Source organism: Periplaneta americana, chromosome 5, assembly GCF_040183065.1.
Source record: "Periplaneta americana isolate PAMFEO1 chromosome 5, P.americana_PAMFEO1_priV1, whole genome shotgun sequence".
Lineage (NCBI taxonomy): Eukaryota > Metazoa > Arthropoda > Insecta > Blattodea > Blattidae > Periplaneta > Periplaneta americana.
This window is the reverse complement of record NC_091121.1, coordinates 140,453,634-140,525,722: the sequence shown is the minus strand read 5'-3', so window position 1 is coordinate 140,525,722 and position 72,089 is coordinate 140,453,634.

Below are 72,089 nucleotides of genomic sequence, written 5' to 3'. Positions count from 1 at the left end.
GAGCAAAAAAATTGCATTTCTCTCTACGACTGCTTACAGAAAATTTGCATCAAATCCCTTAAAGTACAAAGTAGAGTTGTGTTTTTACGTGGACTATGAAATTTCACAAGGTAAAGAAATATACAGAGTGATTCAAAAGGTAGTACTCAAACTGAAGGAGTTTATAGGGGAGTTGAAATATGACATTTTTTAGTAAGAATCTGCAGTGTCCAAACTAATTATTAGTCAGTACCAGCCCGTAATGTCCCGAGCTATATTGCGGATGTAATCATTCTTTGCAACATACCTCGTAGTACTACCACAATCTAGTACAGTGATGTCAAAGCAAGCGCATTTTTGTGACCTTGACATCGTGCGCGGGCAGTAAGTGCTAAGTATGGAAAGAGGAAGGGTTGTGTATATGAATAAGCACCCTGTTGGATTAAAAAAACAGTGGTGCACAAACTTCAAACGGAACGTGAAATTTTATGTCGTTATTTTTATATGACTTCTTTCTGTTTAATAGAGTCTATATTGTCTGTAAAACAAAAGTACTAACACTGATTTCTTAATATTGCACTTGTGTTTTAAATCTTAATAACATAATAGAGAGTTAAGAAGGAATATTCACTTAAATTCCATAGTAGTATAATATTATACTGTATTAAGTGGATGAAACACATCATTCATAAAGAAAGTGATATTCCAAAGAAAGAGATTGAGTATGACATGATAAGTTGGAATTTATATTGATGGTATCTTTAGCCTTACAAAAGCAATCAATAAACTAATCAAAACAATATTACAGTACAAAGCAAAGTTACCTAGGTACTGTATCTGTTTTAAGTGTAACTAATATTACATAACAAAGCTCTTATCGCATTACGCTTTTAAGGTGATATTTGTGAGCAAATTCCTATCATCAGAATATTAAATTATTTTATCGAAATCTGCTGAAGCTATAGAGCTGACATTTTTACAACACATGGGCACATATCTTTTTCTTATGATGTAACAGTAGTTGCTTTGTTAATTCATTTCCTTACAAACAATTGCCATGCGAATATTTTCAAAATTTTCAATACACTATCTTCAGTAATACGTATATACGGTATATTAGATTTACGAAAACATTCTGTAAGGCTACTAAATAAATAGGCCTATACCTGAAAATTTCACTTTTCTATACGAAAAGTTGAGAAAATATTTGTTTTGAATAAAAAAAATGAAACTTGTGAAAAATGAGCATTAAAATTAAAACTTACATTCTTATAAAGCACTTATACTTCTCAGGCAAATCTAAAAATTAACACGGATACAGTTTTAATAAGTTCTCTTCCCTTTATCTCTTGAATCAGTGCTGGCCATCCCTGAATATAACTCGACCAAGCGGCATATACCACCTCTTTCGTCTGTCTCTTTCCTTTCCGCTGTAAAGCGCTCAGGCTCTCCTAGGCTCTAAAGCGCGCGCTTGCTCCTGTGAGCATCAATTGACATGCCTGGTCTAACATATACAGTCGCGAAGCTCAATACGTAGTAAATATGCATCCATAGATAGTTGCTAACCACTAGGATCGATGAAATCACCTCATTAGAGACAATGCGAAATAGTACCTGCACAGTCTATTGTTCCTAGTACCCTCACAACTCAAGCTTCGTGACTGTATATATTAGACTGTGGTACTACGTAAGAAAGGAGGGAGGTTTACACTAATTTTTTGCAACAAGTTGTTCTAGAGCTGTTAGAAAACGTGCCATTTGTGCGTCAGCAGATGTGGATGCAACAGGACGGAGCAACGGTACACTTTACTGTTCTAGTGCGACGCTTTTTAAATCTCGCTTAGCCCGGACGTTGAATCTGAAGACTAGGTCCGATTGAATGACCAATTTTTTTACTTCATATGGAGACTTGTCGAAAGCCTCTTTTATGACACATTGGTATACAATTTAGCCAGTATATTTACAGCATCTGTTATCGTTCGGAAGGTGCCTGAGGTACTTGGGAGAGTACTTCACAGTTTTCTTCGACGGTGCAATATTGCACTGAATGTGGTGGTCTCTAGTTTGAACATTTTTTGGTGTAATACAAAATTAAATTGTTAAGCGCCTATATTTGTATAATTATACATTTTTGCACAAATAACTATTACTTCATTGCTATGCTGTCCAGCACGTAGTTTCTGAAATTCGGAGACTTATACTTCCGATATCATGAATTTCTATTCTAAATTGTTATACTCCAACTCCTCTGTACGCTCTTCTGTTTCAGCACAACTTTCTGAATCAGTATGAACATTCTTTTTCATATTCCTTGTAACTACACTAGGAAGAAAAATATAAAAGAAGGTAAACTTGCGAATTCTAAATGAGGCAGTAGAGCAAGAGAACAGCTTCAAATACTTGGGGCGTGTTATAAGCAGTAACATGAGTTGCAGCCAGGAAGTTAAAAGGACGATAGCAATGGCCAAGGAAGCTTTTAATAGAAAAAGGAACATCCTCTGCGGACCTCTGAAAAATGAACTAAGAACGAGACCAGTGAAGTGCTTTGTATGGAGTGTGGCATTGTATGGGGCACAAACGTGAACATTATGACGAAGTGAAGAGAAGCGAATAGAAGCATTTGAAATGTGGATGTGGAGAAGAATGGAACGTGTGAAGTGAACAAACAGAATAAGAAATGGAGTTGTGTTGGAAAGAGTGGGTGAAGAAAGAATGATGCTGAAACTGATCAGGAAGAGAAAAAGGAATTGGCTGAGAAGAAACTGCCTACTGAAGGATGCACTGAAAGGAATGGTGAACGGGAGAAGAGTTTGGGACAGAAAAAGATGTCAAATGATAGACGACATTAAAAGATATGTGGATCATATATGAGAAGACAAAGAGGAAGGCAGAAAATAGGAAGGATTGGAGAATGCTAGGTTTGCAGTGAAAGACCTGCCATTGGGCAGAACAATGAATGAATGAATGTAACTACATTTTGCTTTCATCTGCAGAGAGGGTACAGAAACGTATTTAAATTAATGACTAATTCCTTCAAAATTCTAATATTTATTTATTTATTTATTTATTTATTTATTTATTTATTTATTTATTTATTTATTTATTTATTTATTTATTTATTTAATCTGACAGGATTAAGGCCATAAGACCTTCTCTTCCGTCCTACCATATAGCACATATAAATACAAAAAAGTAATACAGACGCTGGTGAAAATAATACAAATTAAATTAAAGCCTTATAAGGCAGTCATGTCAAAACCCTGCACATTGTGCAGTCGCGCACATTGTGCACTGGTCTGCGTGCAACGTTCAGTTCCTATTCCCCTACCTGGAGGGAGTGAATCGGCTTGGAGGGGAACGCGAGAGGGCTGTACTGTACCTATAGTAGCAGATCAGCTTTTGTTTCAGTAACACAGATCAGTACGGGTGCTCATTGAGCTGTGATTGTGAATACGTTATGTAAAGTAAAGTGAGGAGTCCACAGATATAACGAAGAAGAGAAATCACGAATCCTACAACATAACTGTTATCATGTTTTCCTCAGCCAATAATAATTATTTTAAAATGAAAGGCTTTCATCATATCATGTGGACCTAATAGTGATATGAGAATTTAAATCATATTAATAAAGTTCTCAAAATATGATATTCGCCTGCTCTTATTTCTTAATTAGTACTCTCACGGCAAGACAAACATGAAAATAATGTTGTTTTGGAGTCTGTACTAACACAGCCATCAATGGTTAGACGACTTACAACTTTTATTTGATAAGCTGATAAGTGATGAGAATATAGTGAATAATACATGTGAGGCTCTTGAGGTTGTAAGAGAAGGAAGAAAACAACTATTTGTAAGGCGGAAAAATTTTCTGGAAAAATAATACATAATGGCGAATTTTCCACCTCACGTTACTATATTATCTAATATACTTACGTCGGTCAGCGCGTCTGGCCGCGAAACCAGGTGGCCCGGGTTCGAATCCCGTTGGGGGCAAGTTATCTGGTTGAGGTTTTTTCCGGGGTTTTCCCTCAACCCAATACGAGCAAATGCTGGGTAACTTTCGGTGTTGGACCCCGGACTCATTTCACCGGGATTATCACCTTCATATCATTCAGACGCTAAATAACCTAGATGTTGATACAGCGTCGTAAAATAACTCAATAAAATAAAAAAGATATATATATATATATATATATATATATATATATACTTACGTTAATAAATCTTTAAACCTGACATAAAGAAAATGTCCTCGCTTCACAGCTTGTGAAGTACTCTTTTAACTCAATTCAATAACTTGCTAATACTTGCTCTCAACGTTTTCCAAATAAACTGTATATAAATTTAAATTCAAGCTTATTTATCCAATTTATTAATAATAATGTGAATTTATATTAATATACAGCAAGGAAATGATTCCAGTGTAAAAGCCTCACAATGTCCTATTGCATGTAATTGGGAGTAAAATATTTTCTTTCTTAGCATTTGTGCACCAATGGTCCCAATATTGCTTGAGGAACAATGAAATAATCAGTACCTACTACGTAAAATGAAATATTGTGTTCGTTTTTTGTTGTTTCGAAATTACTGCAATATTTATATTTTCTTCAAATACTGTATACAAATCATGTAAATAAATTATTCTTCACAAACGACTGCTTTGTGAATTGTAACTGAGTAAGTCTATTGTTTCTTGTGTTACATTTATTGTCAAATATAGACACTGACAATAATTGTGTTTTTTCCTTCTGCTAAGTATGTATATAATGTCCAAATGTCAATTTAATTGAACACTAGAAGCGCAGAATAGATTCTTGTACATCCCTCCCGCTAAGAACTGGTAAGAGCAACACGTGAATGACGCAATCTGCACAGACAGGCGTTCCGCGCACATACACTGCACTTTCAGTGTCTGATTTTTGACATGCCTGTTATAGAGGGTCAACAGGGTCAAAAGAACACTATAGTGCTCTCATCGAGCTAATAAGGAAAAAAAAAAGAAAAACAGAAATAGCAATGATGATAGTGATAACTGATAAATAATAATAATAATAATAATAATAATAATAATAATAATAATAATAATAAATACATTACATATTAATTGCCAATTTTACAACAGCATAGTTACAATATTTACTATATGTCATAGGTTAAGCCGAAGTTGCGCAACCTGACAGGTGTTCAAAGAGCAATTCCATGAACTAGAATGTGAATTTTTAATTTAAATTTGAATTTTGATATAGTCCGACAGTCTCCGACATGGTCAGGGAGAGAATTCCAGAGGCGTGGAATAGATATGCTGAAAGATGATGAGTAGAAGTATGTTCTGTGCAGAGGAATAGAGAGAAGGCACATGTTCCGGTTTCGAGGTAGTTAGAGGTAAACAAAACGAGATGCTAGGTAAGAGGGTGTGGAGGTGTGAATGATTTTAAATAGGGCTAGTAATAAGAGGAAGTTGAAGAATCTTCTTTCTTTAAGTGGACTTCAAGACAACAATTCTAGTGACGGTGTTACATGATCGAATTTTCTAATGTTACAAACAAAACGAACGCAGATGTTGTGAGCACGCTGTAGTATATGGGCAAGATCAGTATTTAGATTCGTGAATAGAGAATCGCAATAATCGAAGTGGGGCATCACTAAAGTTTGGATCAGGTTCTTTTTAAGGCTGAGAGGTAAAACGTTGGTCTATAATAGCAGGAGGAAAACTGATTTGAGTATGAAATATATTTCTCGAAATAGTTTACGTCTGCAGGTTTAACATAGTGAACTCCCATTAGTGGGTCGTAACTTTATTTTATGTGGTGGGTATCCGAAAGTCACCTTTCTAAAAGAACGACACATACTGTGATTCCAGTAGAATAGTAGATTTGTCCTCTCTCTCTCTCTCTCTGTTCTTTCCCTCGAATAGAGATAACGTGAATAAGTCCGAACGGGATGAAAGCGAAAGAAGGGGAACGCCGGGTCGCCTAGTTGAGGTTTACCCAGCTAATGAGGGCCTCCCACGACAGAGATGTGGTCCGGCTCCCAAAGGAACAGCTCTGGGGTGCGATTGGAGTCACAATGTCCAGACTGATTTAAAGTTTGTTTGCTCTACTTTTTGCTTTTTTCTTTTCTTTTAACTGAATCCGTCCACTTTCAGTTTTCTAATACCGATGGCGTTACCAGATGTTTTGTACTGCTATTCCAGGAACAGCTAAAATAAAAGAAACTGTTTCAGCTCTCAAATGTGTGAGATTAAGGGATATGGAAAGAGAAAGCACGAAACGTGAAGGAATTCTTTTCATAGTGATGATTGAACGTACAGTGCACAATCACACTTTAACCGTAGAATATTACTTCATAAACTGCTGTGTGATATTGAGAGGCAGAGCGAGATCATGGAAAGTGCAGACTGTAGGTTTACCTTTCCATGCTAATGAGTAGGGCCCGGATCCTTATGTAATTCTAATTACATATTGCATTCCTTTCCTTGTAGACAGTGATCGCCAAAAGCTGTGTCGCGACACATGCCCCTGCCTCCACTCAAGCATAACCATGGCATCATATCCCCACCCTCTGTTTATAGCCATCACTTCGATATACGTAAGTAAAGACATTTGTCAGGAGCGGACGTACACATGTAATGTTACAAGTGTGTAGGATAATATGTTTCGATGTCTTTTCGAAAACAGATAATAAGTGAAACCTTAATTTTAAGGAGCATGGGAGGAAAAGTATTTATTTTGTGCAGATGGCAAAAATATGAGATACTTAATTTGTTGTAAAATTGTAAATGAAGTATAAAAGAACAATGTACGTTGTCATTATTCTTCTTTTATGAAGTCTACCACTCCCTTACCTGTAAATTGAATATTTCATTAATAAACAAACAAAAAGTATCGGCTTCTATGTCTTAATCGGGGTAAAATATTTCGACGTTTTTTTCGATGTATGTAGTGTAATTTGAATATTTCATTAATAAATAAACAATAAAAAATACTGGGTTCTATGTCTTAATCGGTGTAAAATACTTCCACGTTTTTTCGACGTATGTAATGTAATTTGAATATTTCATTAATTAAAAACAATAACATGTATCGGATTCTATATCTTAATCGGAGTAAAACACATCGAACTTTTTTTTAAGTATGTACAACTTCGTGACCAGCCTGGTACGCTTTTATAATTTCAAATATCTGCTGATGTAAAGTACACGTTCTTTTTATGGTAAATAAGAAAATAAATTTATTTTATTTTATGAATAATACAAAAATAATGAATAGGAGGATAAAAAATAATGTGGGGAAAAAGTGTTTATAGTTAATAAGTAAAAGAATATTATATTGCATTTTTTTTTTTTTTGTCACAGTCCGTCTCTGCACTGTTATTCTCTGCATTACCTGAAGACATACCCACTCCACCCTCTCCCTGCGTTAATGGTATGCGGGTTGCATTTCTATTACGTCACAATTTCGTGGTGTGTGGCAACCACTGTTGTAGATTATTGAAAATTATAAATGTCGGCGATGTGTTGTTCTAATAGTTGTAGTTGAGTTTCATTTTACATATTTTTACATATTCCTAGTAATATTACTTACTTTACATATTACGTAAAGAATGTAACATTTTTGTACATATCTAGGAAATTATTGAGTTTTTATTTTTTTTATTAAATTCGTTTTATTTTTTAGAGTAAAGTATTTAATTTTCTTTCTTAAAATACTTGGAAATAAATGAAGAGTCCACTGCAAGAATGATGGATGTCATTTGGAGTACATTTTGAAGGAGAAGCAATTGAAAGTTTGAAATGCTTAGCGCTCAAAGCTTACCTGTGATTTTCCGATCATTACTGGACAATGACTATCAGTGTTAATACCATGTAACTCTCTATGTATGTTCTATATGTCTTAAGCTATGCATTGACAGTCTTGGTTCATTTTCGACAAGAAAGTGACGTCCATGATTCTTGCAATGGACTCTTCAAATACTCTCTCAGAATCTGGGATGGTTAGATATCCTGTTACAAATTGAAGGGGCTTTCCCTCAACCCAATACGAGCAAATGCTGGGTAACTTTCGGTGCTGGACCCCAGACTCATTTCACCGGCATTACCACCTTCATTTCATTCAGACGCTAAATAACCTTAGTTGTTGATACAGCGTCGTAAAATAACAAAAAAAAACAAATTGAAAGTAGGCTATTAGAGAGAGGTTTGGATCGGGTGTCAGGTAAGTCAAAATACCATTATGTGTGCGACACAAAAATATTTTTCTAGGAAATCTTAAGGCTCAAGCACAGGCATAGATTGTGGCAGAGACAAGTTGTATTTGCAAACTATACAATGGGTTTATATGATATTATTATTGAATTTTGTATTCCCAAGAAACTAGTTCGATTAATTAAAATGTGTCTCAGTGAAACGTACAGCAGAGTCAGTATAGGTGATTTTCTGCCAGATGCGTTTCCAATTCACTGTGGGCTAAAGCAGGGAGATACACTATCACCTTTACTTTTTAACTTTGCTCTAGAATATGCCATTAGAAAAGTCCAGGATAACAGAGAGGGTTTGGAATTGAACGGGTTACATCAGCTTCTTGTCTATGCGGATGACGTGAATATGTTAGGACAGGGTTGGGCATCGGGAGCGGATCCAGTCTCTAAACGGGGACCCTTAATATTCATCCGTGACGGAATCAACGCTGAGCGGTGTTCAGTGGGGAAGAAAGAGGATGAAGACGAATCATATAGCTCCCTGTGAGAGAGTACAATCCGCTCTTGCTGCCCGGCCCTGTGTTAGGAGAAAATCCACAAATGATTAGGGAAAATACGGGAATTTTACTTGAAGGAAGTAAAGAAATTGGTTTGGAAGTAAATCCCAAAAAGACAAAGTATATAATTATGTCTCGTGACGAGAATATTGTACGAAATGGAAATATAAACATTGGAAATTTATCCATTGAAGAGATGGAAAAATTCAAATACCTGGTAGCAACAGTAACAAATATAAATGATACTCGGGAGGAAATTAAACACACAGTAAATATGGGAAATGCGTGTTATTATCCGGTTGAGAAGCTTTTATCATCCAGTCTGTTGTCAAAAAATCTGAAAGTTAGAATTTATAAAACAGTTATATTACCGGTTGTTCTTTATGGTTGTGAAACTTGGACTCTCACTTTGAGAGAGGAACATAGGTTACGGGTGTTTGAGAATAAGGTCCTTAGAAAAATATTTGGGGCTAAAAGGGATGAAGATACAGGAGAATTGAGAAAGTTACACAACACAGAACTGCACGCATTGTATTCTTCATCTGACATAATTAGGAACATTAAATCCAGACGTTTGGGATGGGCAGGGCATGTAGCACGTATGGGCGTATTCACAAATGCATATAGAGTATTAGTTGGGAGGCTGGAAGGAAAAAGACCTTTGGATGGGAAGATATTATTAAAATGGTTTTGAGGGAGGTGGGATATGATGATAGAGACTGGATTAATCTTGCTCAGGATAGGGACCAACGGTGGGCTTTGTGAGGGCGGCAATGAACATCCAGGTCCTTAAAAGCCATTTGTAAGTAAGTAAGTAAGTAAATGCTTCCTAAATTTTGTCTGAATTTCTGTATTGATGAAATGGAGTTTGATGTCCGATATGAAAATGCGTAGACTAGTTTTCAAATTAATATCACGTGAATTCACCCTTTGTTTTTTTTTATCAGTTTCATAACAGAAAATGCCCATCTGTGAACGGATGGTATCCCGAAGCTATTATTATAGGTTTATACTATTTTATAATTAGCCAGTAATAAAGCTTCAGGTGAACATTCGTTCATATCCTGAAAATAAATAATTTTAACTTTATTAATAAACAGTGGATTATATATCACTATTATTCGTCTCCATCATAGTAGTCTTTTTATTATTCAATTAATAAACCGTATTTCACCCTGAGGTGTATTGGGGTTATAGTTGGCATCAAGATACATATTTTATAACCAATATACTTAGTAAAGTGGTAATAAAAAAATAGTGGTCACACTTACAAATTACATGAGTTATGTAGAAGCATGTACATTAGTGAAAAGTTGACTCCTGTTAAAGATTAATTAGATGTTCGAGGAATAATAAATGCGAAAGATATTCAATAATGTCTAACCGTTTCAAAGTAGTGTAAATACATAACTTTAAAAAGATAGTCAATAGTAGACTGATAAAACAATACATAATTCTTGAACAAGAAAACAATTACGAGTGGTGATGGAATATTGTAGGCGTTGATTTACGGTTACAAATTACATACATGATTCAGAAACAATTACAATAAATAAAATATAACACGAGTAGTGACTTACAGCTGACGAATAATGAAAATCTTTAGGAGCAAAATACAATACTCGGCAGTAAAAGAATAATAGAAGAAATTATATAAAATTACAAATTAATCACGATTTAAAACCACTAGGCCTATAGTAGGTAATAGGTTTTAAATTTCCAAAGCTGTAAAAACCAAACTAGGCCTATTAAATTTTTACCAGATGCATATTATAATTAAATATTGCTTACTTAGATAGCTCTTTCCTCAAACCCATTACCAAATCAATACTTTCATCGTGTTTATAATAATGTTTATACAGAGTGATTCAAAAGTCCGGCGACATAGACAAACTCCGTTGTTAATGCAGATAGCGAAAAGTGCAAAAGGGGGGAAAGTTGTTGGAAATTTGTAGTTTTCAATCTAATGTGCTTGACTTTTCAACGTATAATACACCGTTGAGGCTGTACACTACTACAACACACCCGCCAGTCCCAATGTTGCTAAATTAGAGGCTTTGTCGCTAGTTCTAGTGGATTTTTGATACGTATTATTCAACGGAGAAAATAGTTGACATGCAGAGATTAGCGATTATTTAACTTCTCACATTGCAAAGAAACAGTTCATTAGATTGATAGCATAAAGCAGCCGTGGCGAGAATGTGATAGTGCGCCGAGCCACAGTGTACCTGCAATGTGCATAGCCCCTATGGAAGGAGGCGGACACCAGAAGGGAAGTGAAGCAACTGTCTGACTTATTAACAGATTTTCATTTTCCTTATGTCAAGCACTTAAATATAATTTTATACAATACAAGGTTACAAACTAATGTTTAGTACGTGTAACGAAGAAAGAAAGGAACAAGAAAACATAGGACACATTATCAAAACCTAAAATTAACTGTCTTCAGAATGTCTCTGCGGCAGAGTTTCAAAATCAGGAATTATGTCACTTACTGCCAGTCGTAGTTGATCATGAAGGTATTTGTCTGTCAGTCATGATCTAAATTTGATTTTTACTATATTCATTGTTGAAAATAATTTTTCACAAACGTAAGTTGTAGCGAACATGGCTTCAACAGAGCAAGCGAAAGAACGAAGCTTCGGATATTTATTTTTTGGCAAAGACTTGAAAAGTTCAATATTTGTCAAGTCTTTACATCTAGCTTTCATTTAACATCACATTGTAAATCTGTGAGCCAACCGCATTGTTCGTACATCTGCTGAAAAAGGATCGACGTACAGAGGTGATGATGATGATGATGATGATGATGATGATGATGATGATGATGATGATGATGATAAAGTTTCATGAGTAACATATAGTATAATGCTGTTTTATGTTATACAACCGTTTTCCTCGTAATACTTGTGAACAAATCATACATTTAATATTCTCATCATATTGGCAGCAAAAAAATGCGTCCTCCTATCCAACTTGAAACTTTCGTTTTTGTAGAGGTTCATGGGTTCGAGAGAGACATTACGACGATACGCTACTCGCAGGTCAGAGACAAATACAAATGGAACGGAGTTTGACTCCATTGAGTGAGAGGGTGGGCGTTGTTGGAGGTAGGAAGCAAGAAAACTGCATAACTATCATTGCTAGCCACAATGTGCTCGCGAGTCACGTTTTCGTCACGGCTGGCATAAAGATTTAGGGGAATTTCCTTCTTACCTGCCGGTTTTCCCTGAACTTGTATTGGCAATACTACTAATAATCGTCATCATTTCGTAATTTATCCGATAAACTACGTATCTAAAATCCCGTAGAGGTAGCAAGAAAACCACTAATTTTGCAGCATTGGGACTAGTGTACAGCCTCAAAGGTGAATTCTACGTTGAAAATTCAGTCACATTCGATTAAAAAAAACTACTTATTTTCAACAACTTTCCCCTCTTTCCATTTTTCGCTATCTGCACTATAAACGGAGTTTGTCTATGTCGCGGGACTTTTGAATCACCCTGCATATTATATCACAATCAGGGCTAGGATGTAGGCCTACATCTCACTTGACGATATGTGTCCGAGGAAGAACAGATGTTTTTATACATCTGAAGTCTCATTACTGTAATATGTAGCTAGTCAGCGATGTATGCATTGGAGGAAGAAAGGAATTTGCCACTCTATGCAGTTATCTCCTGGCCTAGTTGCCTCATGAGTGGTGTCATGTTGGTATCACCTATGAGGTTCAGATTTGTCTTCGGACAGTTGACTCAACAACAACTAAGGCCTACGTAGTCCACCGCTGTTCAATGATGGTTAGCACGTCTGACCGTGAAACGAGAGGGCCCGGGATCAAATCCTTGTTGTGGGAAGTTACCTGGTTGTGGTTTTTTTTTTCGGAGAATTCCTTCATCCAATTGAAGCAGAATTGCTGGCTAAATTTCGGCGTTGGACCTCAGATTCATTTCTCCATCATTAATTCACATAGCATCATGCATACAATAGTCCAGGTTAAGTTCACGGTGCGGCGTGCTGTGCTTGTACAAGAGTGCGACCGTTCGGTTACCCCAGTCATGTCAATTGATGCCCATAGGAGCAAGCGCGCGCTTTAGAGCTCAGGAGAGCCTGGGCGCTTTACATACGAAAGAGGTAGTATATACCGCTTGATCGAGCTATATTCAGGGATGTCCAGCACTGATTCAGTGGATAAAGGGAAGAGAACTTATTAAAACTGTATCCATATTAATTTTTAGATTTCCCTGAGAAGTATAAGTGCATTATAAGAATGTAAGTGTAAATTTTAATGCTCATTTTTCACAAGTTTTATTTTTTTTTATTCAAAAGAAATATTTTCTCTACTTTTTCAGATATAGGCCTATTTATTTAGTACGTATTACTGAAGATAGTATATTGAAAATTTTCGCATGGAAATTGTTTGTAAGGAAATGAATTAACAAAGCAACTACTGTTACATCATAAGCAAAAGATACGTGCCCATGTGTTGTAAAAATGTCAGCTCTATAGCTTCAGCACATTTCGAGAAAATAATTTAATATCCTGATGATAGGAAGTTGCTCACCAATATCAACTTAAAAGCATAATGCGATAAGAGTTTTGTTATGGAATATTAGTTACATTTAAAACATATACAGCACCTAGGCAACTTTGCTTTGTACTGTAATATTGTTTTGATTGGTTTATTGATTACTTTTATAAGGCTAAAGATACCATCAATAGCAATTCCAACTTATCATATCATACTCAGTCTCTTTTTTTTGGGATATCACATTCTTTATGAATGATGTGTTTCATCCATTTAGTACAGTATAGTTATACTACTTTGGAATTTATGTGAATATTCCTTATTAACTCTTTATTATGTTTTTAGCATTTAAAACACAACTGCAATATTAAGAAATTGGTATTAATACTTTTGCTTTACAAACAATGTAGATAATATCAAACAGAAAGAAGGCATATAAAAGTAACGACAAAAAATTTCACTTTCAGCCTGAAGTTTGTGCGCCACTGTTTTCTTAATCCAACAGGCTGTTTATTCATATATACAACCTTTGCTCTTTCCATACTTAGCACTTGATGCCCGGGCACGACGTCAAGGTCAGTAAAATGCGCTTGCTTTGACCCAGTCATTCATAGAATAGGAGCTGTAAGCACAATAAGCCTCAAGTTGCAATGCAAGCCTTCGGGTCCCTCTTACCTACGTGAACAAGCCAGGAATTTTACAAATATTGTATACATAACAAAGAAATCGCAGTTTCTAATGTTCGGAAAGCCACATAAAAGAGCTTCTAAATTAAACAAATACAAGCTGCAGAGATAATATTTTTGCAAGATGTTACGGAATATAGACTTACGAACACGAAAAGAAGTGAAATAAACCAAGACTATAAATTAAAAATCTCCATGGCATAGTAATTAAAATAATGTAGACGCTAATGGATAAAACGCCAGTCAAATTCAAAGAAGTTACAAATGAAAAGAAAACCCATCAAAAGTACGACGGACGAAGCAGTTTTATTGCAATGAAATCAAATATTGGATTCTTTAGAGAAGATAACGAAAAATGTTTGATGATGATAATAATAACGACAGTGGTGATTATGATGTGTTTTATTTTCGTTCTGATCTTCAATTGACGTTCCTTATGTATTTGGTGCATATTAAAGGTAAATATTTCGAATCCTTTATAATGAAATAAAAGTCTTTTTACCTCCCCCCTTTCCCTGCTTCTCTGTTAGTAGTATCCTCTGATACAACCCTATCGTTTAATTATTCCTGGTTCTGTCTTCCAGTTAATTAATTGAAAAGATTGCTTCATTAGACCTCGCCACGAAATCGTTAAATAATCCCGTGCATTCGGTGGTCGCTACTAGAGGGAATGAAGAGAGGGATGATCAGCAAACAGAAAAACAGGTCAAAAAGAGAATCCTCCCACCCTCACAAAAAAAAAAATAGGTTTCCCCTAGCTGAACTGGGAAGGTTCCGTCATTCATGCATGAGAGAAAGGGGTTGGTGATAAATGCGGTCACATGTTGTGAGGCAGATACCTCGGACGGTTGACTGGCTATCAAAGAGACGAACGTTTCTCCACAATAATTAGATACACACGGTCACTCACCCCCCGTCACCTGCCCCCATTCTCCGTACAATAACCCTTTCAACATCCGCAGAAATCCGCTGCAAAATGTGGTCTGTGCCCATTTAGTTTAGTCAATTATGAGACAATCCGATTATAGTACATGCTTGGCATGTATTCATGCAAACATATTTGCATACACATATGCATACATACATACATACATACATACATACATACATACATACATACATACATACAGTCACACCTGTGGAGTAACGGTCAGCGCGTCTGGCCGCGAAACCAGGTGGCCTGGGTCCGAATCCCGGTCGGGGCGAGTTTCCTCGTTGAGGTTTTTCCTGGGGTTTTCCCTCAACCCAATACGAGCAAATCCTGGGTAACTTTCGGTGCTGGACTCCGGACTCATTTCACCGGCATTATCACCTTCATTTCATTCAGACGCTAAATAACCTAAGCTGTTGATACAGCGTCGTAAAATAGCCCAATTAAATAAAAATACATACATACATACATACATACATACATACATACATACATACATACATACATACATAAATACATACATACATAAATACATACATACATGTTGTATGTATCGAAAAACAATAATATCATATAGGTGGAAAGTTAATAGTTTTTTTCCCAGATAAAAATGTCTTTCTCAAATGTTTAACAATCCCTTATTCGGTAACAATTGCAAGTAGGATCGTGAGCTTTGTCCATATCGATATGAAAGCTAATAAAGAATAATTTATCCTTCTGGCATATTTCAATGGCGTGGTCGGCATCGTTGGCCTGCTATGCCCGAGATTGCGGGTTCGATCCCGGGGCAGGTCGATGGCATTTAAGTGTGCTTAAATGCGACAATCTCATGTCCGTAAATTTACTGGCATGTAAAGGAACTCCTGCGGGACAAAATTCCGGCACACCGGCGACGCTCATATAACCTCGGCAGTTGCGAGCGTCCTTAAATAAAATATAACATTTTTTTTTTCAATAGTGTGGACGTCAATAGTGTAGTCGGCCTAGTTGGCGGAGTTGGTATAGCGCTGCCCTTCTATGCCCAAGGTTGCGGGTTCGATACCGGGGCAGGTCGATGACATTTAAGTGTGCTTAAATTCGACTGGCTCATGTCAGTACATTTACTGGCATGTAAAGGAACTCCTGCGGGACAAAATTCCGGCACACCGGCGACGCTGATATAACCTCGATAGTTGCGAGCGTCCTTAAATAAAACATAACATTTTTTTTTTTCAATAGTGTGGACGTCAATAGTGTGGTCGGCCTGGTTGGCGGAGTTGGTATAGCACTGGCTTTCTATATCAGAGGTTACGGATTCGATCCAGAGGCAGGTCGATGGCATTTAAGTGTGCTTAAATGCGACAGGCTCATGTCAGTAAATTTACTGGTATATAGGCCTAAAGGAACTCCTGCGGGACAAAATTCCGGCACATCGGCGACGCTGATACAACCTCGGCAGTTGTGAGCTTCCTTAAATAAAACATAACATTTTTTTTTTTCAATAGTGTGGGCGGTTTTCGTGTAAATTTAATTTTAAAAAGCTCTAAATTCAAGCCACTGCACAATGCGAGTTGGTTGCAACACAGCGCCAAAGAACAGCTCATCTAGCGGGATACCGAGTTCGTTGACTTCTTACATGTGTACAGCTCATGCATTGTTTCCAGACACTCCCCCACTCTTCCTACAGAGCTGCGCACGAGATCGGATGAGTCTACTTACGAATTACAGGGGAATGGATTAATCTTTGCCTTGAATTCGGTAGACACACGCCCGACCTTCCCTTCTACTTCTACCCCCTCCACAAAAACGTTGTTCCCGTACTGCACATCGTGTCTTGACAAAATGCATGAGCCGTATCACGAGTAGAGTGTGTGAGCGTCGATGTTGTCGGATTACTCAAACTTCAAATTTAATTTTCTAGTTAACCGTGCATTTAATCACAAAACATACTATAGGTTTTCTATTCATTTAATGTACCCTATTGTCCCTTTCAATCTCCAAGATTGTTTCGCTTTTACCTTATATATATATATATATATATATATATATATATATATATATATATCGAGGGCATCATACAAGAAGGATCTACTTTTGTTGATCGATGGAACTATCATAGAGCCAATTGGCTACCTATATATATCCATCGATTCATAGAGTCATTCAACCTAAGAGCCAACTGGCTAGTCTCTGATATTGAGACAACTCATCCTGCCTAGGATTTTTCCGTGGTTTTCCTAAGGCGCTAAGACAAATGTCGGGATGAACCCTAAAAGAAATGGGCCACGGACTTGCACTCATATTCCCATGAATCTCCCTAATTACTCTAAATTAATTAACAATTACATCTCTCCCCCCTCTTCGTAATTGAGCCATCATATAGCCAAATGGCTCGTCTCAAAATTGAGACGATTCAACAAGGCTCATAACAACAATCACCTCCTACATAATAGCCAAATTGGCCAGTCTCTTATATATGAGACAACTCATCCTGCCAAAGGTATTCCGTGGTTTTCCTCAGGCGTAAGACAAATGTCGGGATGAGCCCTATAAGAAATGGGCCACGGACCTATATGCCCTTCCCCATATATATTCCCCTTTATTATAAACGACGTATGCCCTAGTTCAGAACCTATAAATTGTGTATTAAATATACGAGGTCACTCAATTAGTCGCAATTTGAAAGGACAGGGACCTCTCAAATTGCAGATTTAGGTTTCACGGCGCTTCTTCCGACGGCCTTCACATTCTTCGTCATCGAACAACAGATGACAGCGTCTCGCCATCCTAACTGCAAACACCAGCCATCTCCTCCTCGCCCCGTTCCGCGATCACTTGATAAAATCTCAGTCCCCCTCGCGTATGTGGTACCTAAGAGGTTACGTCCAATTTCGGCTTCCCCTTCAAAATTTTCTAGAGCTCCTTCAGTGGAGCAGCGTAACCCGGAGTGAGACTAGTGGCTAACAGGCTTGGAGCTCACATACTTAGTTTTGAACTGCCCCCAACCCCTTGCAAGGACGCGTTTTGCGTACCTTTTATATTTGTCCTCCCAATTCTCTTTCGATTTTTCGATACAAGAAGGGCTTATCGACAAATGTAACGTTGTTGTAAAACATTTTAATGGCACCTATTTATGTCTGAAAAGAATCTTTTAAAAATTACAATGGACATCAGGAAGAATCAAAGAAAGTACCTTGTTATGTAGACAAGGATAGGAAATGTTATTCTATATTTAAATAAATGTAATGAAAACTTGCAGATTTGTTGATACGCCCTTATGGAATGGTGTCCTCGAAATGTACAAAGTAAACCGTAAATAATATCATTAATATCAAAGGATTATTCTTTAAAATATTTCAAACAAAAACGTTTACTACAAATTTTCTCGTTTTTTTTTTACTTCCTTTTCGAGATAAATATTGTGTTACATAAAACATTTCATCGTGTGTTCAGGAAAAGTCATTGATTTAATTCTCAATTTGCTCTTGAAATTAAGAGAGCAGTGTATTATGATAATTAATGATTGGAAGAATTTTAGTTTTATCCTTTAAATGTGCAAAATTTGATCTGAGCAAATGTAACTTTTCGTTTTGAAAAGAAATTTTAAAAAGTTACATTTGTTCGGATCAAGTTTCTTCACATTTAAAGGATAAAAGTAAAATTCTTTCAATCATTTATTATCATAATACATTGCTCTCTTAAATTGACTAAACATATTGGGAATTAAATTAATATCCTTCCCAAAATACTGTACGCTATGAAATTTTTCATATAAAACAATTACTTTCTCGGAAAAAAAATCAAAAGGACTAAAATTGTATTAAACTTTTTTGTTTGAATTATCTCAAAGAATAACACCCTTTAATTAATGATGTTACTTACGGTTCATTCTGTGTATACATATAGTGCAGAAGTGTAGGCTATTTGATGAAGCCTGGTTTGGTTTATTTGCAGTGTTGACAGCAAAGTTTGTAAAAGAAATTCGTTAAGCAACAGCGAAAAGTCGCTAAATTACTTCGCTATTAGTGACTGACGGAAATTTGAAAAGTCGTTAAACTCTATTTAAACAATACAAGAATTCAATTAATTCTATATTTGTAAATTCTTAAAAGTAGTCATCTCTGACGACAAAGTCGCTAAATTGGCAACAATGTTTTTTCTCTGATTTTGTGTGATCGATAATATTAATTACTTACTAATGCATTAATATTATCCTGGCTCTTCCTTTGAAAGTGATCACGCTGATCAGTTATTACTAGACTCCTGCGTTTGGTTACCTAAAGCTTACCAGCATCCCACAGCAGTATAGGTATCTATGGAATATAACTTGACGCCATCCATCCTACTTAGTTCACATCTGCTGTTCAGTAGACATACGTAAAGAAAATAAGGCAAGACGGTTGGAAATGAGCAGGCCTGCAGAACGGAGAAGTAGGGGAAATATGACGTCAGCCTCACTCCACTTCTATTGGGGATGATCGACTTCCGCCGCGAGAATAAATTTTGATGCAGGCGAGCGTAACTAGGACGCCGTGACCGCACAGGTAGAAAAGGTGGGTGGGGTAAGAAAGGGGAGGAGAGCAGTCGCTCTCAAGAGCTACAGTTCTGCAGGTCTGGAAATGAGTGCTACAATAGAAGAATTTGCTAACGAGCATGTCATTATGAAAGAATAAAATGTATTTTATCAGAAAAAAAAGTAAAAATTTTTCAAATTAAACACTTAAAATATTTATAGACATTGATTGTAATTTGTAAAGACTTGTGAAATACGCACTTATATTGTGTTTTATTTTAAGTTTGTGCTGAAATTTATATGTATTTTTAATTTAATTCCGAACTTTAACTAGATCTATAGTATGTAGATGCGTCTTCAATATTGTAAAAATCTTGGGTAGATAAATTCCGGGCGCCAGATAACCATGCCGACTAAAAATTGTGTGTGGCGCCTAAAATGTTTGAGTTGAAAAATTTTTTACGACTTCCATTTATCTTATGTCACTACACTAATACATAATGTTAACAAAAGAGGTTGTAGGAAGAAATTCGAATGTGCTTTTCAAATCAATAATGTTAAATTTATTGAGCATCTCAAGATACTGTCCTACACTTCTTTAAACCCTTACTTACTTACTTACAAATGACTTTTAAGAAACCCGCAGGTTCATTGCCGCCCTCACATAAGCCCGCCATCGGTCCCTATCCTGTGCAAGATTAATATAGTCTCTATCATATCTCACCTCCCTCAAATCCATTTCAATATTATCCTCCTATCTACGTCTCGGCCTCCCCAAAGGTCGTTTTCCCTCAGGTCTCCCAACTAACACTCTATATGCAATTTCTGGATTCGCCCATACGTCCTACATCTCAAACGTCTGGATTTAATGTTCCTAATTATGTCAGGTGAAGAATACTATGCTTGCAGTTCTGCGTTGTGTAACTTTCTCCATTGTCCTGTAATTTCATCCCTCTTAGCCCCAAATATTTTCCTAATAACCTTATTCTCAAACATCCTTAATCTCTGTTCCTCTCTCAACGTAAGAGTCCAAGTTTTACAACCATACATTACAACCGGTAATGTAACTGTTTTTATAAATTCTAACTTCCAGCTTTTTTTAGAGCAGACTGGATCACAAAAGTTTCTCAACCGATTAACAGCAGGTATCTTCCATATTTATTCTTCCTTTAATTCCTCCCGATTGTCATTTATATTTGTTACTGTTGCTCCAAGATATTTGAAATTTTCCACCTCTTCAAAGGATAAATTTCCAATTTTCATATTTCCATTTCGTACAATGTTCTGTTCACGAGACATAATCATATACTGTACTTTGTCTTTTCGGTATTTACTTCCAAACCTATCTCTTTACTTGCTTAAAGTAAAATTCCCGTGTTTTCCCTAATAGTTTGTGTATTTTCTTCTAACATATCCACGTCATCCTCATAAAAAAAGCAGTTGATATATCACTTTCAATTATAAACCCTGTCTGTTATCCTGTACTTTCCTGTTGTCATATTCTAGAGTAAAGTTAAAAAGTAAAGGTGATAGTGCATTTCCTTGCTTTAGTACGCAGTGAATTGGAAAAGCATTGGACAGAAATTGGCCTATACGGACTCTGATGTAAGTTTCACTCAGACAATTTTAATTAATCGAACTAGTTGCTTGGGAATACCACATTCAATATGAATATGAAGTATACTCACAACGAAATAAATCGCACTTCATTATATGAGATGTATGTATGTATGTATGTATGTATGTATGTATGTATGTATGTATGTATGTATGTATGTATGTATGTATGTATGTGTATGTTGTACAAGACAGATTTTATGAATACTTTGATTTGTGTTAGTTGTGATATTAATTTGCAACCGTTTCTGTCAAAGTAACAAATGCGTCAAAATGGTGCGAATAGCAATTAGAATGGATTCTAGAAATCAGTTTAATAATTGTTCATGATTGATCTCGTGTCCTCTTAAACGATGGATTTTATACCGCGGGCCGAAACTAGTAACTGTTTAAATCTATCCAATTAGTTGATATTCATTAAAACAGATGGAGATATGAAATGAGATATTCGAACGCACGAAACCTCAATGGAAAATATCAAATGGATATTAGTGAAATATCATATGAGATGTGTCCCGAAGCTCGTGTGACGTATATGGTAGACCACTCGCTGTTCTGGCATGCGAGCAGATTGGGTTGCCACTTAACCACGCTCCAACACAGTCTGACGAAACCTTATGAGGAATTGAATTGGTTACTGTGGTGGCGGTTGACATGGTTACGTACATTGGTTACAGGTGTCTCCAACAATGACGGAACAAAAAATGTTGCAACTGCTGACGGGCATCCACAATGCTATTAATGGTGGTCAAGTTGATCTGCATGGGGCAGTTCGCGTATTGTTTCAATGTTGTGTTGCACGGAATCGAAGGAAGGCGGCCTCGTTGACTATCAGATTAACGCCGCCGAGTTGGAGAAAATGTTATGGCCATAATGTAGCCTACGCAATGTGTAAGGCGCAATTTTGACACTACATGAAATCTCACCTGGGTCACGAATATTATTCTTTTCTATGTGATGTACTGTTTTGACTTGGCTACATGTTCGATTACATACCTACTGCAAAACACGTCTATGCCTAAGAATTACATTTTTTTTTCTAATATCGCCCAAACAAACCCATCTCATTACAGTAGTTTATTCACTGTATCCTGATGTCAACAAATGCACGTATCCCCACTTATAAACATAACGTTATCATAAGTACAGGGACATAATTTTATTTTTACTAACATTTTTAATATTAACTTGCCTATACCTCCTGATTAACGCCGTTTGCTACCCCCTTCCACGACTGGAGTTCGATGATACTGGCGTAATATACAAACAAATCACTTTACTAGGTAAGGAGGGAAGAAAAGTAGTTCATCCAATTACGTAAACTAGGAAATATTGCGCTTTTGAGTTTGATCATTTTCATTAGGTATTTGTTTAATCAAAGTACAGTACAGTATTAACAATGATGTTTTTACTCACGAACTGAGCTGTCCATGTGGACGTATTCATTATGCAGTGTATATTATACTGTATACAGCACATTAGCGTACACTATAGAGAATGAAATTAAATTGAGAAATAATCATAATATGGATATTTAAACATTTTTGAAAATGGTGGCCGTTCATTTCGATACAGGCTTCAGTTGTAATGTGCATATCAACGCACTACGGACTATTGTACCTAATTTCAATTACCAGTGTCGTCCTTCGTACTAGTAACTCATGTTGAAATAATTCTGTACCTACTCTATAAAAGAGTACCTTACATACTGTAAATTCAATCTTCACTTCTGTCCGTTCCGAAAAGATAAAATTACTCAGACATGCTATCTACTGTCCGTCCAAGTGGTTATGTCGTAGTGTCGTACAAAGGGAGGAAATCACGTGACAGTTAATTACTTAACGAGGCCCTTTTATTTAGTTATTTTAAACAGTTGTGTAATATTACGTAGACGTCCAATTCCTAACAGAAATTAATGTTCTCAGAAAAGACAGCTCAGCCACTGGCTGGCGAATAAAAGCTGGTGGGGAAACCGGGATACGACGTAGGCAAATGGACGACAGTACCTGTGTGAAAATGATTCAATATTGAAAGCTCTTTCGTCACTGGAAAACTCGAAAATATTTTTGGAACGTACTGTTTACTATGACCGTTAGGCTACTATGACTGTATATGCGGTCTTAGTCCTGTGTGGAGGACGGTTGAACTTCATTAGTAGAAGGGGTGGGAGTGAAGTACATTCAAAAACTCAGGTACAATAAAAATTGAAGTGAAAATAATATGATGTCCCTGTAGAATGCTTTCTGCGAACATGTTGAGAAAGTGCCACGAGTAAGTATGGTATAGTTCCATAATATGATATTGCTTTCGTCAAGAACATACCGATACCCATTTTCTTGTCTATTTCCGCAGATAAATACATTTTAATTAGAAAAGTATTATATTATTACAAAACAATATGTATCAGGAAATGTAAATAAGGTTTAAAATGCAGTACGTTGCACATAGGCGTTACTTCAGAATACAGTAGAACCTCTATTATCCGTGATAATGAAGGGGGTTGACGGAACGATTAATCGAAAAAATCGGATAATCCGTACCATAAAATATTTTCGTAAATTAAGTGAATAACACTTGAATTTTCATCATTTCCTCCGTGGTCTTGTGTTTAACACGCTTGGTAGTGAGTCAGAAGTTCATTAATTTAAATTCGGTTGTCAACGACGTAGTTTTAAGGGGTAAGAAAACTCCTTGTAATGGCTGTCAGCGGAAAGATATAAATAGTAGAGGTCTCATATTGTAGATTTACATACTGTATACACTTTATCTTTTATTTTTATTCAATTGCTCACAGTTGTAACATCAATCTCATATTCTGATGCGAGATGACCCATAGTTTCTCTTTCCCCAAACCACTTAATTATTTGCATTTTGTTCGATACTTAGCACAACACGTTTCTTTTGACATTCATGGAATATATTTTATATAGAAGCTGTACAGTACGGCAACTCGAACAGTACACCAAACTGTGTAAGTGTAAATGCTTGTAATAAAATACTCTAGAAAAAAACGTAGGCCTATACTAATACAGGGACATCATTTTATTTTTACTAACATTCTTAATATTAACCTGTCTATACCTTTAGAGAACCGGAAACACCGCTTGCTCCCCCCTCCAAGACTGGAGTCCGATGATACTGGCGTAAAACACAAATCACTCTACTATTTATAGGAAGGAAGAAAAGTAGTTCATCCATTTACGTAAACTAGGAAATATCGCGATTTTGAGTTTGATAATTTTCATTAGGTTTTTCTTTAATCAAAGCACAGTACTGTATTAAGAATAAGTGTTTTTACTCACGAAGTGAGTTATCCATGCGAACGTATTCATTATGCAGTACATTAGCGTACAATATAGAGAAAGAAGTTAAATTGAAAAATAATCATAATATGAATATTTAAACACAATTTTGAAAATGGTGGCCGTTCATTTCGATACAGGCTTCAGTTCCTTTGTGCATATTATCGCACTATAGACTATTGCATCTAATTCCAATTGCCAGTTTCGTCCTTCGTAGTAGTAACTCATGTTGAAATAATTCTGTACCTACTCTACGTACTGTAAATTCAATCTTCACTTCTGCCCGACCCGAAAATATAAAATTACTCAGACATGCTATCTACTGTCCGTCCAAGTGGTTATGCCGCAGGATTGTAGAAAGGGAGGAAATCACGTGACAGTTAATTACTTAACGAGGCCCTTTAATTTAAGTTAAATTAAACAGCTGTATAATATTACGTAAACGTCCAATTCCTAAGAGAAATTAATGTTTTCAGAAAAGAGCTAAGACAGCCCAGCTATTACAGACGGGCGAGCAGAAGCAGGTGGGGGAAATCGGGATGCGACGTAGGCAAACGGACAGTACCTGTGCGAAAATATGATTCAATATTGAAAGCTCTTTTGTCACTGCAAAACGCGAACATATTTCTGGAACGTACTAAACTCAGTAACTCAGTACTGTTTACTATCTGCGGTCTTGGTTCTGTGTGGAGTTGGAACTTCCTTAGTAGAAGGGGTGGGAGTGAAGTACATTCAAAAACTCAGGTACAATAAAAATTGAAATAAAAATAAAATGATGTCCCTGTATAACATACAATGGAATCTACTTCATATGTTTCTGTAGCAAAAAAAAAAAAAAAAAAAAAAAAAAAGGCGCGAGAGAAAGACAGTCGGATAATCCAACAATCGGTTAATAGGGTGACGGATAATCGGGGTTCTACTGTATTATTGTATAGGCAGTTACACAAAACATTGAGATCCTGATTCGTTTCCATTATCTGACACCGACAGAGAATTTAATTAATATCCATTCATTCATCGATAGTTTTCTGCCCAAGGGCAGGTCTTTCGCTGAAAACCGAGCATTACTGTCGTTAGTAGCCTACTTATTATTATATTATAAGTTTATTATTATTGATTATCAAATTTAATGAAACCCTATTTCACAGAAAGTGCAAGCGTTGGATTAGCAGTTAAGTCACTTTGCTACAGTCCAGAAGGTCTCGCGTTCGATTCAGATGGGGTCATGGATTTTCTCCATTCATGTAGTCCTTTCTTACACACTATGGTCCTAGCATTCACTAATTCTCTACTCTAACAGAAATGACTACCAGGGGTATTCCGTTGATGGAAAGGCAACCAGCATGTAGGACTAGCATCCTTATCTAATCATTGACCTTCAGAGTCCGGGGTCCAGCACCGAAAGTTGCCCAGCATTTGCTCATATTGCGTTGAAGGAAAGCCCGGAAAAAAAAACTCAACCAGGTAACTTGCCCCGGCCAGAAATCGAACCTGGGCTACCTGGTTTCGCGGCCAGACTCGCTAACCGTTACTCCACAGGCATGGACTACATCCAGTAGTCGACCTGGTTGGCGAGTTGGTATAGCGCTGGCCCTGCTATGCGCAAGAATGCGGGTTCTATCCCTAGACAGGTCGATAGCATTTAATTGTGTTTTAATGTGACAGGCTCATGTCAGTAGACTTATTGGCATGTAAAAGAACTGTAGGAAAAAATTCCGGCACATCCGGCGACGCTGATATAACCTCTGCAATTGCGAGCGTCGTTAAATAAAACATGACATTTTTAACATTAACATTTACATCCAGTTTCTACGATTGGTAAATCACCAGTTCACTCAATGAAATCAAAATGAGGTCCTCTAAATTTGTTACTGAAAACGTTACATTAATAAATCTTTCAGAAGTGTTGGCTAGTATTTAGTTGAGAAACAAAACAAATGGCATAATGAAATATAACAAAGAAAGTACATACAACTAGAGTCGAATGAGAATAGAAAACGTGAAATTCGGCCTGTGTAATGCGTGCTCTTTAATTGAAACAGAGTTCACTCATTTATTTTTCGCATCAAAGAGGCTAAAAAAAAGCTCGGAACAACATCGACCAGCGCAATGGGATTCATTTCAACAGTTGGAACAATTAAATAACGACCTTTAATTCCCTTTTAAGGTACAAATCGATATCCTTAAATAATTAATCCCGTGTTTTAAAGGTCTGAGTTCGTTGTAATATTGAGTTCATACTAACCACACAGGATAGGTAACATTAGATTTAAATTTAGGGATATATTATTTCAAGTCTCCATCTATGTGACGCTGTTCTAGTAATGTACACTTGAGTGCATGAATGCTACCTACCATAACCTCTAACCCAATGTGCGAGTGACAGTTGTAATCTGTAGGTCACATGTGCCACGATGGTCGAAAGATGTGAACAACCAGTTCTCTTTCTTCCTAGAACACAAGAACAACCAGTAAAGCCTGGTTCACAATAAACCGGGAACGGAAACGACAACGGGAACAGAAATATTGATAAAATGAATGTATTTAAATGTGAGCACATGTGTGTGGACAAGATCCCATTGTCATACATCAATGACGCACTGCATCAGGGTAGGCCACTAGAGCAGGTCTGCACAAACAGCAATCAAACGAGCGCGCGCGCTCTTTCGGAGCAGGAGAGCCGTGTTTACCGCTCGCCGAAACGGAGAGGAAGATACGTCAGAATGACATAGACTTGCTATAGGTAGAGGAGAGGGAAACGACCACTCAGCTATCTAGTGGAGTGCAGTGTGTAGGCCTATTCTCAGTGACTGTTTCACATTGCTTACCTACTGCTACAGTACAGTATGGAGGAATCTAAAAGCCGGAACATAACATTTAACATTTAACGATTTACAGCTCGAACTTACTGATCTTCAATGTGACCTAAGGGCTAAAGATCGTTTGAATAATACTACTAGCCTGGTTGAGTTTTACAAGACTAAACATTAGCAATAATATCCACGATTACACAGGTTGGCTGTGAAAATGATTGCTATGTTTGGCTCAACATTTATATTTGTGAGCAACTGTTTTCTATAATCAACTTTAATAAAGGTAGACATCGAACATCTGTAACTGATGTTTCATTACGATCAGTAGGCTACTGTTCTTTTCAGCTGCCAACAGCATAAAACCTCGTTTTCATGTACTGATAAATAAGAATATGACAAAATGATATTGTACATTTAAGTAGCTATAGAATTTCTATTACTTCTGTAAAATAAATATTTCTTCATTAATTAATAATAGTCCAAGATAGTCTTGCAAACTGAACGGGAATTCATTTCATAAACACTCGTAATAGTACTTCCTTCTGTGTATATTTTCTTCCAGTCCACCCTACAGAGCACAGCTAATATCTGCATTCCGCTCATGAGCTGTGAGCCGGCTCGGAGAGCGCAAACCTTGTGCAGGCCTGCACTAGAGGAACCCAAGAGGTGGAACATAAACTGAGAGGATTCGATCCGACACCGGGATGGGAATCCGGTGTGGCTTAGTGGAATAGAGCATCAGCACGCAGAGCTGAAAACCCGGGTTCAAATCCCGGTGCCGGAGAGAATTTTCTCCGTTCCACTCATCTTTCATCATATGAAGACGCAGAATATCTGCACGGAAATATCATAGACTATGTACTTCGGTACATCATAATAATACAAAAAATATTATTTATTAAGGAATGTAGTTGAAAGAGAATGAGATTGTAAACGTGAGTTTCAGCAATAAGATAAAAAGAGAGGACATGAAAAGTTGACAAGTTTATGAGTTATATATTTTTTTTAATCCGTAAAAATATTTTTTTCTTCATATAACAGAAGGACTGTGTTTTATACATACCAATTTTCATTGTTGTACAAGATACAGTAATGTAGGAAAAAAATGTTGAATATTTCCAAAAATGTTACTGCCGTAAGCTGTACCTAACCTCTTAACCCTTTGAAGCACAAATTAATTTTTTATGTTTTTCATATCATGGATCATACCAAAGCTTCAATCAATTTTTTTTCAACATTTTAACTCTGCACACAATTTCAAAACACAGATGGCACCTCTGTGTATACTCGAGGTGGTTCCTTGGTGGAATATCTGTACCATAAAATTTAATAAGAAAGAAAACGGTGGTTCTTCTGAATAACCACTATGCTTCAAAGGGTTAAGGGAGTGAACATATACGTATTATAAGAACTATGTCGATTTTTTCGATAGCACACCAATTTAATGCATTTAACTTTTCATAAACGTTTCTTCCGGAAGCTAGACAATCAAATGTGAATGATTACTGAATCCAGAGAGTCGTTGTTCCATTGCAGTGAAAATAGCAACTTCACGTTTTAGACAGCATCGGATATTCCTATAAAAGAGACGTATCTTCACACACTGATATAACGGAGCCCACAATAGTCTATTGAAAGCTCTTTAGCACGTAAAAATTCAATTAAAAGGCTTTCAAATTATAATAGAAAGAGGCATGTTATCTACATGAAACATCCATCGACGTGATGTGAGAAGGGGGTTGGTCACGAATGAAGCGTATTTCTCCTGCAAGTGGGGTTAAATTTAATCGGATTTGTTTTGAAAGTGACTTGCAGTATCCGCCTTTGATGACGCGTGGCCGTCAACAGTCACTGTTTTCCGATATGCGCTGTTAAAAATGGATTGAAAGAATTTTTCTCTCACTGTACAGGGTGTCTCATGGTAGCAATATAAAAAGATGTACATTGTAGAGGACACTTTTATCTTACTTTCTTAGATCATGCCCATGATGAGTGATGACGTGTATCTCATATTTAGGTCATCGAAGACTCAGACGAAGAGGTCTAGCTTTCTATTTATATTTTTTTGACAATTTTTCTTACATTTTATTAGTGTGTGTCGCATATAGAAATCCCGCCTTTATGTCTTTGTACTTCACTCACATTTGATTTCTCACTATGAGTGTATAAAGGTGAAAAATTGGTGTACTGCGAAAATATACGTAGGCATATTTTGAAATTGTTTTGAAAATGGACGTATTGAGCGTTTCCATGGTCAACAATGATTTTGTTAAATGTATAATTTCTGCTGTTTCTTATGTAATGTCATCTGCTGATTCCGAAAATGAAGTCAGAATTTTTCTACCACCAACGATTTTTTTTTTTTTGTAATTTTAGAAAAATTGATTTCTTTTATTGGGATATACAGTCCTTAACGTGCTAATAGAAAAAAAAATTATTTCTAATATGTCATTTTATTGCTTTAACAATGACCTATGACTTTAGATCACTGTTGCCTGTGAAGTCAGAATTGATAAAAATGAAGTTTATTCCTTATAAGACTGCGAGAGTTGGTATTAATTCTTAGATGGGCGATCATAAGAGTACAAGTAAAAAAACCTTATTTTACAGGAGAGCAAAAAACTATTTAACATCGTGCATGATTTTGAAGATACTGTTATGTGCATCAGAGAATGCGGCGTTCTACAGCAGGTTTTGACTTGTACTCTTTTTACCAGACATAGATATCGAGCTGATGACGACAAAACTGTACATATCTCAATTTCGCCAAAAATTGACTTGTACTCTTATGATCGCCCATCAAAGAATTATCAGTTGAGTTGGAACTTACAATCATGAAACAAGTTTCATAACCCGTATTTTCTTTGTCCTAATTTTAAGTGTAGTAAAAGTATTTTATAAAGTGAAACATAGGTACCTCGAAATACTGTGTAAATCGCAAACAGCTTTTGTTACGTTTATGGTTAATTAACTTTGAAAACACAAAGGTGAATTTTACTACACTAGTTAAAAGAGCTTACGAGTTTTCTTTTGTTTGCAAAATAAATAAGGACTGGAACTGGGCCCCTGAAATCTGTTGTGATCCATGTAATTCTATGAGCCTAACTGCTTGGCTAAAAGTATCCCGTCATATGCATTTTCCAGTTCCAATGATATGCCGGGAACCTAAGGATCATTCAACAAACTGTTACTTTCTAGGAACCAGATCAAAAGATTACAGAGAACATGTCAGCGAGCTGATTTAGAACTATAACGTGATAGGGTATCATTTATTTATTTAATTCTTTATTTATTTTTATTTATTTACTTATACTTATTTATTTATTTTATTTATTTATTATTTATTTATTTTATTTATTTATTATTTATTTACTTGTTTGTTTATTTATTCTGGTAGAGTTTTAAGGCTAAGAGACCTTCTCTTCCAAACTACCAGAAGTGAAATATACAACGAAACAATGACATAAGTAGTAATATTAATAGTCATACTTAAATATATATTTAAAAAAAACCTGTATCTCTCAAAATAACTTCTTGGATTCTCATCTATTTTCTCTCTCCTCAAAACCTTGGGGTAGTGAGTGATGAACATGGGGAGCGTTTTCATCAGAATTTTTCTGAAATGGAAAAGCGCTACCAAGAAAATGGAGCCCAAATATTCAGTAGACTATTGCTGAAAACTCAAAAGAGATGTTTCTCAAGCGAAGTATAGCCTAAATTTATTTCACACACATTTTAGGTATATAAATATGATTTTAGGTAAAATGTTGCAAGGTACCAATACTACAAAAGTCTGAAGAGTCATCGTATAATTACTCAAAAACCATGGGTGATAGAAACATTTTGAAAACAGATCTGAAATCAGCACTCACAATACTATAAGAAGCAGCATTAACAAAAAATATGTTTAATTTTGTTGACTAGTGTAATAGGAATTTTTAATATATTTTGTCTATCTGTTCGTCCCTACATGTACAGCAATTTTCTTTACATTAATTGAGTAATGTTGTTGATATTCACTCATCGATTACTTAATACTAGAGTTGGGCAACACGATTTAAAATATTTTCTAAAAGTATTCATATATTCTAACTAATTAATTATGTACTTTAACATATATTATGCAATTTAGGTACAAACATCTTTGTCTGAAGATGCCCACAATAGGGCGAAAACGTTCATAAGAAAAATAAATGTGTTAACAAAATATTTTTAAGTTAACATCTTAATAAGTCAAGACGGAAAATAAACAAAAAAACTATATTATCTCTTTATCATATTCCGACTTATTTGACAATCTTTTTAAAATGTATTCAAAATTTAAATTCAATAATTAGTTTTATACCCATGGTCCTTTAACAAAAAAAAAGTTTGTTTTGGTCTATTCTATCATCCCTAGAAGTTTGAGTATTGAATTTAGTTGCATCCTGTATAATTAAGTGACAATTATTTTTTTATTTCTCCAGCAAAATCTTTTTAAGAACTCATAGCGCATTTTGGAAGCTCAGCTACAATATACTTTTCCAATACCACGATAATTATTTATCATTACATGCTATAAAATAAAATATAGGAAATGAATGACATAAGATGTTTTGTTATATTATTGCGGTAGTATTCACAAACGTATTTTCCGTTACTGCTTGCACTGCATATTCATGGTGAATGTCATCCTGGAAACAATTTAATGAGAAGTAGAAGACTGGGGTCTCAACTGTAACTGTGATATCTGCGGACGCTTTGTAAGATTTTTTTATGATTCCTGAGAGCGCATCATGAATATTGCAGTACTAAGAGCCTTAACGTATATTAACTGTATATATTTTTAATTCTTCCGACGCAACACTTTACTAACAAGAACGGAAGAGGAAGGAAAGCAACTGTCGTTATGTTCTTAATTTAATGCGGGATTATGGAAATGGGAGTTCGCGAGGTAGGAAAGAAATTCTGCGGTTTTGACACAGCGACATTGCCTCCCTCGTTCCGTTAATATACAGTAAGTAGTCTATAACCTTTATTTTTCATTATAATTTAAGAATATCCTCCCGTGAATAATCTCAAAACTCATTTTACTTAATTACAATGATATTCCCTACAGATAGCTGCTGATAGACAAACCCAACGGACTCGGTTTCATATCTCGACAAGTAAATTGGGAATGACCTCACTATAAAGTGACTAAGACACCCTTTCCTTCGGTTTTACCTTTGCTGTCTCATGTGAGATTCTCGAGCCATTCTCATCATATGTTTAGGGAGTCGCGACAATTTAATCTGTAAATTCTGGCGGTAATTATATAGTAAGGCAGGCCTGCACAAGGTTTGCGCTCTCCGAGCCGGCTCACAGCTCATGAGCGGAATGCAGATATTACTCGTAGCTGCGCTCTGTATAAGGATGGACTGGAAGAAGGGGTAATCTCTTACAAAATATACACAAAAGAAAGTACTAATACGAGAGTTTATGAAATGAATTTCCGTTCAATGTTTGCAAAACTATCTTGGACTTTTATTAATTAATAAATAAATATTTATTTTAAAGAAATAATAGAAATTCTATAGCTACTTAAATGTACAATATAATTTTGTTATATTTTTATTTATCAGTACATCAAAACGAGGTTTTATCCTGTTGGCAGCTGAAAGGAACAGTAGCCTACTGATCGTAATGAAACATCAGTTACAAATCCTCTATGTCTGCCTTTATTAAAGTTGATTATAGAAAACAGTTGCTCACAAATATAAATGTTGAGCCAAACATAGCAATCATTTTCACAGCCAGCCTGTGTAGTCGTGGATATTATTGCTAATGTTTAGTCTTGTAAAATTTAACCAGCTAGCAGTATTATTCAAATGATCTTTAGCTCTTAGGTCACATTGAAGATCAATTAGTTCGAGCTGTAAATCGTTAAATGTTAAATGTTATGTTCCGTCTTTTAGATTCCTCCATACTGTACTGTAGCAATAGGTAAGCAACGTGAAACAGTTACTGAGAATAGGCTTACACACTGCATTCTACTAGATAATTGAGTGATCGTTTCCCTCTCCTTTTTGTCATTCTGACGTGTCTTCCTCTCCGTTTCGGCGAGCGGTAAACACGGCTCTCCCGCTCCGAAGGAGCGCGCGCTCGTTGAGCGCTGTTTGTGCAGGTATTTGGTAAAGGATAAATGGCTAAATCGTTGGGGGGGACACACAAAACAATGACACCTCGTTCAAGCATTTTTTTAGTTGGTTATTTAACGACGCTGTATCAACTACTAGGTTCCATGAGACTGGTGATAGCGAGATGATATTTGGCGAGATGAGGCCGAGGATTCGCCATAGATTACCTGACATTCACCTTACGGTTGGAGAAAACCTCGGAAAAGGCCAACCAGATAATTAGCGAAAGCGTGGATCGAACCCGCGCCCGAGCGCAACTTCAGACCGGGAGGCAAGCGCCTTAACCGACTGAGCCACGCCGGTGGCCTTTCACGCATTAAAATCCAGATTCTTTCTCTTTATTTTCTTTAGGAAAAAATTGCCATTTTCTAAAATTGTCATGCGTTTGAAATTCGTATCAAATGACTCGAGACTGCCACTGCCACTTGCATAATAACATTGGGAGTTGTTAATACTAGTCAATCAGCATATTCTCTCCATTTAGTAAACAGTTATGGAGTTTGCTACGAGTGTGGAAAGCTTAGATTTCTTCCTTGGAAAAAAAAGGTGAAAATGGGTCGTAATTCAGGAGTATGGACGTGAAGTGGCAGATTATTGTAATGTGAAATATTGACTTGAGATAATAATTAGCTCTGTTCCAAAATTCATACATCTGATTACATTAATTCTGATGTAGGTTTGAATAATTTCAAGGAAAATTTGTTCCGGGGTCATATATAGTTCCTGGGGTAGCTCGGTCGGTAGAGCATTCGTGCGCTAAGCGAAGGGTCCCGGGATCGATACCTGGCCCCGGAACAATTTTTCTTTGAAATTATTCAAACCTGCTTTACAGGAAGGTACTACCTGAAAGTCAGATTTGCATAATTCTCAAGTAATTAATTTTTTTCCCACAAAAAATGTAATTGTTCAGTAAGTTTTCAAAACAGAAAAATTGTTATATAATCTGCAGTTTCGAAGATAAACAGATTGGGTTTACATTAAAAAACTTTATTCTTCACAGGCATTTGGTCTCTTTATAAATAGTAGGAGATTTCATATAAGTAGGGTAAAGTTGACTATTTCCGTGATACCCCTAATCCCGTGATACTTTGTTTAAATTGAATGTCAATCAAACCTTTGCCGTTCGACCATAGCGCCAGACATCTTTCTCGAAAGATTACATTTTTCGCCTACATCTGAGACATAGGTGAACTTCGTAGCAAGATACCCAATCCCGTGACATTCAGTGAAAAAACGTAGGCCTATCACGGAATTAGGCAACTTTACCCTATAAGGATAGCAATGCAACATCTATTTCGAAGGGGAACCTCAAACTTCTGGTAGATGTGTAAGTTAAACGAATTTAACACAAAAGGTTACTAATAAAGTGAAATCCCTCCTTAAATCAGGTTAACTTGGGTTATCATATAATATTTAATAATAATAATAATAATAATAATAATAATAATAATAATAATAATAATGGCTTTATTTAACCTGGTAGAGTTAAGGCCGTAAGGCCTTCTCTTACACTCAACCAGGATTAAAACTTGCTTACACAATTGAACATAAAACTAGATCAGAATTAAGTAATTACATACTGATACATAATGAGATCAAAAGAGGTAGTTGCATAAAATTTACCTCATTAAATAAAAATAAACTTAGTGAAATACATATTAATTTGTTAGAATCAAATACGAATCACATAAAAACAGAAGCCGATAATTCAATAAAAAAGAAAAATGTACACAGTAAAAATAAAAATAAACACATTAGTATACATATTAGTATTAGATTACAATTAAATAGGATTTACATAATTAAACCAGAAACCGACAATTGAATAAAATGTACACAAAAAATAGATTAATAATAAAAAACAACAACACAGTGGAATACATATTGGCATTAAGTGATAAATAAACACGATTTAGATAAAAAAAATAATAAATAAATAAATACAGTGGAACACATTTGCAACACATTAGGTCTAGCAACTCATCATAAGATATTTTTCTAATTTACATTTAAAGGAAATTAAAGTTCGGCAGCCCTTGACTTCAGGCGGCAGAGAATCCCAGTGACGAGAAGTAGCAACATTGAAAGACGAAGAATAAAGAGATGATGTATGCAGTAGTATTTCTAGCGTGTTATCATATTGTCACCGAGTATTTAAGTTATGGTACCGAGAAAGACTGTGGAATCGGACAGATAAGTAAGAGGGAGTATAGGTGTGCAAAATTCGGTATAAGAGAGAAAGGGAATGTAACTTTCTCCTCTCATTTAACCTGAGCTACAATAATTTATCGAAAGAAGGCGAAATGTGGTCGTAGTAGCGGACATTACAAATGAAACGAACAGACGCATTATGAAAGCACCAGTAATTACTATTTTAATTATAAAACAATAATGCATACGTGCATAATAATTCTGAACTAAACATGAAAAATATTATAGTTTTATGTAAATAGTATGCAAGCCTAGCATTATTATTATTATTATTATTATTATTATTATTATTATTATTATTATTATTATGTTTCGTTTATTTAAAGTAAATGACAAAATATAATACATAAAATAACAAAGCTATAAATTAGCCTATATCAATAAAATTCAACGTAGATACGTGTATTGATATTATTACACTGCACATAACAATTTCATTCCTGCTAAAAATCAAACCCAGATCTCTTGCATTTGTAACCGTAGCGGACGACTTGTATTGAGATAAATCTGAATACAAATATATATAAAACGTTTTGTACATCCCCGCTAATCGAAGCTGAAATACGCAAAGATATGTCGGCCGTCACAATTTGAACTCCAATCTTGCAATTCCTAGTCTTAATTTTCATTAATTAATTTATAAATACAGAAAGGAAGCGGTAGAAAGTAGTGGCTGCAAAACTTTTAACAGCAAGTCGGAAATACGAGGTGATTATAAATGAAGCACCATTATTCATTAGAAATTCCTGGAACTGATAAAATGTTTTAAATTCTTGTTACCTCCATTTCGAAACGCTAATTTAATGACATTCAAAAGATTACCTAACAACTGTTGTTAAAGACTCCAATAAATAACTTCATTTAGATTAATGACTTGAAGCAAGGAGAAATAAGAGCAACCATGAAATATACAACGCAGAGTCCAGAATTAAAGCCACCCGAGAAGACTTGATTGTCTTTCTCGCAATTCCCTTCCTTTTAAGATTCAGGGATGTACAAACCAAGATAAATACTACATTCCAGTAAGACGAGGATGATTTTTTTTTTTCAGTTTAATTTCCTGACATTGTATTAGAGAGACTGGGAAAGTAGGTCGAACATCGATGATTTGCTCCACAGATACAACAAATAATTTATATGTGTGTCATGATCAACTTTATCAACCACTAGGATCTTGCGTTTGATTACTCAGAATACAAGTTATTATTAGACAGTTGATGCGGGATGACTTATCGTTGAATGTAAGTGCACATTTACTATATGTTACATTTTTTTCCATTCAGACCATTGGCTCAACAGATTTTAAACGTAAACAGACGACGTCAACATGCTACTGTATCTCCGTACAGTCAGAAGGAAAAGAAAAATAACATACTGTATTACATACCTTGCAAGGTTCAGTCCTCGTCATCATTGATGCAATTACCAGCGTCGCAGTAAACGACGATATATTCTCGTAAGTTGTCGAAAGCTGAATCGTCTTCACCTATCGCTTAAACAGTTTTTGTATTGAGAGAATTTCTGAAGAAAACCTCTAAAATGAGGATCACTCATTTTCTTTAGAGGAATATTTGTACTGAGCATCATGTTGCACGTGTCGTTACACCCGCACAACTAAATGATGATGATGATGATGATGATGATGATGTAGATGGTTTCTCAGATTTCATATCAACGCATTTCCTATGCGATGTACTGTTGCAATGTTTCTCTATAGCCTGAGTTGTTCTGGTTTTTATCTTAATTTTACATACATTACACACGATATTGTCTTCGTTGATACATAAAATGTCACTCTCATACTTCTCGATTGTATTTCGTATCTCTAAGCGAATTTAACGTTTTGACTTCGACATTATGAATGGATCAGCACTACACTATTCAACTCGTACTAAATACTTGAGCAGGATAACACAACTGCACACATTGCGTTGCATTGTGGACCGGAGTTTCTTCGTTATGTACGCTGCTGTACTCGCCAGGTACACAAAAGAATGACGACGCGACACGTGTCATATACTCCGATACAAAACAACTTCACTTTTCCTTAAGTCATCCCGCATCCACAGTCTAGTTATTACAGTCAACACCGGATATATTGAATCTTTGCGGACTTCCATATTTCGTTCTCTATATCCGAGGTTCACAAAATCCAAATTGTCTCTTCTCTAACCTTAAATGATAGGAATGAATGAAATTTTGAACAAGAAAATAAAATATTATACAGTAATTAAAATATTTCATTTTTGTGGCATGGATTACACTGTATACTGCTATTCATAGTTATTTACTTAAACTATACTGTCGACCTACGTCCGCTTGCGAAAGACCACGTTCAATGTCACTTATAATATTCGTCTTATCTTCCAAAGAAAACACTTTACGCTTCGACAATTTTTATACAGTACATTTTTACCGTTTGAAACAGACTGATCAGATAGGAATAACAAACGGTGCTATGGTGTGACTGCGTACTCAGCCTTGGAATTTCCCGGATCACTTCATGGAAACTGTAAGGGGGTTGATGGAGTTTGAAAGCAATCGAAATCTTATTTTCATTTTTCCTCTGGACATAATGTTCGTTCCCTTTTAATAAAAGAAGGCAATTTAATTTTCCGTTGTTTCGATACTATCAGTTACACTGGAAATATTTCTGAGAACAAAAGGCAACCCTTTGACGGTGGAGCATTAGAAATAACAGTAGAGTAGTGTGCCTGAGAAAAGAATGACAACCCTTCGACTGTGGAGTGAGGCAAGGTCGTCACGCGTCGCCTGGATTTACAGTACAGCTCATTGTCTAGGACTCACTAATCCTACCTCTATCTTTTTACTAAAGGAGTAAGAAAGTGTTGTTCTGAACACATTCTTTCAATTTTATACAAGAAGGTCTGACTTCAAATAAGAATTTGTCAGGATACAACTCTTGTAACTTCAATTTTAATGTTCACTATAACCGAAGCGAGTGTTCACTATAAACGGAAGATATTAATGTACAGGGACATCATTTTATTTTTACTAACATTTTTAATATTAACCTGGCTATACCTTTGGATTAAAGGTTCACAACCATAAACACAGTTTGCCTCCCCTTCCACGACTGGAGTTCGATGATACTGGCGTAAAATACAAACAGATCACTTTACTAGATATATGAGGGAAGAAAAGTAGTTAATCCATTTACGTAAACTAGAAAATATCGCGATTTTGAGTTTGATAATTTTCATTAGGTTTTTGTTTAAACAAAATACAGTACTGTATTAACAATAAGTGTTTTACTCACGAATTGAGCTATCCATTCGAACGTATTCATTATGCAGTGTATATTATACTGTCTACAGCACATTAGCGTACAATATAGAGAATGAAGTTAAATTGAAAAATAATCGTAATATGGATATTTAAACACATTTTTTGAAAATGGTGGCCATTCATTTCTATACAGACTTCAGTTCTTTTGTGCATATTATCGCACTATAGACTATTGTACCAGTTCCAATTACCAGTTTCATCCTTCGTACTAGTAACTCATGTTGAAATAATTCTGTACCTACTCTATAAAAGAGTACCTTACGTACTGTAAATTCAGTCTTCACTTCTCCCCGATCCGAAAAGTTACTGTCCGTCCAAGTTGTTAATAGCAGGATCGTAGAAGGATGGGAAATCACGTGACAGTTAATTACTTAACGAGGCCCTTTTATTTAAGTTATTTTAAACAGTTGTATAATATTACGTAAACGTCCAATTCCTAACAGAAATTAATGTTTTCGGAAAAGAGCTAAGACAGACCAGCCACTAGCCTTTACAGAGAAGCGAGCAGAAGCGGGTGGGGGAAACCGGGATGCGACGTAAGCAAACGGATATCAGTATCTGTGCGAAAATAAGATTCAATATTGAAAGTTCTTTCGTCACTGGAAAACGCGAATATATTTCTGGAACGTACTGTACTCACTAAGTAAGTACTGCTTACTATGACCTTGTACGTGGCCTTGGTTCTGTGTGGAGGACGGTTGGGAGTAGTAGAGGGGGTGGGAGTGAAGTACATTCAAAAACTCAGGTACAATAAAAATTGAAGTAAATATAAAATGATGTCCCTGTACTTTTTAATGTATGCAGATCGGGACCAACGATTCAGGTTCACTATAGCCGAATGTTCACTATAACCGAGTTTACTTATAGCCTATGATTGTATTTGATTCACGAACGAAAGGAATTTATTAAATTGAGTTGCTACATTATTGGATCGTTCCATTTTATATTTGCATGAACCGTTATCAACTATAGGTATAATAATAATAATAATAATAATAATAATAATAATAATAATAATAATAATAATAATAATAATAGATACGTTTTGAAAGACTACTAATGAAACTTATTTAAGTTACTACTTAAGCTGAATACGTTAGAAATGTACAGATAATTACTTAGAACTATCATTTTTGTAAAATAAAATTATTGAGATATTTAAATGTAATCACTGTTTAACATATAGTTAGAAAATTAATTCAGTAATCTAGTCTGAAAACAAACTTCAAATTATTAAATATTCCATAGCGAACAAATGATAAAGCACTGTTTGAAGTTCTTGTTGAAGATTTAAAATGGAATAAGCAACAGACCCTAGTATTAACATTTGCTTTTGTTTTATTATTGATAACGATGATGATGATGATGATGATGTTGACGACGAGAAGAATTTAGATTAGCGGTTCCGCGGAACCACGTTGTGTTTTCAAACAGAATTTTAACTAACATTAAACTACATTATGTTCTCCGATTTTATCAGCTTCCTGGAATATTTTTTTTTGTCTCAGACTTTTAAGGCAAAGAGTTAATTGCATATCTATTCCATAATTTTAGTTGCTTAAGTTCTAATCTGCAGGGTCCAATTTTAACTTTGTTCACCGTGCAGGATAAAAATGCAGTAATGTTAAGGGAATAAAACTTGTGGTCTGACTAAGTTATCAATCGAGAATTAGGTTCATTTTTCACTCCCAATGGTTTTCTAGCAGCACATGACGATGAACTCTCTTCCGATAGCTTCATCATCATCATCATCATCATCATCATCATCATCATCATCATCATCATCATCATCATCCACAACAAGGTGGTCCGTTCCGGTCACACAAGATTATCCCTCCATCTTCTTCTAGTATGTCCCACATCACGCTTCCATAATGGCCTGTACAACATCTCTTGTTTTGTCAATCTTTTTGGGCCCATTCGTAAAATATATTCTTTCCATGTTTTATTTCTGTCACTAATCATTTCTTCTAAATTAAAAATGTTCCATTCTTTCCTTATTGTGAGCTTACTAACTTCATCTCGTCGTGTGTATTCAGCTACCGCTCTTAGAAATCTCATTTCTGTCGACTCTATATTTCTCTTTCCTGATCTATTTAATGTCAAATTTTCTGATTCGTACCTAAGTCGGCATTGGCACTGCCATAGCCTTATAAAACTTAATTTGTGTGTACCATCGTCCTTTTACTGTCAAAGCCGTTTTATTCTTCCGTACATCTGACTAAATCTGTTTAATTTGTTCTCTAAATCTTCATCCTTTTCATATAATATCGTAGCCCAAGTAATTAAAATGTCTTACTTGTTCTATAATCTTATCTCTTATCATTATGTTTTATGTTTTAGGATATTTTCCAGCAAATGCCATTACTTTAGTCTTCTTTGTTGAGTTTTTTAAATTTTTAATTGAAGTAATATCACAAATATAACAGATGGGAGGCCCTTTGTAGATCATTCTCAGATTTAATAAGTATCACCTGGTCTTCTGCAAATATGAAAGCATTCAAAGTTAGAGTATCTAAATTAAAATTTTTATTTTTTAAACAAATCTGAAATTCAGTTATACGTCGTCAATGTACTTATATATTAATAATTAAAGTGACGGCAATGAACACACTTATCTTGTTACTATCAGTATATCTTGCCTTATTTATTCATTGTCGACTATGAAATACGTAATTTTATACATATTTTTATAACTTGAATCATATGTTTCGGATACCCCCTTTTATTCATTATATCTCATAGCTTCGTACTAGCACTCTATCAAACACTTTTACATATTCTGCAAATAATATATGTGTTTCAAGATTAAATTCACAACTTTTTCAAATTAGCTGTCTCATAATGAAAACAGTCCATAAACGATTTTTGGTGGGTTATTTTACGACATTTTATCAACTGCTGTGGTTTTCTGGCATCTGAATGATATGAAGGTGATAATACCGGCGAAATGAGTCCAGGGCCCAAAGTAAATTTAATGCTGAGGTAAACTTGCAACTTAAGAATATCTACCATAACCACCTAACTTTAATAATACACCAGACAAAAAGCAGACTTTGCAAAGCTACATCAATCATCCCACGAATAAATGAAAACCTTGTGATAAATCTAAAAACTGGTTTAATTTTTCACAGCAAAGATATCAACCATCCCAGTGATAACCTTATGATAAGTCTATAAAGCTAGTTTCGTTTTTCACAGCAAAGTCCTGATATAAGATAATTTTTTTGTTTATGTATTTTAAGATTTCATTAAAAAATAAAACCTGAAATTTACTGTCATGTCGCTGTTAATTTATGGAGGACGTTTTGTTCACTACATTATCGGCTTAAATTAACAAACTATTTTGAGGATCGGCAAAAATTAAATATGAGTTTCAAGTTATAAACTGGCAATGGAATAAGGGTCTAACAAATTTATTAGTGAAATACAATGTATGAATTTTATAACACTTTAATCAGCCCTTTCTTTGATAAAAAAATCATAATCATAATCTCCCGGGAATTGAAGCCTTGTTGTCTAGTTGAAATCTCATTACTTCGCTTTCGATAAAGAAGATGACGAATATAAACTTCCATAATTTATTAGGTAATGTTAATTTTGGTTCTCTGTGTTGTAATTATACTGTTGTAGTCCGTCTCATAGATTTATCAGATACATACAATAAAGGCCCAAGCTCTTTTTTGTATTTAGAACAATCTGATTATATAATAATATGGTCGCTCGCTTTCGGCACGTTTTCATCGTCCAAAATGTGGCATCATTATTACAGTTTTCTTTCAAATACCGAGAGCATATTACATATTATGGTGGTATCCCCGACAAAGATATTACTGGTCAAAATTACAATAATAGGCCGTATAAAGTAGACTGGTGTTTTAATATTGCAACATATGCCATTCCTATTTCTCATGAAGGCTTACCAAAAAATGTAAATTTTTCGTTCTAAAAGTGGAATATTGAAGGTCATTTACGTTGGAGTGTTTCCTATGCCATTTGCTACAAACCAGGTTCGTACGTAGTATAATTTTGAAAACCGATAAATGACAAAAATAATTTCGTAATTATTACTTACCCATTAGACACACGTGTTGTAGCTGCATCCTTTGTCGTTCCTGTAAGTATAGATTTTTATTACAACCAATTCTAAAAAATTACTGGTGACGATTGTATTATACACCATAGACGGAATATTGTTGCAGTAAACATAATAAATTATATGAATACATTAACCGAATAAAATATATGTTACGTTATATTACATCATTTTATTGGCGGTAAAATGTATTGTATTATATTATGTTGTAGTGTTTTGTGTGTAGAATCCAACTTAGGAGAGCGTGAAAGTTTCACCTTGTCAGAATATTAACTCACTGTCACCAATTCCACTGGCATCAAATAACCGATTACAAATATATTTCTGAGTTAATTGATGGAACCAATGGATGGGTGGGTGTGTGCTGGATGGACGGACGGATGGATGGATGGGTGGGTGGATGAATGGATGGATTAGTGATTTCGTGACTAGTTATACAGTGTGTCTTCAAAATTCCCCGCATACAATTCATTGTTTAATTTTTAGACCTGTAATGATCTGGCATGCAAATGAATTGCGCCCAAAAACTCAACTAGGGAATCAACCCAAGCGGGAATCGAACCCGCACCCGAGCCCAACTCCGGAACGGCAGGCAAACGCCTTGGCCGACTGAGCTACGCCAATGGCCTTATGTCTGATTAAGGACGAATAACTATGTAACGTTTGTGTTTTATGTAGAAACTGTAGGGTACACAATGTTTATGTCGTTATTTGAACAATATTTTGGAAAACGTATTATATATCTTTCACGTGTTAAATTTTGTTACCTTGTTAACATGTTTCGGCCTGCTATTGGCCATCATCAGAACTGGTTGTTGCTGGTCTTGGCGCCTTTTTGGGAGTGTGTTTCTGTAGTGTAATGTGGAGTCAAAGAGTGTGTGTGTTCTGAAATTGAGTTGTGTGTTGAGAATTTCATTTGGATATGTTTTTGTGTGTTTGTATATTTCGTATTGTTCTAGTGTGTTTAGTTTCTGGCTTTTTGGTTGGATGTGTACAATTTCCATGTCTGTCTTGATGTCTCTGTATGTATACTTTGCATTTTTGATGTGTTCTACATATGTGGAAATGTTTTGTAATTCTGTTATGGCTGTGATGTGTTCTTTGTAACGTGTTTGAAATGATCTGCCTGTCTGTTCTATGTACAAAAACATCTCAACACACATACAACACAAACAAACAAATACAACCACACAGGCGTATACAAACTCAAATGTAACACCTGCAACAACTTCTACATAAGACAGACAGGCAGATCATTTTAAACACGTTACAAAGAACACGTCACAGCCATAACAAAATTACAAAACACTTCCACATATGCAGAACACATCACAAATGCTAATCACACCCACAGGGACATCAACACAGACATGGAAATACGACACATCCAACCAAAAACCCAAAAACTAAACACACTAGAACAATATGAATTATACAAAGACACAAAAACACATCCAAATGAAATTCTCAACACACAACTCAATTTCAGAACACATACACTCTTTGACTCCACATTACACTACACAAACACACCCCAACAGGAAACAAAACAAAAGGCGCCAAGACCAGCAACAACCAGTTCTGATGAAGGCCAATACCAGGCCGAAACATGTTAAAAAGGTAACATAAAATTTAACACGTGAAATATATATAATACGTTTTCCAAAGTGATATAGTGTTAAAAGTTTTGTAATAAATATGTATATAGAACAATATTTATTTTCTCTGTCATTCAACATAAAAATTTTAATATAGGCCTACCAATTTTATTAATGTAAGGTAGAAGTATAAAATTTGGTCATACCAGTGACCTGAAGTTTCATAAACGGAAATTTTCGGAAATGTTATTGCCTCACAGATTAAATGTAATTGTGAAGATATCCAGTCCAGAATATCCTTCGCGACTGAAACGTGATGAAGGATGGGTGCATGAAACAGCAAAGTGAGAGAGGCTTTAAAGGAGCCGATGATACTAAAACAAGAAAATCATTCATTGAATATATAGAAGAGGCAAGCAACTTCAAACAAGGGCTTAATGAAGACGAAACATAGGGTGGATGTTGTAGATAGAGAGATGAAATGAAGGGGATGAGGCAGGGTGTGACAAGCTGGGTGGGGGCGTTTTGCCCTGAAACTGCGTAATAACACACATGCATACTGCATCATGCCATCGCAGCTTGATGGAGTCCTCTTCTTGGTTGGTTTCCGTCTTGTTTTCAGCCTCGCTGATAGACGCGCTTGCATATCACACGCCCCTGCGTGTGACGTCATCCACCTGTACCATCTGCAATCACACGCAGTGGTGGCTTTTGTTCAGTGACGGCAAGTTGTCATGTAAAAATTTTGTTCACTTCGATGTGACTATGTATGTATGTATGTATGTATGTATGTATGTATGTATGTATGCATGTATGAATGAATTATTTATATTATTAGATTTATTGTAGAGTATAATACAGAATATTTTATCATATGGAAGTGAAACTTGGTTCATGACAGAACTACAAAAAAAAAAAAATTAGAACAGTTGAATTCGACTATCTTAGGAGAAGTCTTCAAAAAACCAGACAGGATAAAATTATAAATGAACTCCTTTGGAAAGAAATGAACGCCACCATATCTGTTGTTAAGAGAATAGAAAATCAAACTCTGAAATGGTATGGACATGTACAAAGAATGGGCAACGAAAGATGGCCAAAAAATATATATCAATGGTCACCCCCAGGAAAAAATAAACGTGGTAGACCAAAATTAAAATGGAAAACCCATGTCAGAGCAATAATGGACGACAGGAATTTGGAAGAAGGAGATTGGAACGATAGATATATATATGGAAACTGAAGACGGCGAACCTATAAGTGGGAAAAAGCCAAAGAAGAAAGATTTATTGTCATCACGCTCTACACCATCCATTATGTCAGTCCTGTCACATTTCTGTTCTCCAGGCATTCCTCTTAATACTAATTTACTTTCAACATACACTAATCACCTTGGATAAATAGGCTATGAAACTTTATATTATTCTTCTCTTGGAAATCCATTTTTATGTGTACGACTTTACTTTATCTTCTATTATTTCTTCGCTACATACACAATTTCTTCTTTTTTCGTCTTTTAAACTATCTACGATCTACCTGTATGTTTAATAGCCTAATAAAATGACATCTTGATTACACAACTTTTAACACTATATTACTTCGGAATATGAATTATATGTCTTTTTTCGTGTTAAATTTTATTGCACCTTGTTGACATGTTTCGGTCTGCTATTGGCCTTCTTCAGAACGGTTGTTGCTGGTCTTGGCGCCTTTGATTTGTTTCCTGTGGGGGTGTGTTTGTGTAGTGCAATGTGGAGTCAAAGGGTATATGTGTTCTGAAATTGAGTTGTGTGTTGAGGATTTCATTTAGATGTGTTTTTGTGTGTCTGTATATTTCATATTGTTCTAGTGTGTTTAGTTTCTGGCTTTTTGGTTGGATGTGTAGAATTTCCATGTCTGTGTTGATGTCTCTGTGGGTGTGATTAGCATTTGTGATGTGTTCTGCATATGTGGAAGTGTTTTGTAATTTTGTTATGGCTGTGACGTGTTCTTTGTAACGTGTTTGAAATGATCTGCCTGTCTGTCCTATGTAGAAGTTGTTGCAGATGTTACATTTGAGTTTGTATACGCCTTTGTGGTTGTATTTGTTTGTTTGTGTTGTTTGTGTGTTGAGATGTTATCGTAGATTATTATTTGTTCTGTATGCGATGTTGTAATTTAATTTCTAGAATGAAGTTGCAATCTTGTGTGTGTTTTTGTTTTCGTATGTTGATGTGATGTATTTTTTGTGTTCTTGTGTTTGTGTTGTATTCTTACCTTTTTGTGATTATGTTTTGTCTTTCGTAGTATGTTGTCTATTATGTTGAGGTTGTATCCGTTTTGTTGTGCTATGTATTTGATAATGTTTAGCTCTTCGTTGTAATCATGTTGGTTCATTGGTATGTTGAGTAGTCTGTGTACCATTGTTCGGAATGCAGCTTGTTTTTGTTATGTTGAGTGATTGGATGTGCTGTGTATGTGTGTTATTGTTGTTGTTGTTGTGGGTTTTCTGTAGACTTTGAATGTGTGTTTGTTGCCGACCTTTGTTATTGTGATGTCTAGAAAATTTATGGATATGTTGTTTTCAGTTTCTAATGTGTAGTGTAGCTTTGGGTGTATTTTGTTTATGTGTTGATACAGGATTTGGATCTGTCTTTTGTTTTTTATTTTTTTTTTGTATAGTATTAGTATGTCATCTACGTATCTGTGCCAATATATGTTGCCTGCGTGTTTGTTGTTGTCTTTGTTTAGGAAACAAAACAAAAGTTGCCAAGACCCGCAACAATCAGTTCTGAAGAAGGCCAATAGCAGGCCGAAACATGTAACCAAGTACAGTAAAATTTAACACGAGAAAGACTTATAATACACATTCCGAAGTAATAAATTGAATCGAATACATAATTTCTTTTAAGCCATTCCGATATTTAGTTTTGTAATTGACTCTTCAATAAATAATTTCCTTATCCTAACATTTTCTGGACAAGATAATAATGTATATATAGAGTCCTTTCTTGTCTACAGAACAAACATAATCCTTCTCATTGTCTTCCCTTATGAAGGTGTGTGGGAAAGAGTGGGTGAAGAAAGAATGATGCTGAAACTGACCAGGAAGAGAAATGAAATTGATTGTGTCACTGGGTGAAAAGAAACTGCCTACTGAACGATGCATCGGAAGGGATGGTGAACGGGAGAGGAGTTCGGGTCAGAAGAAGATATTAGATGATGAATTACATTAAGAGATATATATTGTGACAGCTGCAACGGGGTTCGAACACGCGTCCAACAGGGCGCGCGGCAGACGAAACGCTGGTACGGGGAGCATCTGCATGCTGAAGGGCAGAGGGGGTGTATTACGTCAACGCGACGAGGGGAGGTTGCGCGCGCAACTGCTACGTGCGGAGTGAAAGGGGGACGGACCCTCCCGTCCGAAGTGGAGATATCCAGATAATTCCAGAGGACACCCGTAGAAGTTTCTCGTAACTATGGTTTAGCTATAAAAGAAGTAACGCGGGCGAACTTGAGCAGTTTCAGTTTATTCAGCCATTTAGTAAGTAAGCCAGAGCAAGCAAGCCAGTCTTGTGTACCGGAGTTCGACTTGAGTGTGCGTCCGCAACTGTGTCAGCATCCGAAGGCCTGAGTTCGAATGCAGTGGACCGCTGTTGGAGGGACCTGAGTTCGAGTGCAGTGGACCGCAGTTGGAGGGACCTGAGTTCGAGTGCAGTGGACCGCAGTTGGAGGGACCTGAGTTAGAGTACAGTGGACTGTCCCTGAAGGTCTGTGGTTCGAGATACTGTGAACTCAAGTGACTGAGTTAGAAGAACTGTGAACTGAGAACTGACCGTTCTGTGTTGTAAATAGTGCTTTGTAAATATTAGTTAAGATTAACAGTTCATTGTTGTTCGTAATAGTCCTAGTGAATTGTCATTGTCGTCGTCTGTGGAGTGCACTAACCAATACTGTGTTACTGTGTAGAAAGTGAAGAGTTATTGTTGAGATAATAAAGTTACATTGTTAGTAATAAAACGTTACAATATATATATATATATATATATATATATATATATATATATATATATATATATATATCATTCACACCAGAAATTAAAGAACAAATCTCGACAAGTTTCAGTGGTACAGTATAATTATAAAATTGTTTGTGTTTGAGTGTTTGTAAGTAATTCATTGTCCCCAACCTAGGGTTACCATGAGCAGAAATTCTATAGGAGGACATGGAATCTAAAATAAAAGGATATTGCTGAAAAAGGAGGACTTTTTAAAAATTGATATGAACAAAATTAAAGATAAAAACAATGGCTCACCTGAGTCAGTTTTCTCACTAGTTGCTGGATCAGTATTACATCTATACCCTATTACCGGTGGAGCCCACTTTGTGCACAAAAGCCTGAAGGAACCAACTTATATCTTATAACTATGGAACTGTTCACAGGACATGCCTTTGAAATTATATTTCGCCATGATGATACCTCTGAATGTCTCCGTTAGCATGCGACTTCGTTCTTTTGTCCATTGAGCGGATATTAGGGGGAAAATACTCTCTCAGCACTTCCATTGTGACTTAGGATAAATAAATAGAATTGACATATTTTTAAGAGTTCTGAGAAAGTTTTAGTGCTCGCAGAACTACTGGAATTGAAGAATTGCACCATTGTTTATCTAAAGTTAAATCTTTGTCCAAATTAACTTGATTAGCATATCTTTGTACATTGCAGAATAAAATTGATAAAAGTAACTTAGAATCATGAATAGTGACATTTTTAGAGTGTAAGAATTCAATGCATGTTAATAGGTCATAATATTTTTTATGTGCTCCAGTTTCAACCATTGAAAGCAGTTAAATTCTTTCATAGGTTTTCTCCATTTCTTTAGATATTCTGTGCATAATATCGCACATTATTCAATATTCATATTAATTCTAGTTCAAATGCGAAATTCCGGACATTTCAAATTTTTTTGAAATGCCTGCCGTACAGGATAAAATGATTAAAAAAGAGGACATGTCCTCCTTTTGCCGGACGGATGGTAACCCTACCCCAACCGTAATTTAACCATTTTGTATTGTCTCATCATCATTTACCGAATTTCCACACATGTTTTCACATGTATGAGAATGGTATCTGCACAGTTACTCGAACTCATTGCAAAGATACAAGAAAGAGAAAGAGAACGTATGAAATCTTTCTTGACGTCATCGTCTTGGAATTTCTGTCACGCAACTTCGGTTGACGGAGATGTCACCCGACGATAATGGTCACACAACGTATATCTGTGTCTAACTTGTGATGATTGATGAGGCTGTGTCTGAATACTTCATTTTATATCATGGAAGCTTTCCGAGCGAACTTTGCGGGTGGGAATATTATTTCAGACTCGACAGTAAGCACGGCATCGATCACGAAAAAAATATTCGAAGTACCGATGTTTACAAGTTTCCATGACAATCAACAGAATCAACCATGTTTACAGTTATAGTATTTAGAGTTTCTATTTACGTACTAAATTGTTCCGATGCGTCAGCGATGAATGCTGAATTCAAGACTAACTTCATGAAATAATTTCAAAGGCATGTTGGGTCCGATAGGTATGATTAATACAATTTTAAATATATACGGGTTTATATTTAAAATTAAAATTGTGTGAATCAAGCTTTCAAGTATAACTCCCTGTAAAGTTGATTTGAATAATTTCGAGGGAAAAAATTGTTCCGGGGCCGGGTATCGAACCCGGGACCTTTGGTTAAACGTACCAACTGAGCTACCCGGGAACTCTAACACACACCGATCCAAATAGGGTTCGATACCCGGCCCCGGAACAATTTTTCCCTCGAAACTGTTCAAATCAACTTTACCAGGAATTATACCTACTTGAAAGCTTGATTTGCATAATACACGTTACTGTTGGTTAACAGAAAACCACAATTTAAGTCACACAGAGTTAGTGTGCACTCATTGTTGGTTGCTTGACGGTTGTCAGCCCACTTTGAGGTCTGTGGATATAGAGGGAAAAATTGGATCGGTGTCTGGTAGAGTTCCCGGGTAGCTCAGTTGGTAGATTGTTGGTACGTTTAACCAAAGGTCCCGGGTTCGATACCCGGCTCCGGAACAATTTTTCCCTCGAAATAATTCAAATCAATTTTACAGGGAGTTATACTTGAAAGCATGATTTGCATGATACATGTCACTGTTCGTTAATAGAAAACCACAATTTAAGTTGCACAGAGTTAGTGTGCACTCAATGTTGGTTGCTGACGGTTGTCAGCCCACTTTGAGGTCTGTGGATATAGAGGGAAAAGTTGGATCCGTGTCTGGTAGAGTTCCCTGGTAGCTCAGTTCATAGAGCGTTGGTATGTTTAACCAAAGATCCCGGGTTCGATACTCGGCCCCCGAACAATTTTCCCTCGAAATTATTCAATTAAAATTGTATTCATCAAATATATTAACCAGAGATTTGCACAGTCTACACACTCCGACACATTAACATATGAATTCTTTGTACGGAAAGTTTGTTTATTCAGAATACTTTATGGACATTCAAAATTTTAAATTTTATTATTATAACTAACTTCGAACGAAAATCTGGACAGCAGTAAATGGTATTTGAAGCCAAAGTCATAGCAGTGTAACACAAAATTCTTAATGTAATTACGCTTTTGACATGAGACGTCTATATTCGATCTACAATCTGAGAAAATAACTTCTGTGTAAGACTGAGTAAAATGAAGTTCCTGAAGTTGATTATAGCGGCAGCACTATTACTTTTGTTATTGCATCATCCGCTAGATGGCACTTTCTGAATGAAATGTTTATAAAAATAAAATTTACGTAATGCATTGATAAGGTAACAGCTGGAGGTGCAAATACAAGCTAGACGAGCCCACTTATACAGGGACATCATTTTATTTTTACTAACATTTTTAATATTAACCTGATTATACCTTTAGAGAACCTGAAACACCGTTCGCTACCCCCTTCCACGACTGGTGTTCGATGATACTGACGTAAAACACAAACAAATCGCTTTACTAGGTATAGGAGGGAAGAAAAGTACTTCAGCCATTGACGTAAACTAGGAAATATCGCGATTTTTAGTTCGATAATTTTCATTAGATTTTTGTTTAGCCTAATCAAAATGCAGTACTGTAATAAAAATTAGTCTTTTTACTCACGAACTGAGTTATCCTTGCGATCGCATTCTTTATGCAGTGTATATTGTACTGTCTACAGCACATTAGTGTACAATTTAGAGAATGAAGTTAAATTGAAAAATAATCATAATATGGATATTTAAACACATATTTGAAAATGGTGACCGTTCATTTCGATACAGGCTTCAGTTCTTTTGTGCATATTATCGCACTATAGACTATTACATCTAATTCCAATTACCAGTTTCGTTCTTCGTACTAGAAACTCATGTTGAAATAATTCTGTACCTACTCTATAAAAGAGTATCTTACGTAATGTAAATTCAATCTTCACTTCTGCCCGACCCGCACAGATAAAATTACTCAGACATGCTATCTACTGTCCGTCCAAGTGGTTATGCCGCAGGATCGTAGAAAGGGGGGAAATCACGTGACAGTTAATTACTTAACGAGGCCCTTTTAGTTAAGTTATTTTAAACAGTTGTATAATATTACGTAAACGTCCAATTATTAACAGAAATTAATGTTTTCAGAAAAGAGCTAAGACAGCTCAGCTTTTACAGAGGGGCGTGCAGAAGCTGGTGGGGGAAATCGGGATGCGACGTAGTCAAACGTACAGTACCTGTGCGAAAATATGATTCAATATTGAAAGCTCTTTCGTCACTGGAAAACGCGAACATATTTCTGGAATGTACTATACTCACTAACTCAGTGCTGTTTACTATATGCGGCCTTGGAACTACATTAGTAGAAGGGGTGGGAGTGAAGTACATTCAAAAACTCAGGTAGAATAAAAATTGAAGTAAAAATAAAATGATGTGCCTGTATAAGGGAGTTTGGGTACTCGAGATCAAAGATATAGTGGTCTTTCGTCTATCGGAGTTTACTTCATTGAAATATGTCGTATAGTTTAAAAATTACAGGTGCATCAAATCTCGCCTGAAATTGTGTCGGTCGGCTTTCTGGAATGGTACTGAACTTATAGACGTATTAAAACCACAGACAGGATGAATTGGTTCAATTTAAGAAACTATTCAATTGGCTATAATGTGACGGTATAACAGTGTTATAAAAATTCCAGTTAGTCAAGAACTTTCTAGATTTTGTTGTGCAGCCAGTTACCGAATGAACATACCTAAAACTTGAATCACGGCGTAAACCATGTAGTGTGCTAACGAGGCAGAGCTGTCAGATATATATTGCAAAACGTAAAAACACGATTAAGCACCTCCTGTCAGAACACGTGTTCCAGGCTGACAAGAAGTAATTTCAACCCGGCTCACTGAGCAGTGAAATGACTGTGATTTTTGCAAGTGATATTCTGCCACAGCTTAAAACAATGTGGAAAGCAATTACTATGCCATTCCCTCCTTCGAAACTTCTTGCATTTCAAAACAGAATGGTGCGAAAAGGAAAGCAAAAAGTAGTTTCATTTCACTACCCTTCCCCGTATCTGTCTAGTGGTCACACTGAGGGTAAATACCCGACTTAGACTGACTTTTAAGCGGAAGAGAGCAAACAGAGGTTATCTAAAATGCAATGCTTTGTATAAATAATTTTCTGAAAGAAGAATGTCTTAGCAATAATAATAATAATAGTAACATGGATTTGAGTTATATGAATTCAAAATAAAACAAGTCTATAAATAGTGTATAAATGTGAATTATTTTTAAACCTAAAGTGACAAATAATAATAATAATAATAATAATAATAATAATAATAATAATAATATTATTATTAATATTATTATTATTATTATTACTATTATTATTTATTTTATCTGGCAGAGTGAAGGCCGTAAGGCCTTCTCTTCCACTCAACCAGCAAAAAGTATACATACATATGTATGAACTTAAAAGCTACAAGAATTAAATAATTTGATTTAGATAAGAGCTACATGTATACAAGAGTTATTTATGAATTATTATTAAACAATGAAATACCAACTCTGTAGCAGAATTAAGCTAAAATACATAGAATTTTAATATATTTCAAATAATGTTAGATAATAGAAAGAGATTATTATGAGATAATCTTGAAAATACAGCGCTATGAGGATGATGTCTAAAGAAAGAAGTAACAATGTAATCAGTGATACTTTAAGTCAGTATGAATGTAGTGAATTCCTAAGAAGATTATCCTTTAAGCTATTTTAGAAATGATTATTATCTTGCAGCCTCTTATAGTCTGTGACAAGGAATTCCTTTGTCGCGAGGTGGTTGCTGTAAAACAGTGGTCGTCAGCACTCGCTGAAATGTGCAAAGGGTACGCGGTGCCGTCCCGTTTGCACCATCGTACAGCAGGGAGAGATAGCGATCATACCCACTAGCAGCTACGCAGTGCACCCTGGTGCACTGCATTTTGTGCGGGTAACAGAAGCTAGCTCCAGCGTGCTCTGTGCTGACGACCCCTGCTGTAAAAGATGATGAATAACAAGATGTTCTATGAACAGGGATATTTAGCGTGCCACAGATAAGTGATCTGGTATTTACGTCGTGGTTAGAGTATAGATGAAATAAACGAGACAAAAGGTAATTTGGTGTTGAAGAGTGTGGAAAAATCGAAAAAAGTGTAAAGTTCTACGTTCTTTAAGTCGGAACCACGAAAAACTTGCGAAGTATACATGTGTATACTTATTCAATGTATCATTTTGGACGAAGAGATGGCCCGCTGTCATGCGCTAATTCGTGAGAGCTTACACGTAAACAAAGACTGCTGCTGAGCTTCAGTAATGTGTTATCAATGTTTGAAATATTACTGTTACTGCCTCAAAATCAAAGTGTAGTGGCAATGTGGCTGTCCAGTAAACGAAAGGTTACGAGTTGAACACGCCACTCTGTTTTTCTTGTTTTTTGTTTGATTTGTTTCATGTCTGTTATAAATAATTTATAAGACATATATAGAATAAATGTTACAAATATTGAATACCATTTTGTTTTTTCGTTTTGGAACCTACATGTTTTGAATGCTGAATGTAAAATATCTATCTGTTTTTTGCTGAATGTCCCTTAAAAGGTACACTGGACTTAGAAGTTCGTAAGATGATATAGAATATTTAGAGGGGGGGGGGGATTCCTTAAAATCTAACATATTCCCTTCATAAAAATGAAGGTACAAATATGGAATACTATTAACAAGTTACAAGGTTAACAAAATTACAGAGTCAAAATGACCTCTACTAAGAGAAGCACAGAACAAGTATTCAGCATCTTCCTTAGAAGGTGTTTTCCGAACCGTAATACAGAATTACGGTTGAATCGTCTCTCACATCATTTTTCGAACTTCTTTTATGGCTTTCCGCATTGCCTTTTCATTCCACTGTTTTCTAAGTTTGTTGGAAGGTGAGGTTTTCCCTCCTCTTACAGGTGTCAACAGTAGTAACGAAACAGAAAACCAGACTATAAAGGGGCTATTCCATATGAAATCGATCAGTAAAAAACTCGCTTTTTTAATACTCTAATTTTTTCCCCTATTTATACAAGGTGCTAAGGACAGTGCATTTTCAAAAATATATTATCGAAAGTCAAACGGTTTTCGTACTATTGAGCGACAAATTTAGCGTATTTTATAAAAACAAGCCTCTTTCAGCGCTCAGAACTCTGGAACCATTTACTGCAGAACATTGAACGAGAGCTCATTTTGAAGCTGACATTTGGTAGGTTATGATAAGAAGTAATCCTTATTTTTATTGTATACAGAGAGACAGATAATCTGATTTTACTTACTTTTAGGCTTTTTGCCAATTTGTGAAAATGTAAAAAATATTGAGAAAAAATCTTGCATTATTAAGAAGGATTCGGCATTGTTTGCTTAGTGGCTCGGCAATAAGTTTCGAGAGTATTAAACAAATTATTTTCACACGCCTAGACTTGAACGGCGCAGTACCGCACGCACTTGCCGAGAGCTGAAGATAAGTAAACGTTGGGCGTCATTCCACTCCTGTGTTTATGAAAACCTGTGATAAAGCTAGCCCAGCTATGCGCTACTAGACGAAACATCACGTGTTTGTCTTTTGGCCTTGCTTGTCTCGGCTAGTTCCCGCCTCAAAATCAGCTGGTTACTTTACGCGCGTACTATTTATTTTCTTTATTTGATATTTTCAATAATTTCTTATCAACGGTGCATCAGTAAAAATATGTGTTTGTTTGTACTTTCAATGCGGAATCTAACCATAGGCTTATATTTAAAACATATTTTTTCGTGGTCAAAAGGTCTTAATGAAGAAAAATCTAAATTTCTCCATTTCCATAAAGAGTAAGAAAAACTATTTACATGTCAGTATAAACTTTAACTTTTCAGCATCAAAATAAACCATGATTTTTATCATTGGGAGACAGGGTTTCGGAGCCACAACAGTATAAAGTTGCTAATTTTATGAAAATACTATAAATTTAAATATTTTTAATTTAAACGCTATGAAGTTTTGATTCTTCAAACTTTGCACAAAGCAATTTATCACAGTTGTCAATGGACAGAAAAAGTTTCATTATATTTAAAAATTGCAAGGTCAATTTTCTCTATATTTCGGTCGATTTGAGATGGAATAGCCCAAAGAGAGATGATGGAGATTGGATTAATCTTGCACAGGACAGGAACCGATGGCGGGGTTATGTGAGGGCGGCAATGAACCTGCGGATTCCTTAAAAGCCATTTGTAAGTAATTAGTAATAATAATAATAATAATAATAATAATAATAATAATAATAATAATAATAATCCATGGCGTTGCAGCCGACCAGCCGGCTGCTGACCTCACGCCCACATGCCGAAGCAGAGGTGGACTATCATCCAACCAGAATGGAGATATCGCGTGTTTAGCACAATGATCCCTCCAGCCGTTATAGCTGAGTTTCGTAACCGTATTTCGCTACCTATCGTAGCTCCCCAAGTGCATCACGATGCTGGGTGGGCACCGGTCCCATACACTGGCCGAAATTTCATGAGAAAATTTCTTCCGGATGAGGACTCGAACCAGCGTGCATTCCGTAACGTGAATCCTAGGCAGGATGCCTTAGACCACTGCGCCACGGCGCGGGACCAAACATAACCATAGGCCTACATACGAGTATGTTTAAATACAAAAAATGGCCATTTTCTTACTAAAGTGACCAATATCACATAGATCTATAGAAACATAAGACAAAATTGTGATTCCGGCGTGATATTGAAAAAAAAAAAACAAAAGGAGAAAGTGTCATCCTATAAATTTTTCAGTTTACACTTAGAAACAAATGGGACATTATACCTATATCTGTAACATTTCTAGTAACTGGTTAATTATTATCCCATTTACTTTATGAAAAAACAGAAAGTGAGAAGAATGTTTTTACAATTTCTCTATTTTTACTAGATGATTTATAACATCCACTAGATAGTTTTATATCCATGCAATAGGTACAATTGTATTCATATTAATTTTCGCTTTAAAATTCAATAAACATGCTTTTTAGCCACCATTGTGTGTAAGCGCAATGAGAAACTATGACTAATTTATATTGTACTGTTTATTGAGCTAACAGACACAAAGGAATAGGCCAACCTTTCATGTGACCATCGATCGTACCATAAGATTACAATTATTTATAATGTTTCAAGCCTTGCAGAAATTAGGTTTCAACACATGGAGCAAAACTCAGTTTCACTACCTAATCTCCATGAAAGCTCAAAATTTTATTTCTTGAATTCAACGATGATTTAAAGGACGAGCTTTAGATCTTCATGAAATCTGGAATAGAAAAAGTCTATAAATTTGATTTTTTTTAATAATTGTAGGCCTATATAAATTGAAGTGATGCTCAAGTTGAGATTCATGCTTTATTATTAATTTTCTATACCTTAAAAATGTCCTTAAAATTTAAACTTGGCATTCATTCATGTCTGTATTTTTTTGTTTACTTTCAAATCAAAATGACGTATAATGTTAAGAAATTAACAAATATTATGATATAGGATAAACAATGCTATTACGAATATGAACGTGTTATTATATCAGTTAATACTTCCTGATAAAAACGAGCTTACAAACGTACATACATATACAGATAAATGACAGAGACAAGGGAGAACTATGCATTCGCTGCAGACTCCTGACTATTATGCACCCCGTCTGCGAGCAACTCGATCATTACAATCTTTTCCTCGTATCAGTACCTCATTCTCCTTTGTTCTTCTTGAACGTAAAAGTTCTGTGAATCTACAGAGCAGTATAAAAGAGAATTGAGCCAATAGAGACATATAAAAAGATCCTCGTATCTTCAACTATAAATAAAACTTCCCTTCATTTTTATAGCGCCAGTTCTCTATCTTATTTGTGAGATGAACTTTTTTTAAAAAGTTCTCTTTTTCAAGTACACTTTACTTTAAACCCATTTGCAAACAAAAGAATAAAACTCGAGGGTGAAGGGAGTAGAATTTGGTAAGCCTAATTTTGGATATGGCATCATCTCTATCTACCCTCTATTTGTTATACACAATCCCACCCCTTGAAGAGCTACACTCAAAGTCTACCTTCTCTCTCTCTCCCCAGCCCCTAGTTGTTATGCCCCACTTGAAGCAAACTTCACACAACACCGCTCATTCCCTCCTGTACTACACGAGTACAGAACTAACGTGCCTTGATGAGATGGAGGTACAAAGGCCAAGGATCTAATGTAATGCCTTAATCATTGGCTAGGTCTTCAGACTAGAGGAAGCTGTTAGATTGTTGCCTTTAAATCAGTGTACTCTGTAGGTATTCGCAGAGGAATGGTTGCTTCGTTATAAAAGTAAAATTTGAAGCCCGGGAATTAATACTATACGGCAACGACCGGACTGAGTTTACTTCTCTACTGGAGTGAAATACTCTTAATTCCTGTGTAAACTTTTCATGTTGCCGATAACTCAACGATATCATGTTAACATTACTTTCGTCGACAGTTTATAACCTTCGCATTAAAACATGCTCCTTAAAGTGTATCGAGAATGACAGAAGAGGAAGCTGGGACGAAGGAAAGTCACCTTTTCCTTTCGTGCTTAGTGTTGGAATGTTAAAGGAGGTCTGATTAATGCTGGTGAGCACTCTGGAATGTTATGAAACTTAAAAGTTTAATTGTTCTTATTTTCTGAACAAATGGTAAAAATGAAGTTTAAAATATTATACAGAAAGGAATGTATATATGAGTACATACATAAGTATACATAGAAATAAATACACAAATATACATTAGAACTGGGGCGGCCCGTCCTTATGTGCTGCAGTGCTACAGCTCAATAATAATTTTCGCTCAAATATTGCAGTACAATAGTATTTGATCTGTCATTTGACAATTTCCCGTGGTTATGTTCATGACGCGTTATAGAGTGTTTAGTCTTCGCTCTTCGCTCTTTGGTGCCTCAGGGGGTTCGTTGTGCTACTCAGAACTCTACATGAGAATGTAGACAGTTAATGCGCATGTGCGAAGGTGAAATCACTGCTCTGATTGACTATTTTTACGCGGGGAAGTGCTGTAGTCAGCTTCAGCACGACACAGCTTGGAGATTGCAAAAGTAAAGTGTAACGAAAGAATGCTTGTTTGTGGAAGAACTCGGAACCATGTACAATCTATTTGGTAATTCAAGTGTCCGACTGGTGCTGTCATCTAGCTGTTTTTTAAGGTTCCCCCTGAATCAGTCGGCTAGCGACGGAGAATGGAATCCCAGAAAATGGAAGCCAAGGAAGTATGTGACAGTATAATTCAGGAAACTACTCATTGTTTCCAGTCTTTAAGCTACCTAGACGCAACAAAATTGTTAAACAGCAAATTTTTTTTTACAATTTTTCGTATAATTTTCCTGAACGCGAACTTGAAGTTTCTGTCAACAGCTATACTGTACTGAACAAAAGAGTGTTAAAGACACAACTTGGAGTTCTATACGGAAGACCCGACTTCCGAAATATAGATGGAGCTGTTCAATTGTTACACTATATAACATAGCCTCCAACAATTCACAGGATCATTCTGTAAAGCAGCGAAGTTGTTAAATATTTTGGTTACAACACCAATGACCACTGTTGAGCCAGAAAGATGTTTTTCTTGCTTGAAACGCATAAAAATGTTTTTAAGGAACACTATGTCCCAGGATCGCATCACTGCTCTTGCAATACTGTCAATAGAAAAGAATATGATGTCCAAGATGGAGGGATTTAACACCAGGGTAATTGACAAGTTCTGCAGTAGGAAGGAATGTCGTATGGACTTCATATTTCGTCACTAGGCAAGTCTCAAATTAAGATAAAGTGTATACAATAGGCCGATATAGAGATTGTAGTACACTCATTACTTTGACCACCAGCTGCTACTGCATTAGAATAAATATAAGTTACTGTACAAACACACAAAAATATGTTCAAAATTGTGCAGACTACAGTTTTCTGTGCAACATATTAGGAAAATATTAAAATACAATTACGATTCTAAGTTAAAATATAATGGGCTAATAGTTTTATTTTCCCGGGCAGAGTTAAGACCGTCAGGCCTTCTTTTCCACTTAACTAGGATCAAAGCACATACAGGAAAATACATACCGGTATACAAGCATTAACTTAAAAAATAATAATAAATAAAAAAATATTGATTACATACGAATATAATCACAAACAGGAAAATACATTCTGGAAGGTATACAAATATTAACTTAAAAATAAAGAAAGAATTAATACATATAAATATAATCACAAACTAAATGAATATTGCAATTAGTATAAACAATATGGGTTACATTGAAACAATGGCAATTACCTAGATATTAGCGTTAATGAAAAAACGAAGTAATGACAATATTAAAACAATAATTATAACAATAAAAAATAAAATTATACTTCCAAAAAACTAATTTTGTGCATTTAAAATATTTTTAAATAACCTAATTTTAAAGATTGAGGACTAATACTGCCCCTGATTTCCAGCGGCAGCGAATTCCAGAAGCGGGCCATGGCTACTGAGAAAGAACTTGAGTACAGACGTGTCTGATGGACGTAGTATTGATAACAACAGATTGTGCTGTGAACGTGTATTACGATTATGATGTGAAGCTAGGAGAGTAAACTGAGAGGCAAGGTAGTTTGGTGTGGAATCATGTATAATTCGATAAAGCAGGCAAAGAGAATGTACTAAACGTCTATCTAGCAAGTGGAGCCAGGAGAGTCGTAGAAAATATTGCGATATATGATCATATCGGCGGATATTGAAAATAAATAGGACACAGACATTATGTACACATAGAAGTTTTTGCGAAAATTCAGCAGTTAGGTCGCTATATAAAACGTCACAGTAGTCAAAGTGAGGCGTTACAAGGGTCTTTACTAGAATTTCTTTGGGTTTAGTAGGAACGAAATTTTTCAGGCGTTTCAAAGAGTGCGTGATAGAGAAAACTTTTCTACAGATTTATCTGATTTACGTATTCAAGTTCATATTAGAGTCGAAATATATGCCGAGGTTTTTTATAGTAGCACTGATAGGAATTGTTTTGTTGTTGAGAGAGACAGGCTGAAGGGTGTTCATATTAATAGAGGATAAAAGCCTTTGCTGCCCTGAGAGAATGGCTTGGGTTTAATCTGGATTGATATTATTTAGCCCAAATTATTTTACCCAATTATTTATTGACAAAAGATCGTCATTGAGGCTCGACAAACGTTCATGAAGAGTATCAGGCTGAGAGTGTATATATACTTGAAGGTTATCCGCATACAAATGATATTAGCAGTGCTCTAGAACTGAAGAAATGGCATTCATATACAGAGTGTTAAAAAGTATACAACATTTTAGGAGGTGTTAGTATGCATCACAAGAAGAAAAAAAAGTCTAATAAAAATGGATCCTACAACACATACTTTCTGAGATCTGAACACTTGTTCATAGGAGATGCTCAATGTGACGTCCATTTATGGCAATGCATTCCTCTATCCTTCAACATAAGGAATCACGAACTCTTTGAAATTAACCTGGTTGTTCTTGATAACCAAAACTCTAGGGGACTTAGATTTGAGGAACGAGCAGGCCAAGGTGTGGGGCCTCCCCAATCTATCCAGCGGTCCTGAAATGTCAGCGTTAGATGTTCATGCTCATTGCGTAAAAAATGTGCTGATGTGCCATCATGCACGAACCACATCTGTAGTCTTTGCTGACATGGCACATACTCCAGCAAGGTAGGCAATACGTTAATAAGAAAGTCCTGATAACGAGCTCCAGTTGTAGCACGTATGGCCCTTAATCTATCGCCAAGAACGCCTGCCCATAAGTTGATTGAGAATTGGTGTTGATGCCTTGTTTCTTCTAGTGCATGAGAATTTTCATCAGCTCACACATGCTGATTACGAAAATTCAAAACACTATCTCTGCTGAACTCCGCTATATCCGCAACCGTCCACACCTGTGGAGTAACGGTCAGCGCGTCTGGCTGCGAAACCAGGTGGCCCGGGTTCGATTCCTGGTCGGGGCAAGTTACCTGGTTGAGGTTTTTTCCGGGGTTTTCCCTCAACCCAATACGAGAAAATGCTGGGTAACTTTAGGTGCTGGACCTCGGACTTATTTCACCGGCATTATCACCTTCATATCATTCAGACGCTAAATAACCTAGATGTTGATACAGCGTCGTAAAATAACCCAATAAAATAAAAATAAAATATCCGCAACCAAACTTTTCTTTTCAGTATTCCCTGCGACGTTTCAGTATTCCATGCCAGGAGTGTCAACGACGGTATGATTATCTGGTAGCCTGCTGTATTGTAGGGTAGAAAAATGCATTGCCAGAAGTGGACGTCACATTGAGCACCTCCTATGAATAAGTGTTTAGATCTCAGAAAGTATGTGTTGTAGGACCTATGTTTATTAGACTATTTTTTCTTGTTTTGATGCATACTATCACCTCCTAAAATATTGGATACTTTTTAACACCCTGTATAGAGTGAGACAATGATGATGATGATGATGATGATATTGATGGTGGTGGTGGGATATACGATGTGAAATTCAGTTCGTGAGGATGCAGTATTTCAGCCAATTTTGGTTTAATTTTTTTTATAAAATTTTTTCCTTGGAAAAAATTGTTGGATCTTGTAATTGTCCAGAAAATCACTTAGCTTTGGTGTATTAATATGTAAGCAAATCACAAAATATTTCTCTCCTGTTCTGAAGAACTCTGTTCTTAAGCTCTTACAGTAGTTTAGCACGTTTCTGGCTTGAAATGTAAATGTAGTTATTACTAAAAGAAATAACATCATCGTAATGATAATTCTTTTCACAAACTTTCCTTCGATTTCTACACGTTTCACACGCATAATAAAATTATCTTCGTAGGAGTGTTAGTTGGGAGGCCGGCGGGAAAAAGATCTTTGGGGAGGCCGAGACGTAGATGGGAAGATAATATTAAAATGGATTTGAGGGAGGTGGGATATGATGGTAGAGACTGAATTAATCTTGCTCAGGATAGGGATCAATGGCGGGCTTATGTGAGGGCGGCAATGAACCTCCGGGTTCCTTAAATGCCAATAAGTAAAGTAAGTAATGTGATTCTGTAGGTGACACGTAAATTTTGGAGCAAAGCAAACACTAGACATTATCTCCAATAACTTTTGGTTTTTTCCTTTAATGTCACGGCCTAGGCCATTAACTCTGTTCCGTCTCCACGTCAGGACTGGTTAAGGTTGCTTAAAACTGGTCACTCTGTTTCCTTGTTCGTTGTTCTATACTTCGCCTTCTTTTCGGTTTATACTTATAGAATTTTTGGTAATCGTATTTGTTCAATTCTGACCACATGTTTATGCCATCTTTGTGCATAATTTACTTCGTCGTAATATCCATGTTCCTGCCTCATAAAATTCTACACTCCACACAAAGCACTTCACTAGTCTCTTCCTTAGTTCTTTTTCCAGTGGTTACCAAAAATGCTCCTTTTCCTGTTCAAAATTTCATTTGCCATTCTTATCCTCCTTTTTTACTTCTTGGCATTTACAATACACCCAAAATATTTGAAACTGCTAACTTGTTCCACTGCCTCATTTCGAATTCGCAAATTTACCTTCTTTCGTTTCCTTCAGACAATCATGGCCTTCGTCTTGTTTTTATTTATCATCATCCCATATCGATCACAGATGTCATTTAGCTCCAGTAGCAAGTCTCTTAGTATCACCTCCTCTTTTGCTAACAACGCCATATCATCAAAAAAAATCTTATTACTTTATTATTTTTCTTCCTATTATCACCTCCCTCCCCCATGTTTTGAAAACAGTTCTTCACTACATCCTCCATGTAGATGTTGAACAGGGTAGGTGATAAAGGACGATATTTTACGATGCAAAAGAAAGAGTTGTGTGCGGAAACTAACTGGAAGCTACCACATTTTTCTTTATAAAGAAAAATGGCAAACATGCCATGATGAGTCTTTCAACGGTAAAAGATTGCGGTCGTAAACTGTTTGGATTAAAACATCATTATCATCATCATCATCATCATCATCGGCTGTTATTCATAGCTAATTTCATTCAGTTCATTAGACAAACATGTCTTTCAGAAAATTGTATATATTTATCCTAATTTATTTTCCCAGATTCCTGTATACGGGTTGAGGTTACACGCAATCATTTGGATTTTCTCATTCCCCCACCCCCTGTCACTTCTTTTAATTGTATTTTCTTCCCAAGAAGACGTCCGAAGCTCCTGTACAGCTTGTTCATATGAAATTGTTACAATAATTTATAGTGTAGGAAGTTTAATTTTGGGTTGTTAAGAGGCCTAATAGTGTTGTGTCAGGTTTCTTCTGATTATTTCAGTTTCCTGCCGTCGTTTCTTTCATTCCATTATTGTAAAGGTCATCATTAGGGCTAGGATTTTGATGAAATTGCATCTTTTTTCTAGTAAGCCAGAAACATAGCAGCTTTAGTAGTTATATGTTATGTGATAAACTGAATGTTTTAAGACAAATTTGTTAGGTTTTTTTTTTTTTGCATTTTTTGCCTGTTTCAACTCATGAGAGAATTTTTTGTCTTAATCGGTCATTTTTTAGGCATCTTCATTTAAGTTTGGCCATAAATCACCATTATTAATGTAAAATAAAGTTTATTTCCTTTGATATTTTCTCTACATATTTTATCCATTAATACCCATTATTTTGTATAATATTTTAATCGTTCTTCTACACAAATATTGCCATTTTAACGTAGTACACTCCAATGTAATGGATCAGTCCAACCACCCCCTTCAGTATAGACTCCTCTATACCTGCTAGTTTCGGATGAGTGGCCTTGTGGTGGACTACATGGAAACTACATCAGGTAGCATAATTAAGTAAAGTGTACTACTTAGAAAAAATTGTGTGAGATGAAACTTAAATGTTAGTACTGGTATTTAATTTAATTACTGGTCTAAATATTAAGTAGTACAAAACATCTTTCCCTACTAAGCCATACGATCAATATTTAAGGCATTTTAATGGCATTTTTGAAAGATTTTTAGGTCATAAATGCATTATTTTTAGGAAATTTTTTTATGATTTATAGATCATCAAAATCCTAGACCTAGTCATCATAATTACCACAACATTTTATAAAGAGACTTAAATTGTAGCCATACATTTTATTATATGTAGCTACTTTCTCAAAATTAGCGATCAAAGTCATGGTCAGTATTTGGTACGAATCCATACGGGAGTCCTCAATTAAAGCTCTGATAAATTTACATTGAAATTGTTATGTACCGATAGGTTTGTTTCTTTGCCATAATTCCAGCATTTTGTCCACTTTTATTTTCATTACTTATCATTATCGTCCTTGTAGTGTTCTTTAGTAAAAAACAAAACAGAGTGAACAAATATGTAGACTGTAATGCTCACATAGGCCTAAGTATATAAAACAGTATGTGGTTTCAAAAATTCGCTTTGGTTCCAACATTGTTTAAGCTCCTGTAGTTAGCAGAATGTAAAGCAGTGCAGATAAGAAGCAACTAACGTGCAGCAACATATATTTCAAAAGAGAAACAATTAAAGGCTTCCATGTCTGTGCTTTCACCTTTTGCTTCCATCCGTCTTAAAGCAACCGCCATCAGCATTCGAATAACGTTTCCACGCTCAGCACGCTTGAAAAGTTCCAACCCTTAAACTAATCTAAACATCCGCCTAGTAAGATCCTACTTCAAACGTACCTTCTTCCTTTCCTAGAGGCACCCATTCCCAAAACATATCCCAACAAAATTCTACTTGAATAGAATGAAGCGTAACACAGTGCCTCAAGTTGCTTTTAGAAAGCTTTGAATACCCTTAAAGTGCAACGCGTTTCAACCAGAGCCTCTTGCAGCCGCATAATTTGCGTGTGTAGAGATCACTGCTTCGTAAGACGCTTATAAGACCTAGTACAAGATCCACCTAATTTCTAATGTTATTCGACACGTGTCTATCTAAAATGAATTAAAGCTTACAACCTAGCATTCTTATATTTAATTTTCAGATTTGTTCGTTTTTTGTTCTTACTTTTCATGTCTTATTATCTACTTTAATTGATTTCTGTAATTACTTTTTATATTTTTTACTTTAGTTTTCATATTTTATTATTTAATTACTGAAGTAGAGTGACACATTGATTCATCTGTTGTAACCCATCTTTTTAATATATCAGATTATTCAGATGCAAGTTCAAACTTCAAAAGGATACTCGGGGAAACTCGGCTAATTTCGCAGTAGTACATAGGGTAAAGGTGCCTAATTCCGTGATACCCCTAATCCCATGATAAAATTTCAATTGACTGGCATGGAGTTGTGGTCTCTGACTTTTAAATTTTTGAAATACCTAACTGATGCCAGATGTCTTCTTTTCAATTCTACTGACTACCCGCCTTTTGAATAGAAGCAGTCGATTGCAGAAGCTTTTGTTCAAAGTGGTTGACCAGTAAGTTTTTCTTTCTCTTGTGACCGCTCCTGAAGAAACATTTTATATTTGAGGTAAGAATAAGCATTATAAAAATGATATATTACTGTAGATTAAAGTCAGCTGAATCAATGTGTATGATTATTTAAACATTGAGTCAGTAACAATGCTACAGGAGCTTTCCCTTTTTCAGATTTATTTCCATATTTCTCCTTCCTGGCTCACTCGACCAGTGATACCAACGCTAAATTGTGAAAATTAATGTATATGAATGAAAATAGTTCGTGGAAATAATAATACAAATAAGTTATAGGAAACATCAGTTATAATTATAATAAAACAATAGGGCATATATTTAACTATGTTCTAATTTCTTGCTTAATCCATGTTAAAACAATATACCAAATACACGTTTGTTTTCTGAGCAGTTAATGAGAATTATTTTAATATCACGGAATTAGGAAACCACTATCACGGAATTTGGATCCCTGTCACGGATTTAGGAGCCACTGTATAACATTGAAGAATCATGTGTTGTATACCAAACTTGTGAAACTGTTGACACTGAATGTTGTAAAAACTCTAGCTAAAGGTCCAAATAACGTCATTTAGGTGTTATTTTAAAAATGTTATTACAATTTTGGTACAAATATAGACTTTATTAAATATGTCACGGAGTTAGCAACCTTACCATATATGATTTTACTGCGGCTTTACAATAGCGTGAACGTACGTTTTGAGAGGCTGTCAACAGGAGGCATGTCCTCTGCAGTTCTATAGAAAAAATCAAGGATATTGGTCGACATCTGTTGTCAATATAGTGAAAGATCGAAAGTTGGCTGTTTTTCGTGTTCTGCTACACAGATGTGAAGAAAGTGAGCATTATTAGATATAAATTGTTCCTTTTCTGTTACTTTATAATGTATTTCATAAATTATTTACGATTGCGGAATTAGCAAAGTCCTATTGCGGACTTATACGCACTGTTGCGGAATTACTCGAGTTTGTCTTTTTCATCTGTAATGTATGTACAACTAAATATGTTCGCATTTTAATAGGTCTCTTTATCTCATTTGGTAATGAAAGGTTTCGTCCATGTCTGCGTACGTTGATAATATTTTTCAATAAAGATTTTGGTAAAAATATGATAGATATACTTCTTAATATTGCGGAATTAGCCGCGTCTCCCCTATTTTTTTTTTTAGATAAATGAGGAAATAAACGACCATTGTGTTAGGTAAACTTTGAAGTTCATTTTATACAATCACTCCCTTCACATAAGTGGCCTACCATTTTATTGATTAAAATGTGATGAATAATGTTTGAATTTCAAAGCTGGGTATATCATTAAATATTCTGATCAATGCTGTTATGAAAGCAGTAGCAATCTTCCTCAAAGCATAAGAAAATTTAGAATGTAACATTGGAATTTGTGCAAATTTAATCGGCAGGTTTGAGGAAACTTAGTCTGTTCTCATAAAAAGAAATGTGGAAGATCAAAATAGTGAATTAAATCGTTGATGCTGAGATGGTTCAAACAATAAATGAAATAAGCACTGGACCACCGCGTCCAATCAAAACAAAAACAATATACTGCTGTCGTGTCATTATAAACAAACACTGGTACAAAATCAAAACAAAAACAACACAATAATATGATCAGATATGAAAACAAAAGTCACTATTACTATTTTTTCCAATAAATAAGCATTTTCCGTCAAATTTTCTATAAGAAATTGTTCTTATTTTTGATTCAGGAGCACGCTCACGCGTTTTCCAAATATACTTATCAGTCATCCTGTATATGTAACTTGTTTTTCTCATCAGTGCACAGTGAGTTCACGCGGGAGAACAATCTTTCAACATTTGTATTTGTATCAGGGATACACAAAACGCACTTTATCACTTTTTTTTTTTAAATCTGGGAATATTTCATCAAAACTTTTGAACAGATCCACCAAGATCGTCTAAATGTTTTAATTTAAGAATTTGCTTCAATTTAATACCAGTATCTTCTTTGGAATTCGAAATTTTTTTCAAAACTATGGTCTCAACAAACAAGCTAAATTCAACAATGTTTGATTTGGTATTAGTTTGCTTCAAACATAGTAAGAATTGTTTTTAAAAAAAGAAGAGAACATTGGGCCTATAGCTATAGAGTAAAGATTGGTAATATTGTGATATAAGTAATATTTTGATAGTTTTTTTGAGAATTTATTACAATTTTACTGAGCAAGAGGAAGATCAATTTTTGCGTCAACGTATTAAGGGAATGTTCGTGGACAAGTTTCTGCACAAAATCGGTCCTTCTATTGCTCAGTAAAATTGTAATAAATTCTCAAAAAGAACTATGACAATATTATTCGTATCACAATATTACCAACCTTTACCCTACATTGAATGTGGAGAAGAGGAATTGGTCACTATGCCTCATTATCCCATGGCCTAGTTGCCTCATAATTGGTGCTTTTTTGGTATCACTTGTGAGGTTCAGATCTATCTTCGGGCAGTTGACTAAAGCGCAACATTCAGCGTCACTCCAATGCGGCCAGTGGCAATGTAGCGAATTCCAAAGTCACCAAAGGTGATTGAGACTGATATTTATGTTATGTTTTTTCAGTCACTAGTATTTAAATACGGGAAAGAAACATATCCTGAAGGCCTGTTTCGAGACAGTGGGACACGTTAACGAAAAAAGGGGCATTCCCGTATTTTACGCGGCGTATGAGAACTCTAAAATAGTATACAATTGATCTTGATCTGGCGATACGTTATCAGCTTGCCAACTTATTAGGTCAGTAGGCAGAGCGTTGGCTTACTGTTACCCCAGATCACATATAGATTGCTCATCCCTGTGTTAAAATCGGTAGCACTTTGAAGAGAACAACCGCCAGGATCGCCACCCGTCCGCCGTAAACGAACACGAGAAGGCAGTACAGTCGCTAATGTAATTCTAATGGGAGTTATGATGTGACTCCTTATGTAACAACTAGATGACAACATAGTAAACCTGAAAAAATTTGTTACCGTCAAAGCCTATAAGACCGAGCAATCTTAGTATGTATGATCTAGGCTACGACCTCAACCCGAAATTCGAATCTCGGCAGTGGAAAAGTTGGATTTAAAATGGATAACACGGAGATTCTGAAGTATTTTCTCTGGGTTCCATTTTCCTTCGTAATTTTACTAAAACTCTATAATTTATTTCACCATTATCTCTGACTCGAAAGATAAAGTACCGGTACCACTTGTGTTTGCGTGACGCCGAATCGCATCACTTGCGGTAGCCTATATGGCAGTAATGATGGGTTCTCGACGACTTATAGATCTGAATAAGAGACACTGGAGTGTCCCAGGTTCTATCTTTCGTGACGAGGACATGACAGCTTTTGTAGATCTGTGAGGTATATGAATTTGATAGCTGGAGAGCAATGTGTGGTGTTGCGGATGGCCGGGTCGGCTGAAGCGGGAGGCAAAATTTGCAAGCAACTCATTCCATGACAGGTGTACAAAGCTTACTTCATATAAAATGCATAGAGATGCTCCATGTCCCGTCCGATAAGCATCGTTATACCGCTACATTTCGAACTACTCCCCACCAAGCGATCATGCAATAAAAGCTATGTTCTGGTCATTGCTTTGGGTGTTTGTACAATCACATTTGTACCAGACTGACTATAAAAGATTGAGCATCTCGCACAATTCCATGAAATTGGAAGTTTTGAATTAATAATGGGCGATGGGAAAGAGGGTTTCGATATCAACAGTTTGCTAAAATATTCATGAAGTATGAGATTCCAGCAGGATATGTGCAGCCACAAATCGTAATTGCAGGCCGCTTACTGGTTCAGGGTTTTGGAAATTAGTTCAGAAAAGGGGACAGCTCTGTAGAAAAAAAAAAGTGTGAAAGCTCGTGAAATGCGGATTGTCACGAATGGATGTCGTCCGCATCAGATCCCGACTGTGCACTCATATTCTTCTTTTTATATCTGTTTACGTACCACAAATTATTCCGGAACATAATTGTTGTTGATAGTATCTTGAATGAATTTTACAATAGAGTAGGGAATTTTGCATATTTAGTTAGGATTTGTGATAATAGTTTACTTTATTTTATTCAAAACAGCGTGCAGATATGCTGAAGTTTTATATAAAAGAAAATAACATCATTTTTGACACTTGTCTTGTTTGTGAGTGTGCGGCGATCACCTAGTATATGGGAAATTAAAGTTTATTTTATCAATTTGAGCATAGAGGAACTTCACATACATAGAACTTGAACTTGACCATAACGTCATCGAAGAATAGGGTTACCAGAGTATTTTATTGAAATTTAGAACACAAAGGTTCAAAATATAGGATCACCATCACAATGTCCTTCACGTGTTAGACCCTTGTGGATCCGTTATGGTCTCATTCCAGCGTTTTCGTGGTCTTCCCAAATTTCTCCTTCATCTTGGTACATAGGCAAGAATTTGTTTGCTTAACGGTGAATTTCACCGAGGAAAAATTTCATTTTTCTAAATTATTCAAATTAGGTTATGGTGGAAGAGATTGAACAGGGAAACAGAATACAAAATACATTAAAATAGGTTATATTTAAAACATACTAAGCGTTTTGTAATTGAATGCATTGTTAATTCTGTAATCAGGCTGAAAGTCCGTTTATTTTGGCAACAGCGTATCGCCAGCTCACGTACAAAAAACACACGCACTTGGTCTGAAAACATTTTCCAACCCTTGGGGCCGGTATTATAAACGCCGTTTAAATCTTACGTTCAGTTTAAACTCAAGTTTTTCGTACTGCTTCGAGTTATAAACCTTAACTGTCAGTTAATCTTGAGTTAACTTGAGTTTAACTTGATCGGCAGTCTTCTGCCGTTTAAATTGCAGTTCAAGACTCATCAGTGCAAGATGACAGCTTCCGCTATAGACATGGACATGACAGATTTTTCCGAAAACTTATGAGTGACGGTGAGGAAGTGATGAATATTACTGAAGGACCACAGTGGCCAGGAACTTTTCGAAATAGAGTGCACCACTTTGAAATATAAATGAAGAGAAGTTTTAAAACAGATTCAGGCTTTCGAAGAAGACAATCCTAATCTTCAGAATTAGGCTTTACAGTCCCTAACCTTGTTCCGAAAATTTGAAACTCGAATACCTACAACATGCAACAAAAATGAAAAAGTGCAAAAATATGTGTATTTTAGTCTTTGAATTTAAAGATTATTTGAAAAGGTAAACGATTTACTTTTTATTTTTGAAAACACTCTGTTTAACGTCTGCATTAGTCATTACAAAGTTGCGCTGCGCTATTTTTCCTCTGGTAGCGATGGAAGATTTCGAAGTTGTCCATAAATCTACTGTAAGCCTATTGCGCATTGTACTGTGTGTGGCAGACAGTCTCCTGATAAGATGATTTCCCATGAAATATAGGGGTCTGTTTTGTAAGCACACTAATAATATTACGTAACATTACTAAACTCATAAAAATAATTTTATTATTTGGCAGACTTCTGTTTCATAAACATTCAACACAATTTACAAAATACGCTTGTGTATGGAGTTCTGATGCGGATGGTCATACAAGGTTTAGTCTGGT